This window comes from Corvus hawaiiensis, chromosome 7, assembly GCF_020740725.1.
Source record: "Corvus hawaiiensis isolate bCorHaw1 chromosome 7, bCorHaw1.pri.cur, whole genome shotgun sequence".
Taxonomy (NCBI): domain Eukaryota; kingdom Metazoa; phylum Chordata; class Aves; order Passeriformes; family Corvidae; genus Corvus; species Corvus hawaiiensis.
The window spans coordinates 1,328,196-1,395,912 of NC_063219.1; the positions used below are offsets into that span (position 1 = coordinate 1,328,196).

Below are 67,717 nucleotides of genomic sequence, written 5' to 3' on the forward strand. Positions count from 1 at the left end.
TTTTTTTTGGCCTGTAGAGGGATTCTGTGGATGGCAACAATTCCCTCTCATCGTCCTCCTGATCCATCTCCTGAGGTCTCTGGCAAGCCCCAAACCTCCAGCTTCTTCCAGAGCTGTCCTGCACCACATCCAGGGGGGGATGAAGTTCCTCCTGGTTAAAGAAACAGGAACAGGCAACGAGCATCTCCCTGCCCACAAACAAGAAAATCTACGTCTGCAGAGACACGAAAACAACCCCAAAAACAACCCAAAGGCTCACAGGGCCTGTGAATAAAATAAAACAATTTTAAAAAAAAGTATTTTTTGGTGCAAGGTGCTGCTTGGGCTGAGCACACCCCAAATTTGGGGACACCCCAAGTTCTTACGGTGCTTCAGTCACATCTGGTAGCCAAGATCCTGCCCGTGGTAGGGGGAAAGGGCATTTCCTGTGCTTCCTCCTAAAATATGTGTTTACAGGACCCGTATTTGTCTCAAACCCCATCATTTAAAAGCAGTTTCTACGACCTAAAACCAGCCACAGCTTCACCCACCCCTCCCCCAAAGCTGTTACAACTTTTACTGCTCGTTACAAAAATTAGACTTTTATTTGTAAATGCCTAAAAAAACACGTGATCTCTTTTGGGACCCCCTCCCCACCCCTTCTTCCTGCCCTCTTGAAAGTCTGGGGTTTCTTTAGTAAGAAAGAGTTTAACTGGATGAAAAGCTGTCCCCTTCCCGATGAATTCCCATCGAGGTGGGATGTCTCCCGCTGCCTCTTCCAGTCCTGGCGGAGAACTTGCAAACTTTGGCCTCTTCCAACCCACGCAGAGCAACCTCCACTTCTTCTCTTTAAAGTCAGCTCAAGAAAGAGGAGAGGGGGGAAAAAGCACAGGACAAACTTCCCAGCCAGGGAGAAGTGGACAAACGCGGGCTAGATGGCAAAATCCTCGTGGTCCTGGGGGCTGAAGGCAGCTGCCCGCAGCATGTCCAAGGAGTTGACGAGGATCAGGGTGCCCGTGAGGTGCTTCCAGCGCTTGGTGATGGGGTTCTTCATCTTGTCCAGCCCCGTGTGCAGCTCCTGGATGACGTCCCGGTAGCTGTCCCCCATCTGGCTGCTCCACGTGAGCAGGAAGTCGTACGCCGGCTTCCACATGGCCTGGGGCAGAGGGGGGACAGGTGGGAGGGGATCAGAGCTCAGCCAGCAGCCCAGAGCAAGCACCTTCCCAGGAGAACACCCCCCAGATCCCTCTGGTCCTCCAAGAAGAGTGTGCTCTGGAGGAATCTCCAGAGAAACGTGGAATCATTTGGTTGGAAAGCTTTAAGAGCGCTGGGCCCACATTGGTGGGGCTTGGCAGCGCTGGGTGAGCTCCAACACCTTGAAGGTCTTTTCCAGCCAAAAGAATTCCAAGATCTGCAACCCACAGGGCCCCAGGGAGACCCAGATCTCCACGGAGGGCCTGTGGAGGCCCAGATCTCCACGGAGGGCCCGTGGAGGCTCACTCTCACCTCGCTGTCCACCGTGCCCGTCTTGTCGCGGTGCGGGGCCTCGTAGGCGTCCATCTGCTGCTTGGACACCTTGGCCAGCTTCTCGGCCAGCTCCCGCCAGCGCTGGGCCACCTCCACGGCCGTGGTCAGCAGCACAAAGTCCTGGATCAGCCGCACCACCAGCCCCTGGCAGTCCATCTTCAGCAGGGCCTGGAGGACAGGGGGGGAAAGCGAGCAGGGAGTCAAGGCCGGGGGCACGTGGCAGGGGAATTCCCTCCAGGAGCATCCCAAAACTCCTCCTGCCTCCTTGCTAGCGACAGCTGGGGAAATCAGGCCAGCAGGCCTGGGCAGGAGAGTAATCCCATTAATTGGACAAAGCACTCGACCCCTCGGGGATGGGCTTTGCAGCCGGGCTGGCCAAGGCAGCCTCATTCTCCAGGCAACCCCTCCCGGGATGTCCAGGCCCCACCTTAAGCAGTTTAAAGCATCCCCGGGGGCTGAGGACAACAGATGCTTTTAATCAAGAGAACTAATCCAGACTCCATCCCAGAGCTGCACTATCCTGCAGAGCAGTGGGCAAGGCACAACCAGGACATTTTGGGATGGCACCTGGACATCAGCCCTGTGAGGGGATGGGCTGGGGTGAGACCCAGGTGAAGACTCCGACAGTACAAGCATTGCTCAGCTCGGGATGTTCTTCCTCCTCTCCTCCTCCTGCATCATTTATTGTCCTAAAAGCCAAGATTTTCCACAAATGGTTTTGAAGTGGAAAGAGCAACTGCATCAGTCCGGGTTTTCTAGGTAGGAATGACTTAGCCAGGAAAAAAAGGATGGAGTAGGGTTAGCTCCTGCCTTGAAGTGTCAAATCCCATTAAAATCCCCTCACGGTGGGATGAAGCTGCAGTAAGGGGAAACCCCCAGAGCAGCCCAGGAAAGGAAGGGTTTAATGGCAGTGTTCAGTCTCAGAGGATGGGATCTGACTGCCAGGATCGTCACCCCACTCCCCAGCGCTCCCCCAGCCTCTGCCAGAGCCTCTGGATCACAAGAGTCCCAGCAGCATCAACCCCAGTCCTTGGGCAAATCCTACCCTGAGCCTCAGGAAGGGGTTTGATGCTATTAAACATGGAAATCAAGCAAACAGACCCCACCAGCTCCTTCACAGCAGCACGGGGATGGTTCTCCCAGAAATGTGGCCAGAATCCACCTTTCTGCCTCCGTGGGCCCTGACACCCTCTCCAAACACAGGGGGCCAGGCAAATCCAGGTCTGGCTGTGGGGCAAAGAAGGGTTAAATCCGCCCAGTGGAGGTCTCACTTGGGGGAGGGAAGATGGGAACATCTGAAACCACTCCAGCGATTTGCAAAGCAAAAGCACCGTGGATTTTCCCCCTTATCTGCTCCCAGCTTAGAGCTGAGCTGGGTTCTAATCACAGCTGCAGCCCAGCACGTGGCTGCTCCTCCAAAGTGCTGACACCGGCTTCCTGTGGGAGCCAGGGCGGCCATAAACCCCCTCGTTAAACAAGCAAGGAAAATCCATGGGAAAGAGCCCTCATTTGGTGGTGCAGAAGACATGAGGAAGCATTTAGATGTCACACACCTGTGCCAGAACCGCCTCCTCTGCTAGAGCCGCACGGATCCACCACCCTCTCTGGATCCACCGCCCTCTCTGCAGGGGAAGGATCTGGAGGGTCCTAAGGAAGGGGGCAGACTGAACATCCCCAAACCCGCCTTTCCAGGCAGCTGGATCCCAATCCCGGGCAGAACCTGGCATTTAGGAAAGCAGGCTGAAGGAGCTGCTCTCACCTCCCGCCCGAGGTCAGAGGCAGCGGAAGAGGCCTCCCGGAGCCGGGAGCGCTGCAGGGTTAAGAGGGATGGAGCTGCAGGAGATGGATTCTCCTGCTCCTCCTGCTGCTCCAGGTGAACAACAAAACAGCAGCAAAGGAAAGCAGCCGGGAGGCCACCTCAGCAAGAGCTGCAAAATCATCCAAAACAAGGAGTCCGGGAGAGACGGATCGGCCTGGAGCGCCGCGTGTTAGCTCCCAAACCTACTGCTGGCCACGGCACCACGGGCTGTGCCCTGGCAGCTCCAAGCACAGGGGCAGAGGTGACAGGAGACAGGGACAGCACCAGAGCCACGTGGGGAAGGGGTGCGAGACATCCCAGACACTGAGGTGGCAGCCAGAGGGGGAATATTACTGGGAACGGCGACACACTGGGATTAGCTCGGCAGACTTAATCCTCCAGTGGGATTATGGCCCAATTTTTTCCATCCTCCTCCCTCACCCTGGACAAGCCTCCCGGGATAGCTGGGTGCACCCACTGCATCTCCATCCCTCGGCACCCAGGTGTGACCTGGGCTGTGCTTTGCCAGAGCCCTCCAAAATATTTATTATTTATTATTTACTCCCCTGGCAGCAGCTGGGAACCGGCTCCGCCAGCCTAGCAAAGAGCAGAGAGGGTGTTTGATATTCAAATCCCGGTTCAAAGCAGAAACACCTCCACTTAAAAGGCATCCAGGGGAGGCTGAATTTACATCCCAGCTTTGAAATGCAGAATCCCATTTCCTAACGAAGGAAAGCAGCTAGTGGAGGAAAACAGCTCCCACCTGGGACTTCCTCAAACATATAAACATGGGATAAAGGCCCAAGGAGACCGTGAGACCCACAGGGTGAGAGGATCCTCATGCACAGGCTCCTGTCTCATCCTCCTCTTTGGGATATAGGTCAGGTTTTGACCCAAAAAAGTTGCCTCTGTACAAGTGTTCCCCAAAACAACCCTTGTTTAGGCATCAAACGTCTCTTCCACTCGTTTTTTGTCTGTCACCACCTCCAAAATCATCTCACACATTTAAAATACACACTGTCAGCCTTAAATACTGATTTTTTTTTTTTTTTGCCTCATACTGGCTCCATGGGGTAATTTCCTTGGACATGACGCCCAGCTGGATCTCAGCATGCTGAGGGTGGGCAGGCCCTGGCACAGGGTGCCCAGAGCAGCTGGGGCTGCCCCTGGATCCCTGGCAGTGTCCCAGGCCAGGCTGGACATTGGGGCTTGGAGCAGCCTGGGACAGTGGGAGGTGTCCCTGCCCATGGCAGGGGTGGGATGGGATGGGCTTTAAGGTCCCTTCCAACCCAAAGCCATGAACACCCTGACCTGCAGCCCCCCCAGCAGCTCTTTGAGGCCTGCACACACCAGGGACAAGGAAAAACTCTTGGCAGGAGACAGGCAGCACATGGATACCTGGATACCGGGAGTCAGAGCAAACAAAACAATGGGAGGGGAAAAAAAAAAACCACCCTCCCAACCTCATCTCGTGTGTGACCTTTACAAGCAGCCTGGAGAAGAACAAGCTCAGAGTTTCCTTTGCACGGCTCCCTGCTGCCGTGCCAGGAGCACTCCCAGAAGAGCCGTGCTCTTCCCAACAGCAGTGTGTGTTGGAGGGATGACAAACCAGAGTGTCTCTAACAGCCAGAGAGGGAGAAATGCTGTGTCTCAGGGCACGTCTCTCCCCACGGGCCAGGCACCAGGGGCAACGAAATCTGCTCGAATCCACACCCAGTTTTTTTACTTTTTTATCCATGTGCTGCCTGCCTCCGACGGGCAGAGAGGAGGGAGGGAGAGCTTTCCCTCCCTCTCTGCTGTGCTGAGTAATTCCTGAGCCACATCCCCTCCCCGAGTTACCGTCACACTCCAATGCTAGTGCCTGATTAGAAAAATAGTAATTAGAGGCAGATTACTGATTAACCAGTCATCATGGCCAGGCTTTGCCTTGCTTGGCTGCTGGTGCACGACTCTGCCACTGGCATTTTGTGTGCTCGACGCTGAACTCTGATAAACCTGCTTCTGCTTCTCCCTTCCCAGCGCTTCTGAGGGGAGACAACCAATTTTCAGATGAAATGGCCACACTGGAGCTTAGTGCACCTGGTTCCCCTCGCCAGAAAGCCAGTCCATTTGTTACAAATAAAATCAGATTTAAACACAATAAAACCCATTACTGCTCCATTGCCATGCCCTGAAACATCATTATTTCCTTCTTTCAACAGGCTCAATCTAATTTCTCCATAGGCTAAGGAGGATTTGACGGCAGCGAGGGGTTTGGAAGCGGCATCGTGTTCCACCAAGAAGGGAGCTCATCCTTTATCCACGGGCTCAGCCTCCCAGAGAGCAGGATTAGAGAGACAAGGAGAATAAAACCTGCCCTGGGACTCTGCTCTCCAGGCAGCCACAGGGGAGCAGGATGTTTTCCTGCAGCTCCTTGAGCCTTATCTTTCCCTTTGTCTCCCCACTGAGGGTTCTCCATGACCTACAGACCGCCTGAGATCCCTGAAAACAATGGGAATAGATAAAAGCAACACCTACGGGGTTGGCAAACAGGGAAAGCAAACAGCGCAAAGCTCCCGGAAAGATGCAGCAAGAGCAGCATGGATTTCATCCCAACGTTCACTGGGCCTGATGACTGAAGGGGCAAACCCTCCCTCGGGGGGCAAAGGGCAGATTTTCCACTCCTGGATGAGGAAAGGGGTCACTGATGGCCAGGAGAACCCTGCAACAGAAGCAGCGTTGGCGGCACGACCTGAAAGCTGAAAGGCAAAGCTAAACCATGGCCCCCCAGGCCCCAAAGTGGTGCCTGGGCACAGGGAACTCTTCGGACAACACTTCCATAAATAACAACGGATTCAATACCCTTCCTGACACCGTCTACTCAGTCCTTACATTTCCCCTTCTCCCTAATAGGAGTGTGGGAACTGAACTCCTTCGTTCAGCTCCAGTCCCCTTTGCCATAATTTCATTTTGCCAAGCTATTCCTTAATCCAATTGCCATTTTAAACCACGCTGTTCCCCCTAACTCAGTTATCCTGCTCCTGCGGGAGGGCAAGGAACAGGAGAGAGCTGCAAATCTCTTCCAGACCTTTTGCCCTGTGTTTTCTTTGGCTCGCTTCCTGTGAAATGCTAGAAACGATCACGGAGATGATGTTTCGTACGGGATTGACTTGCTAATGGCATCCTAGAAGTACCAGCAGGCAGCGCTCTCCCAAATTCCTTTCAGGACAAGGAGCAAGCCACCCATTTCCATTTGCAATGTATAAAACGTCCCAGCTCAGAGGTGTCCTTGGTTTAGCTGCCACTCAGAAAAAAAGAGAATCCCCATCCCTGGCAGTGTTCCAGGCCAGGCTGGACGGGGCTTGGAGCAGCCTTGGAGCAGCTAGTGGAAGGTGTGCCTGCCCGTGGCACGGGGTGGGACGGGATGAGCTTTGAGGTTTCTTTCAACCCAAACCATTGCGTGACTGCGGAATTCCGAGTGCCTCAGCGCCTCCCTCATTACTGCCGTGATCCCCCTAAAGCAAGAGCCCACCGACCCCAGGGCTGGACTCCCACCTGGCAGCGCCCAGCAGTGTTCAAAAGACCTGAAAGATGGACTTCTCTCTCTACAGACCGAATTCAGAAACCTGCAACTCCCGTTCAGCCTGATCCCTCTGCAGAGCCAGGAACGGAGCCCCCCTTTCACCAGGCCTCAGACTCACCGTCATCAGCTCCTTCTGGAAGGATTTCCTCTCCTTGTTCTCCATGCTGTTACAGTCTTCCTTCAGCTTCTCCAGGACGGAGGCCACTCGCTCGGGCTCGCTGTCCAGCTCCGCCCGGCAGAAAAACGTGAGCGGCAAGTTCAGGTAGCCCAGGGCGTCGGCGAAGGAGCGCCAGCTGCTGAGGTTCTCCATCAGCAGAGTCCTCACCGAGGCGTAGATGTAGGTCAGGAACTTGCAGGGCCTCAGGATCTGCTCCAGCAGCAGGCTGGTGGTGAGATCCGGCCCGGAGAAGTAGCTGGGTTTGACCTTCCCGACCACCAGCACGTTTTTGGTGTGCACGAGGCCGATTTTCCCCTGATAGTAGCCAATGTACCACTCCTTGGTCCACAGCTGGCCTTTCAACCTGATCTTCTCCTCACTGAGGAGGGCTATGACGTCTCCCTTCTTGTACTCCAGCAAATAGTGGTTCTTGCTCTGCCTCACCACCGTCTTCAGCAGCTTCCCATACTTCAGGCTCAGCACCGGCCGGTCCTGAAAAACCGGATACTTGGTGGTGGCAGCCAGAGGGGAGAGGATGATCTTCCCCACCTCGTTCTTCTTGAGGAACCGCCTCTGCCCCGTCGGTTTGATGGCACTTTTCGGAGGCGGCTGCGGCGTCTGGACGCAGAACTGGGTCAGAATGGCATCCTGGTCATCCTTGACTTGTATCCTCAGCGTGAAGTCCGAGAGCTCGTTGGGGTCGTGGGACGCGATTGGGAAGATGAGGCGGCTGACCTTGCCCAGCTTCATCTGGAAGCCCCGGACGATCTTGGCTTGCTCGCTGGCCTTCACCTCGTAGTTGGTCATGTTGGAGAACATGCAGAGCTTGAGGTCCTGGGGCCGGGACAGGGCAAACTGGTGCTTCCCCCAGAGCTGGAGGGCGACGGGAGCTGGGCTGTGGGACTGCCTGGTGACCTCGTTGACCAGCAGGGTCTTGGGCGCGCACTCGTGGCCGAACATGGCCACCACGGTCTTGAAGGAAGGGTGGATGTGCTTGGGGCCGTAGACGCCCACCGTGATCTTCTTGCTGATGTAATCCCACACAGTGTAGGGGTAGAGGATGTTCTGGCCCTGCGCCACGGCCGCGATGTACATGCAGGGCTCCAGGTTCTCCAGCTGCACCTGGATGGTGTCCCCGTAGGAATAGCTCAGCTGCATCGGCGTGTAGGGCCCCTCCTTCATGTCACTGCGCAGGCACTGCAGCCCCACCAGGCTCTTGCTCATGATGTCGTTCTTGACCTCCGCCGACACCTTCATCTCCAGGATGATGAAGGTCTTCACCTCCATGTTGCTGAGTTTGATCTGCAGGACGGGGCTGATGGTGCTGCACTTGTCGCTGTTCAGCTCCAGCGGCGGGTCCAGCATGGCCTTCATGGAGATCTGCTGCGTCTCCCCGGGGCACACGTGGCCCTCGGGCACATGGATGCTGATGTTGGTGTCCGGCAGCTGGACGGCCCCACCGGAGCTGTCCAGCTTGCACACAATGTTGGTCTCCACCGGCTGCGTCTGACCCCAGCCAGGATTTTGGCCAAGCAAATCCAAGTCGTGGCAAGACCGAGCCAGCTTCCTGTGGTTCAGCCACGCTGTCCTAAAATCCTCCCGGCTCTGGAACTGCTCAGGGGTGGGAGACTTCAAACTGCTGAAGAAACCCGACGATGCCGGCGCGTCCGACTTGGCCTGGAGGACGGACAGCTCGGACAAGCTGTAGGAGCGCTTACTTCGGAAGAAGGGGTTGTCCCTTCTCACGGGCTGTTCCACATCCAGCCTGTTCGTGGAGGGAAACTCATCAAAAAGGTTCCCCAGGCTGCTGTTGGCGGCCGAGCTGGGAAGAGCCGACGTGGGAGCCCCCGTGTCGAAGAGCAACAAATCCACGGCGACGCTGGAGTCGGATTCTTTATCCGAGCCGGGCGCTGCTTGCAAGTTCCCATTCAGGAACGGGTTGGTCTGCACTCCGTTCAGGAAGGGGTTGTTCTGGTAGGATTTGGCAGAGTTCCTCTTCACATCAGCCCACTCCCCGAGCAGGTCCAGCTCCTTGACGCCCTCGTCGGGGCTCTCCAGCAGATTGTCGATCATGCCGCTGTCCGTGAGGGAGGAGTTGCGGTAGTTGACGGGCTGCACGTAGGAGGACGGGATGTATCCCATCTCCGTGGTGTTGTGGGCGTACCACCACTCCCCTCCCGACGTGTCCAGCACGTACAGGTGGTCCCCCTTGGAGAACTTCAAGGTGGTGAAATTCGTGGGACAGTAATCCTTGATTGCTACGACTTCCTTCGCGTTCCCAAAGGACGTGGGATTGTTCACCAGCAAGGCACTGGGAGAAGGCACTGCAGAGGCAAGGAGGAGACAGCACTGTGAGAGACGCACAGCAGAGCCACCACAGATTTGCAATCATTTATTCCTGGTCACCATTCTACACTGTTCTAAGTGATGAAGGTAAGTTTTGGAATCACTGAATCACTAAAGCTGGAAAAGCCGTCTGACATCATCGAGTTCAACCATTAACCCAGCACTGACACGTCCACCACTAAGCCATATCCCCAAGGGCCACATCTCTGTGTTTTCTGGAAACTTCCAGGTCCACTAATTCCCTGGGCAACCTCTCAAGGAAGAAGGTTTTCAAGAAATCTCCACCACTTCTGCTACATTCACACCTTTCTTCCTTACAGGGTTCATCCAAACCCAAGATAACTCTTCCTACAGGTGACAAGCCCTCTTGCTCTGCTGTAACCCCTCTCCTGCCCAGGTCAAACATGGCCAGAGAAGCTGTGGCTGCCCCTGGATCCCTGGAAGTGTTCCAGGCCAGGTTGGATGGGGCTTGGAGCAACCTGGGATAGTGGAACGTGTCCCTGCTTTCAGGTCACTCCCAAATCAAACCATTCTGTGTTTCTAAAGGTCACCCAGTTTGAACCCCCACAGAATCCCAGCACCTCCCTCCCACAGTGCTGCCGTGGTCCTGGCAGCATCTCCAACCTCCCTTGCAGCAGTGCCAGCAGAAAGTTGTTTTGCGAGGGGACCCCAGTTTACATCCAGGCAGGGTTTAGCCTACACTGTCACCCTATTTATTGGCTTTGCTCTCATTTTCAGGATGTGTTTCTGTAAAAAGCACCAAAGCCGAGCTGCAGCTGACGTTCCATCAATGGTTAATTGTGTGCTGTCTCCCTCGGCAGACTGAAGAAAACAAGGAAAGCTGGATTTTCACCAACAGGGAGCTGCAAGGGAACTGGGACAGCACCTGCTTCAACGGGCTCGAGAGCTCTCTGGGAGGAAAAGGGAGTTTAGAAAACACAGGAAGCCCTTAAAATCCCAGAGACAAAGGGATGGGAGCTCAGACTGCACATCCCTGCAGCCACTACTTCTCACCATGGAAATAACAAGGCGAGGAAAGATACAGCTGAGCAAAGAGAAGCCTTTAAATATAGCCTGGGGATCAAATGTTCAGAGGAGAAGAGTTTTGTACACATCCCAAACGACTCATCTGCCAGCAGGCAAAGGCGTGAGGACATTTATCCAGTGGAAAACTACACAGAACCTCCAAATTGGAATTATTTGGGCAGCCTGGCAGGTTGGAAGCCACTGCTAACTCGGTCATCCTGCAGGACGGAGCATTTTTGGTGTCAGATCAGACAGGCAAGTGGCTGCTCCTGTGTCCCTCCAGCTGGGCATGCGGAGGGTTAACAGGGATGTGCTGAAACCCCTTGGAGAAGAGGAGTCATTCCTATTTCTGCATTAAAACCCATCCACTTCGCAGCAAGCGTTTGATGTTCAGGTGCTCCACCTGCAAAAACAATCGCGTTTGTGCATATTTTGTTTGTTTCGAGGCCCTCGGCGCGCTCCAGCTTCCACCTGGAGTTTTTCCTTGGGATGCTCTCCTGCCAGGGGAGCAGCAATTCCCCTCCCACCTGACCACGGCTTTTATGCTGGGTAAGGAAAACACAGCAGGGGAAAAAAAAAAGGGCAATAAAAGTTGGGGAAGAAAAAAAGGATTATTGGAGCAACCTGCAGGATCCCAGCGCTGGGGAGAGGGAACACCTTTGTCACCACCTTGTTGGGGTCACCGAGCCTTCCCAGGAGGGGAGGACGGGCCTGAAATGAGAAGGATCAGCCCCACGCACCTTTGACGTCGCAGAGCGCGGTTTCAGCAAAGCCTTCGCCCAGGTCGATGAGCGTCCCCTCGGACTTGCACCGCGGGAGCCCTCCCGAGTTGGCCGCCCGGATCCTCTGCGCTGCCATCTCCGCTCCAGGCAGGCACTACATGGCCATGGGGACCCCAGTGTCACCTCGGGGAACCAGCCTGGGGGACAGAGACAAAGGCCAGGGTGTTAGAAAGGCTCCGGGTTCCCCCATGCCACCCGCACGCTGATCCCGTGGTGCTGATACAGGAGAGCGTCCTCCTGTTCTCCTTAAACCTGGATGCTCCCAGGAACCACCAATCCTTGGAGGGCAAGGACAGCCTGGTCTTGCATGATGCTGGGCACACCCCCATACGAAGCAGCCCTCTGGCCTTACAGAGTTTTTTTGGGAATACGCTGCTCCCAGGATCATAAATTGCTCCTTCTCCCCGTTTCCCAAGCATTTGCTCGTTGCTGTCACACAATTATGAAACCACTGAGCACTAGGCTGCTGTGGAAGCATGGAAGACCCACGGGACTAGGCTTTTTTCCATGTTCAAATGGGTCATCCCTGTCTCCCAGCTGCAGCACTGGGATCTCCTGGGATGGGGCCTGGCTCCTCCCGCTTGCTCCCCGCATCTCTCTCCACACCCAGCCAACCAGGCAGGGCAACATCCCTTCCTGCACTGAATAGGATAAAAATAAAGGGGTTTTTCCTCCTTTTTTTTCCAGCAGCACTTGCAAAACCACTTCCAGAACCCCTGTGGAAGAGCAGCTGCATCAGTGCGCTGGAGCCGAGAGGGAAAGGAGCCCGTTCCCACAGGACACTCCGACCACCAACGCTGCGGCTGATGCAAGCGTGGGCAAGAGCTGCCCTGACGTCACCCGTGTCCTCTGCAGCTGGGACAGTGGCCAGATGGGCCAGGACAAGCAGGGAAGGCTGAAGGCACAGCTGGAGCACAGCCTGAGCCCTGAGTTGCTACGCCAGGTTTGCACCAGGGAGCAGGAACGCTGTCGGGCGTACCCGGGATCATGCTGGAAATTCTGGATCCATCCCCTGCCTCCTGCTCCCTCAGACCTGCCACAAAACTCCAGCCTGGCTGCAAAACACCAACAGGTCTTAAACATCCAAGTTTTAATTAGAAGTTGTGTCCGAATCCCTTGTTTTACAAAGGGATTTTCATCCACTCCTCACGCTGTTCTTCCTTTCTGCCTCTCCCATGCAATCTTTTTTCTTTTCCTCCCTCAGCTGGAAAATGAAATCAAGCAGAAAATAACAGCCAGACCCAAATTCCTGAGGTGGGAATACAGAGCTGATGCCTCCTCCGGCACTGTGAGGGGGAACAGCAAGTCCTGAAGGATTTGGTGCCCTTTTCTGGAATGCAGCAAGAGGAAATGTGCTGGGGAGAGCCTGAGCAGGAGATACTCCAGCCTGCTTGAAATGCTTCCCAAGCCATCCCCGGGGCTGGTATGCCGGGAATGCGGCTGGCTGGAAGGGATGCACCAGGCTCCAGCCAGAAAAGGGAAGGGAGAACTTGTGTGCAAACATTTCCCCTTACAGGAGAGCCTCCTGCCGGGAGCAATCCAAAGGGAGAGGGTTTGGCAGGGAATAAACACAGGGCAACCGGGCTTTGAGTCAAGGCTGAGCTTATCAGGGCTGGGACAGGTAAGACAGGAGACCTGGAGCTGCTGCCAGGGGGCAAGACAAAGGAAAAATCAGTGGGAAGCTCCAGCAGGAAGCAAGGAAGGGAGGAAGGATGGATGCTCCCCTCGGCCGGCACCATTCACCCAGCTCCAAGCCCCGCCGTGGTGTTTCCCATTAATGCCATTTGGGATTGCAGGTTTTCCAGGTGGCATGGAAACACCCCAAACACATGGTGCCTCCCCTCTAGAGACCCCACAGACACTTTGTGAGCTTTTATAGGGTTTTTTCTTCCCTGGCTGGGAGGACAATTCCCCCCCCCGCCTTCACAGAGGCAAAAAACAAACCTCCACAACGGCATCACCAGCACAGAAAGAGCTCAAGTGGCAAAGTTTTCACCAATTCTGGCAATTCTTGCACACGATCCTGCTGGGAAAAAAAAATAAATAAATAAAATCAAACCACTGTGGCATCCCAAAACTCCCCCCTGCACAAAGTAGGAGAAGACCAAGTGTAAGCCACAGATATGTTTTGAAACACCTGCCTGCTGGTCCAGCATGGCATGAATTTTACATGAATCATGGCAGCTACAGCCCTGACAGCTCTCACTGACATATCCTCAAGCCTGGAACTCGCAGGGATGCTCCTCCTTCCTTTATTTATGTAAGGAGATGGGAAGCTTCGTGCTGAAGGTCTCTGACAGACGTGGGCTGTGTGGAGAAACAGCTGGAAAAACCCCCCTCTGCATCCAGCCCTGAGGCCTCAAAAGGCAGCAAGAATCTACACACAAAGGAGGGATAATGGGAAGGGATTTCCTCTCCTGGCAGGAGCATCCTGGATCTGTCCGTCCCTCCTGGATCTAGGGATGCACACACACACTTTAAAGGATGGGGATCCAGGCCCCCCACGGCTGGATTCGGGATGGGAGCCCTGTTTCGGAGCTGGGGACGGACCCAAGACGTTCCTGAGCGCAGGGATAACCAGCAAACCCCCAAATTCAGGCTGTGCGAGGATAAAAGGGATAATGGGAGCGACGTGGGGGGAAAACAAAGGGTGGAAGGGGCAAGATTTGTTTAGAAACCACTGAGACAATGGTCTGCAAACTCCTCTGAAAGCGCTTTAAATTTAGCCTGGGGTTAAATATAGCCCAGGGAAAAACCCGGCCCCACGTGTTTACCCAAAGCCACAAACAGCATCCGAAATGAACGGCGGAGAGGAGGGGGTGGGAAGGAAACCAGTGGGTGACCAGGGCTCACCCTGACAGTGCCAGCAGCTCGTCCTGCAGCCTCTCAAAGGCACCCACACCTGCTTCTCACAGCGGTTTTCCCGCTCCCATTAGGAAAAGGGAATGCTGCAGGGTCAAATCCAAGCCTGCGAGCCAGGGGGACCTGCTGCCTGCTCCCCCGTCCCAGCAGAGAGCGGCTGCCTGCATCAGGGCCCCACGGTGGTTGCATTATTCTCGCCAAAATCCTAAGCAGGCTTTGCTGGGAGTTGGAGAAAGCTCTAGGGAGGCCCCGGTGAGCACATTTCCATGGGTGCATCCTCACAGCTTCCTGGGATGGATGGGGCTGCCCCCAGATTTAACTTGGCATGAGCTGGGGGTAAGGATAAGGGGTTGGGGATGGGATGTGCGGGCTGAGCACACTGTGGAGAGCCTGGCTGCTTCTCAAGGGGTAGAGAGGAGACAGCAGGGAGCATCTCCAGGGTCTTGAATCAGTGCTCCTGGATCTCGTCTTATAGAAGTCATGGAATATCCTGAGTTGGAAGGGACCCCAAGGAAGGTCAATCCAAATCCTGGCCCTGCCCAGACCCCCCACCAACCCCACCCTGGGCATCCCTGGCAGCGCTGTCCAAACGCTCCTGGAGCTCTGGCAGCCTCGGGGCCGTGCCCATTCCCTGGGGAGCCTGGGCAGTGCCCAGCAGCCTCTGGAGGAACCACCTTTTCCTAAAATCCATCCTAACCCTGCCCTGGCCCAGCTCCAGCTGCTCCCTCAGGTCCCACCAGCAGGTCTGGGGCTGGTGGCAGTGTCACATCTACTAAAAAACCACCTATTAAAACGTACTAAAAACAAAACCCAAAGGTCACTTTTCCTGCAGCACTCGAACACACAGCATTCAGCATCCCAGCTGCAGCATTTCCCGGCATGGAAAAGGTTAAAAATAACTTCTGCAAACTGTCTGCTGCAACTTATCCCAGAAATCCAACTGCAAGCCCAGGGGAGGCACCTAAAACCTCCTGGCACAGGCAGAGCCCCGTCCTCGCCAGCGCTCCCAGCTCCACCCATCGTTCCAAGCTCATCCTGATGGGATTACGGGATGGACACACCTCTGTCCGGACACTGAGCTATCAGTCAAAGACACACCACGGGCACCCAGCCATGCTGGACAGGGCTGGCAGGGAAAAGCAATCCTGGGAAAAATACCAAACCCACGTCCTGGAGCAAAGAAATGCAATAAAAACCACGGGAACACCCCAAAGTGCGCAGCCCCAGGGTGGGAAGCAGGATCTGCTGCTGGCCAAGGGAATGTCTCTCCAACAAGCCCAGCGTAGGTGGGAGAGGACCCCTCCAGGAGCCTCAGTGCTGGAAAATCCCAGAATGCCAAGAATTTGGGCTGATAAGACCCAGGAGGGCTGGCAGGTACCAAGCACCATCAGGGCTGGAGATGGAGCCAGGTCCTTCCAGGTGCAGCCACGGACCTGCTGCCAGCAAAGGGAGCAATCCCTGCCCATCCCATGCTTCCCAGCCCTCCCTGGAGCTGCAGGGTCCATCCCATCACGGCACGTCCATGGGAAGCACAAGGAACAGGAGCCACCGTGACACAAGACTGGTCAACTCCGCCATGACTACCACCCCACAACCTTGTTTTCCCTGGAAAATCCATAAAAAGCCTCTCAAGACCATGGTGCAAGACCATCTCCCACCCTGCCCCTGGCCACAAATTGAAAATTGGGAAGAAAGGAAAGAGCTTCCAATCAATCACTCATCATCCCCTCCCCATGCCAGAGCCAAGATCAACTCCAGGCACTCGTTGCTTATGGCTTTTAATTTGCTTTTTCGTTCCGCAAAGTCGAGTTCCTCCAGCTCTCCTACAACCATGGAAGTGTTTTCGGAGGTTTCTTCTAAAAACAGTCAGCTTTGCTTGGATATGAGCAAATTTAAACACTTTCTAGGTAGGAACTCATGTCCCAGAGCCACAGTGCTCTTGTGCCACACCACTTGTCCCACACAATGAATGTACTGAAAATGTTGCTTTCATCAGTCACAAAACCCTAGTAACTCAAATCCATGGAAGCAGATGCAGAAAAGGCCCCTCCAAACCCCGGGGACACCCCAGCCCTGAGGGAGCTGCTCAGGGAGTGCCTGGTGACACACTGCAGTCAGCAATGGCCTTCAAAAGAAACTGAGAAAAGGCCCAAAGTGGCCGAAACTGACAAATTTTAGCAAACAATCTGATTTAGGAACTTGATTTTGCCCCGTGAATTCTCCACCTTCAAGATCTCCCGCATGGCTACGACACAACACAACGCTGGCCCTTGCTCAACACGCTTTCCCCCCCAGTGCAAGATGATCCCACTACCTCGAGAATTCCCTCCTTTCTCAGTGCTCGTACAGACAGATCTTCAGGCACACCTTCAAAACTGGCAACACCAGCACAGCCCCACCCAGGTCCTCGGCAGCCCCCTACAAGGCTGGGATGGCTTTGGAAGCTGCTGGTGGCAAGGAACAGACTCAGATAACCTTGTAGCTCATCTCCCAGTGATCCAGGTCTCTTCCATGCTGGAGGGGATGGGTGGGGGAGAGCTGGCTGCTGTTGAGTTCTTCCCCTCAGAAGCCTGGCCCAAGCATTCTCCAAGTCTGACGCCAGCCGTGCTGCGTATCCCGGTGATTCCTGACCCCGTTGCCTCTCTCTTATCTCCTCCTCCTCTTCCTTCACCGCCTGTGCTTGCCAAGCCAACGCTTTCATCTTCCAAAAAAAAAAAAAAAAAAAAAAAAAAAAGAAAACCCACCCAAGCCAAGCAAAGATAAACCACCCCTTAAGACAACACCAAACACCAGCTCTTTGTGCCAGAGAGAACAGCCTGGTGTGAACTCACACGTCCGTCCCAGCACGAGCCTCGCGGGAGCTGCCAGGAGCACAACACACGGCGCTTCAGTCCCTTTCCCAGCAAACAAGAAGGGACTTGTGGAAGTATCAGGACCTCCCATCCCTCCTGCAGCGTCCTCACGTCCCAGGGGTTTGCTTTGGAGCCCATTCCCACCATGTGATGTGGGAATGACTGCACCCAGCACGGCGGCAGCGGAGCCCGGCCCCGCGCCGTGCCCTCCGCTCCCTGCCAAGCCCCACGGAAAAACCCTGCCCTCGAGCTCCAGCTTGGCTCAGCTCCTGCTGCCAGGCAAGGGCAAGCCAAGCACGGCCAGGGTGATGGAGAAGGGAAGGGAATGAAGGCAATTTTGGCCAAGTGCGTGCTGCCAGTGTCTGCTGGTGCCTGGAGTCCGTCACAGCCTCCCTGCTGGGGATGTCATCCTTCACAGGCAGAGCGGGAAGGACGGGAAAGCTTCCTTTTATAGCACGAGTCCCGCTGGATATCCATCACCAGCTGCTCAGAGACTCAAATATAGATCAGTCTTGAAGGTGGGAAAAGGGAGCTTTCCCTGCAGGACCTCCTGCTGCTGCCCAGCACTGATGCCACGGCAGAGGAGCGTCCTGGAGATGCAGGCACCGCCCTCGAGCACCCACAGCAAGCCCAAAACCCACCCCAATTCCCTGAAAGCGGTGCTGGTGTGGCAGAGGTTTAAAAAACCTGGACGTGCAGGAAAGTGCTGGAGGTGCTGCACGGGGCAGGAACCCTTGTGAGGTTTAGAGGGCCACAGGAAAGGTTTTCCTGGGACAACAGCCCAGCTCCTCCCACTCCACAGCAACAAAACCATGACACACACACCTGTCCTGGTAACACAGGGAAGGAAATAAAGCTGGACTTGCTTCCATGGTTTCAAGACTGCAAGACCAGCCACTTGCCCTGGCATCCCCAAAAAAAGCAAGGCAGAGGGATGTCTCCAGTGGGATGGTCCTTGGTGCAAGGGATGCTGCTGGAATGCCAGCACGGAGAGCGAGGCACTCCCCAAGAACAGATTCCTCCACTCCACAGAGCCAATTAAAAACCCAGAGGCGGTGTCTGCCCAAACGTCTCTTGGTGAGGCAGTGGGATCAAAGGAGACCTCAACAGGGACCATTGTGGACCTCTTGCCCAGGGGAGGGCTTGGTTCCCTGAACCCACAGACATTTTTGCCTCCACAAAGTCCTGCAGCAAGGAACTCCACGGATGGGCTGGAAGGCAATGGAAAACTCATCTCCCTCAGGAACAGGCTCTCATCTGATGTCCACTAGCCCTCGGATCAGAAGAGGCAGACTTGGTCCACTGTGCCCCTGATGTCTGCTCAATGTTCTTCCAAGGGAAAAAACACTTCCTAATCCAGGCAGGGCACTCCCAAAGGTGTCCTGGCTTTTCAACAGGGACCTGTGGGTGGATGCTCCTCTGGCAGGGCAAGGAGTTTGATCCAGACAAGTCCCATGGGGACCAAAAAAACCATGAAAACCCAAAGTCATATCTACTGCTGCGGTCCCAGAGGAGTTAAACATAAAAGCCGAACTCAAGCTTTAAAACCCTTGGATGGAACAGGAATCCAGGAGAGAACCAACTTCCTGCAAGCCCTCACAGCCCCTCCAAAGTCCTTCAGAAGCCCCAGAGTTCGGCCAACAGCCAAAGCAAGACTGTTCCTAAAGGATGTTTAGGGCCAAAAGCATGGACCAAACGTCTCTCAAACCAGGGAAACTCAGATTTGAGCTGGATCAGGCAACGGCTCAAGCTCACACAGGCAGTCGGAGGTGGAGGAGCAATGAAACCCAAATTTCCAAAACCACAATAAGACACTTTTAAAGAAAAAGTGGTCTTGATCCTGCCAGAATCACCAGGAAAATGCATACAGACACCATGGTCACCCAGGAGATCTCGGGCCAATACCCACAAAGAGCAGAGTAAGGGAAACCGTGGAAGTCAAAAGGAGGGGAAACAATTTCCCACCTCGGTGGGTGCTGCAAGAACCAGCTCATAACCACCCAAGGGGGGGCCACTCAACCCCTCCTCCCCATCTCAAATCAACCAGATCCATGGAAGCTTGAAGGCTAAAGGCACCAACTGAGAAAATCCTGGAGCAACTCGCTATCTTTCCACTCTCCAGCCGCAATCCCTGCAGCGTCTCCTTCCTCAGATAATTTGGATGCTAATTTGGCCTTCAAGAGCTGTCAAAACCCGAAGTCCCTGAGCTGCTGAGCTTCCCCCAAGAGGAGATGATGACAGAGCTTTAACTGCAGCAACACTTCAGAGCCCTGTCCCCATCACCCTTCAGCGATTCCGCCCTTGTCTGACGGAGAGGAGCTGCTGCAATGCCGTGTGTTCTCCTTGTTGCTGGCTGGAAAACCAGTCCCACCAGCATGTCCAGAGAAGGGCAGGCACAAGAAACTCACTCCTGCTGCTGGCTGGACAGGCTGCCACCACAACTGGTGCAGAGAGGACAACACAAAGCTCCAGAGATGAGCTGCAGACCACCAGAGATGAGGCAGCTCCGAGCAGATCATCACACAGACAACTCCATGCAGCTCTCCCAGCCCAAGTACTCCACCAAGACTGATCTGTCTCCAGGTATCCTCAGTCAGGAGGCCCATTTTTGGGAAAAACAAGGGGTTTTGTCCCCAGCTCACCGCCTGAGCGAGCCCATGGACACCAAGCAATGACGGATGAAATCTCTCTGGATTCCAAGAACTCATCTGAGCGGGGACAAAACCACTCCCTCGGTTCAATGTTCTTGCACACCTTCCTGATTAGTCCAGCACTGATCTGCTGCTGGATTACAGGACACCCTCTTCTATGCTGAAAATGCTGACGGGAGCCAAAAACCTCCTTTCCTCTCTCTCTTTAGGTAGAAACAAATAAGAATCAGCACACTGCAAAGAATTCCCTCAAAACAGCAGGGTTTTTTTAAGCTCCTCTTTGGTAAACATTCCCAAAGCAGATTGCCCAGGACACCTGGGTGTGAGTGAGCAGCTTAACCCTTTGCTGGAGTTGATGGTCTTTCATAGGAAGGCAAGATGGGGGTTGGTCACATCATGGGATGCTCCATGCTTGACCCAATGCCACAAACCAGGGATTTCCATGGTAGAAAGAGGGCAAGTTTGTTGGGAGCAGATGCCTGGAGAGCAAACTCCCAGGTGATGATGCAAGTAGGAAGTGGATGTGAGGGCAGATCAGAGAATCATGGAATGGTTTGGGTTGGAAAGGACCTCAAAGCCTGTCTCATGGGCAGGGACACCTTCCACTATCCCAGGCTGCTCCAGCCTGGCCTGGGACACTGCCAGGGATCCAGGGGCAGCCACAGCTGCTCTGGGCACCCTGTGCCACAGCCTCAGCACCCTCACAGAGAACAATTTCTTAATATCTGATCGAAACCACCCCAAACAGAGCCGGGATTAGGACATGGGGCTTGATCCCACCTGCAAATCCAGCCAGCTGCAGACCCATCCCAGAAAGTGTTCCTGCTTCAATCCAGAGCATGCTTTGAACACCACCCTCACTACACAGACACAAAAGACCACGTGCCTCATTCCAGGTGGTTTTCAGCAGCACAAGTCCTCGCCTTAATTTCGCTTAGAGCTTTTCCAGTGGTGGGAATGAGTTTTCCAGGTGCAGACACCTACCCCTGCCAGCCAGGAGGGTGCCTGAGATACACCAAAACCGGCTGCTGTTTATGCAACACAAGAGCAAACACCACGCCTGCTTGTTTAATTAATCACCCCGAAATTAAAGCACATCAGACTGCACAGAGACTCTGTGCAACCTGCAAATTAACTCAACCTGGGGATGAGGGAGGTCAGATAGCATCCAAGCAGTGGCTCCAAGCGTTTTCCACAGCATCAGGAGTGCCATGAAGGGGAAAAAAACCCCAATAAAATAACACCACCCACCTCCATCTGTCACAGCTTCAGGGTTTTGTTGTTTCAGTCTCGGAGCTGCTTCGGGGTTTTGTTGTTTCGGTCTCGCCAGGTTAAAAGCTGCTCAGCCCCATCACCGTGGGTCAGATGGCTGATAAGGAACCAATTTCATCACTTTAAGCCCCAAATGTTTATGGGAAGGCTCAGTCTGCAAGCAAAGCCACGCACTTTGAACTGCAGCTTTAGGTCAGTTTGAGAACACATGAGGTCCGTGTCGGGATTTAGGCGGCGTGAGGCGAGAGCCAAAGTCCTTTCTCTGCAGCCTCCACCATGTGTGATGGCAAAGCTGCTGCTCTGGGCCAAGGACATAACCCTCAGCAAAAAATTTAGCCTTTTTGGGGGAAAATTCCCCTTATTTAGCAGGATGTTTGGGCACAGAAATAGTAATTTATGCAAATTTGGCAAAATCTTTGCTCAGTCTCGTTGGATAGAGCACGGTTGAATTTCCAACACACTTTTTGCAGCATTAGTCACCAGGGGAAATTAAAATGACACCTGAAAGTCATCCTAAAGGCACAGCAGGTTGTTCCCTGCTCAAGGCAGAGCTTTATTGGTTGAGTGGAGTCGTTTCTACAACTCTCTGCACTGCACTTGTAAGCACAAAACACCCTCCCACACGGGCACCACACACAGAGCATTCCCTAAAGAAGGGACAAATCCAAGCCACCACACAGGGAACATTTCCAAAGGACAAGTTATTCCCTCTCTGCTGGCTCCAAGAAGCCAGCCCCAGGCAAGGCTGGAAGGAGACAGACCTGCCCTGGCTTCTCATGCCCGACAGGAGCCTCAGAGCCTCCCCGTTGGAGCCCCAGAGCCACGTGCTCCGCTCATTCCCACTGAGATTTCACAGAACCACGGAAGGGTTTGGGCTGGAAGGGACCTGAAAGCCTTTGCCCATCCATGGGCAAACCTTCCACTAGACCAGGTTGCTCAGCTCCCATCTGTAAGACACCACGGAGCCAAATTCTGGATTTCTGCAGCTTGAATTAGGGGTGAAGCGTTATCAGCTGTGACAAGGGGCGGTTTTGGGCCTACACACAAGTGCCCAAATTAAAGGAAACAAGACAAAGCCACTGAGAGCCACTCAGGGGGTACAGAAGAGCCCAAAGCCTGTCCTCTGTCTCTACAAGAACACCTCTTTTCAGAGAGTAAGGACCAAACTGAGGTTAAAAAGCCCCACACGCTCAGGGACGGATTCCCTACGTCAGCAGGCCACGAACAGCACAGAACCTGCTCCATTTCTGGATTTCTGTGGGAAAACCACCTCAACCCCACCACCAGCTCCGCTTGGAGGCTGCTTTGACAACCACAGGGATGTCTTTTAATTTTCAGACCCAAAACACGGGGCTGCAAGCAGCAGGCTCTCGGCTAGAGAAGACAAATCCATGGCACCTTCACCGACCTGCCCAGACGACACCTCCTGTTCTCAGCATCTTCCACAGCAACATCCCAGATTTTTTTCCCCCCCTGTTAGGATTGAGCTCTTCCATACCTCAGTGTTGGTCACATCCAGCAGATGTTGGTGCCAGTGATGGGACAGCTCTGTCAGGAGAAGCAGCCCTGAGGAAAAGACCTGGACCTCCAGGGGATGGGAGATGTTTTACAAGGGACTGGAGGGACAGGACAAGGGGGAATGACTTTAAACTGACAGAGATGGGATATTGGGAAGAAATTCCTCCCTGGGAGGGTGATGAGGCCCTGGCACGGGGTGCCCAGAGAGGCTGTGGCTGCCCCCGGATCCCTGGAAGTGTCCAAGGCCAGGCTGGATGGGGCTTGGAGCAACCTGGGAGAGTGGAAGGTGTCCCTGCCCTGGAATGAGATGAACTTCAAGGTCCTTTCCAACCCAGACCATTCCATGATTCCAAGCAGGACACGGCAAGAACTTTCCAGGAGCTGAGGATGCTCTCCAGCCCAACCAGCTGACAGCCACATGCCGCCTTCAGGACTTTGAGGGGTCAGGCTGGAATTAGACACGCTCTTGATGAGGAGAAAAAAAACCAACCCTCAATATCAAACCAATGCAGATGGAACTTTCTTTTTTTTAATTAAAACTTGCTTGAAGTGCCACATAAAAGAAGTGAAATCCCAGGCACAGCTGACGCATCAGGAGAGATTTATATTTAGAAGAACGACTTAAAGTACTCGATCAACAAGGGGAAAAAAAAAAATGGGAACTTTTTCAGCAGGGTCCAGAAGGAGGAAAGAAAACCAAAAGGGAAACAGATACCACCACCCATTACTCCTTAGGGCAACATCCCCTGGCATTTTAGCCTCCCAACAATCCACTTTTACAGTGAATTCAGCTTTTTTTTTTTTTGCCAGGCATGATCCTAGCAAACAACATTTACAGCAGGAACACATGATGTGTATCACAAGACAACTGGCACCAGTATTATTTTTAAATACCATCAGCTTCTGCTTTTAACAGGACAATGGGAAATGTGTTATTGCTTGAGCATAAAACAAATATACCGAGGTGATAAAAAAAAAAAAAAAAAGAAGCCATTCCTAAGCTTTGCAGGGTGAAGATTTAAAGAGAAATAAAGCAGAGCAACCAGAAAAATAGAATACTTCAAAATCTGCCATTCCTCCTGCTGCATTATTCATTTGGGAGCTCTCAGTCCAGAAGTCACAGCCCTGCTTAGCCGGATATCCGATTGCTCGCTGGGCCTCATCCCAAATTTCTCCAGCATTACTCACACTTTTCTTTGTGCAGGAAGGGGGATGAGGATTTTCTGGTGAAAGGCAAAAGGGAGGCAGAAGTGTCTGCAGCACTGTGGAGCGTGGCATTTCCATGGACAGGCTCAGACCTCTGCTTCCAAACGGCTCCCATCCCCAGAAGGAGAAAGAAATCGGGGAGACGCTCGGACTCTGTGCTGCTTTGGAGCTGAGGATGAGCTGGGAGCTCTCCAGGCAGGAAGGAGCACTGGGGAAGCGATGCTCATCCCAAAGGAAGATGCTCTGCATCCCGGTGGTGCCCAGCAGCCTCACCTTCCCTGCCAGCATTCCCACTGGGAATTACCTTCTGTCCCACTTTCACGAGCTCTATTGCCTCAAAGCAGCCATAAACCAGGAATCACCTCCCCTTTCCCAAAACAAAACACCTCCCCTTCCCTCTCCGAGGCAGGGGAGCATCTGATGCAGCATCACCACTTTTAAGGGTCACGATCCCTTAAAAATTAGGCCCAACAGCAAATATTCCCATGCCATTTATCCTGCCCGACCACAGGGCAACCTGGACACACTGATTTCTCTTCCCACCCCCAACAAAAGCCCTTCTGGAGTGATTTCAGAGCCCATTTTTGGAGACACGGGCACCACGAGTGCAGAGACCATGGTTTAACCTTCCACCACTGACGCTCCGTGCCTCAGTTTCCCCGCGGTATCCAAACCCTTCAGGACACGCGTTCCTCCCCTGTGCCTAAAGGACACATCTCCGCCTGCCTGTGCTCAGGTTCCCTGTCACAGCCAGGAAAACCAGCTTCCCTCGGGATGTCTGTAAGGCCAGGCTTTAAAACAGAGCCCAACACAAGGAGCTAAAGCCGGGATGGAACGGTCACAGTGCAGACAGGGGGTTAAACACTCACCCTTCCCAAATCCCTGCTCCAGGGCCCTGCATTCCTCTGCTCAGACACCGTGCAGGGCTTTTTCCTGCTCACTCTTTCCATGCCTGGCTGTGGTGGATGTTCTAAGAGCTCCTGTTCATGGGCACAGCAGGGCTGGGAGAGGCACCAGCTGCTCTGACCAGTCCCACCTGGAGGAGCCTCAGGGATGTCCAGTGCAAGGTGCACAATCATGGAATTCCTTGGGTTGGAAACACCTTAAAGCCCATCTCATTCCCATGGGCAGGGACACCTTCCACTGTCCCAGGCTGCTCCAAGCCCCAATGTCCAGCCTGGCCTTGGACGCTGCCAGGGATCCAGGGGCAGCCCCAGCTGCTCTGGGCACCCTGTGCCAGGGCCTGCCCACCCTCACGGCCAGGAATTCCTTCCCAATATCCCATCCAACCCTGCCCTCCAAACCTGGGAGTTTAAAGCCCTTCCCCCTTGTCCTGTGACTCCATGCCCTTGTCAGGCATCTCCCACGGCAGGTCCAGGAGCAGGGATGCTCTGGAGAGCACAGCACATCCCGTGGGGATTCGGATGAGTCCCCGTGTCCTCCCCGTCACCGGGCTGGAGCTGCGACCTCATTCCAGGGATCTCATCGGGCTCTGCAGGAGCCCAGATGGACCGTCTGGCTAATTGAGTTAATTAAAGCATTTTTCAGCAGCGATTAACTTTCAGGCAGCCTCTCCCTGGGGAGCAGGGGCCACAGCTCGGGAAAGACGGGAAAAATTACTTGGAAGCACCGATGGCACTGAGCTGTTCCTCTGCAGCGTTTGCTGACTCCAACAACTCGCAGTGAAAAAACCAACCCCGAGTCCCCAAAACTTCACCTGTTTTCCAGGCTGAGCAGGATGTGAAGAGCCAGGCAGAGGAGGGGAGCTGCCACACCGGTGTCCCGACCCCAGAGCATCCTTCCCAACCTTGGAATGATGAGCTGGTCAAGGCCAGTGGCTCTGTTTTGCTGACAAGGTAACTGCCACCCCCCCCAGGAACAGCAAATGTCCATGGCCCATTCCCAGAAAACCAAGGAAAACTTTTCCAAAGACCCCAGCAAAGCCTTGTTTTGCAGTCTCACTCCCCGACAAGGTTGGCTGCTGGAAAGGAGACGCTTCCTGGGAAGTTGGTATCAAAAAAAAGGCACAAAACACCCCCAAAATAACCCACCCCGGTGCTGGGGATGCCAGGTTTTCCTCCCCTTTCCCCAAAAAACCCACCTGTCCCATCCCAGCAATCATGGGATGCATCCCTGCAGAGCTACCACTCGTGGGGAGGCTGCTCCAGGAAACCTGGAGCCAACTGCATGCACAGGGAAGGAGGAGCTGGAGCTCGGGAAGACAAGCTGTGGGATGCATTCCTCCCTTCTCCTCCTCCCTTTTTGTGGAATGCATCCCCCATCTCCTGCTGTCTTTTTTGTGGGATGCACTTGGGCATCTCCTCTTTCTTTTTCTGGGATGCACCCCCATCTCCTGCTCCTTTCTCTCTTGTGGGATTTCCTCACATCTCCTCCTTTTGAGGGATACCCCCACCTCCTCATCCTTTTTCTTTTTTTTTTACGGGATACACTCAGCCAACTCCTCTTTTTTCCAGGAGGCACCCACGCATCCCTTTCTCCTTTTGTGGGATGCGCTTGCACATCTCTTTTTATCCAGGATCTCCCCACGCGTCCGCTCCTCCTGCTTTCTCTTTTTTTCTGGGATGCACTCACACATCTCCTCCTCCTTTTCTGCGGGATGCACTCCCCACCTCCTCCTTTTTCTGGGATGCACCCCTACCTCCTCCTCCTTTTTTTGCAGAATACACTCAAAAGCATCTCCTGCTTTTGTGGGATGAACCCACGGATCTCCTCTTCTTTTTCACGATGCACTCAAGCACCTCTTCTTTTTCCCACCCCAAACCTTATCCATTGCAAGGACCAGTTGCTCCCAGGCCCATTGGGAACTATTCCCTGCGCCTCCTTACGGATCCCAACAGCTCAACCTGCCCCAAAGGCGCAGCCACGTGCACCCGAAAAAACCCACTGAGGGTGTTTTTGGCAAAAGAAGCACGGAGGGGACTTGGGGGAGGGAGCAGAGCCATTCCCAAGGCTGCCTTTCCATGCAGCCTTCCCAGAGCAACCCCACCCCGGGAGCCCTAATCTGATGGCAGCTTTTCTATGGAGCAGCCAGGATGGGGAGGGAGAGAGGCTGGAGAAGGGGGGGGGAAGAAAGCAAGGAAATGCCTCAGAGGTGAGGAGGTTTTTTTCTGGCCAGGGCCGCCTTGTTTTGTTCGCCTGCCTCCAGCGCGCTGCCATTTTCCGGAAGCTGGAGCGCTCACCAAAAAAAAAATGGGAAGTTTCTCTTTGTTTAATTTTAGCCGTGGCAGCCTCTGCAGAGAGGGACCCAGCAGCCCCCCGCCCTGGGCCGCTCTGGGAACGGATGTGAGCCAAGAGGACGGAGCTGCAGCAGGGAATGAGGCAGGAATGAAGGGTTTCACATCTCCCACAGCCACACGAGCCGGGCTGAAATGCTCTCAGTCCCAGAGGTGGGTGAGACTTGGGAGACTTGGCTCTGAACTCCCTGCGTGACCACCGCATCCGTTATTCCAATTCCTGCTCCTTTTTGGCTCCCTCTCTCCACCCTTCACCTGTGGAGGTGTTTTTAGATGGATAACTTGAGCACCTTCCCCCGCCACACCAAGCAAAACGATGGATGCTGCACCCAGCCCCGGACACACCGAGAATCCAACCAAACCCACTCTGGGACCTATCCCAGAGTCACAATTTAGGGTGTAAAAGACCTTTAGGATCACTGCTTCCAGTAGCAGTGCCCATTAAAACACCTCCTGCCCCGCTCCTCTGCGCTGACCCATTGATTGTTCCATTCCCAAAAAGCCTTTTCTCCCTGTTCCTAAGGAAACAGCCGGCGGCTGTTCAAACAAGGCCACACACCACGCCAACCCTGCCCCCCAAAAACGACCTGAAACGCTTTGTAGGGATGACCTAAAGCACTTCACCCGGGCGGAGTGGCCAGGCACGGCGGGAGAAGGGCGGCAGCTGGATTTAGCCCCGGAGAGAGGGAAGCACGGAGCCATGCCCGGAGCTCGTGCAGCACGGGATGAGCAGGGCAGCCTCCCAACCCCACACCACAGCCAGGAGTCCTTGCTGGGTCAAAATTTTCTGGAGTCAGCTAGAAAACATCTGGTTTGGCTCCGTGGCAGCGATTTCCCTCTTGGAAACGATGGGATGGTCCCCAGGGCGACCCTCCCGTGGGGCAGGAGAGGAAGCAACTCCAGAGAACACAGAGAACAGTGAGAAGGAAAGGCTTTCACAATATTATTATTATTTATTATATTAATATTATTGTTGTTATTGTTATTATTAAAGCTTTCCCCATCATTTAACGGGACGGCAAACCAGACGTGCATCACCATCCCTCCAACTTACACAAACAGCACCCAGATGATGCAAAAATCACCCAATCCCAACATGGTTTGGGTTGGAAGGGACCTCAAAGCTCATCCCATTCCACCCCATGCCATGGGCAGGGACACCTCCCACTGTCCCAGGCTGCTCCAAGCCCCAATGTCCAGCCTGGCCTTGGGCACTGCCAGGGATCCAGGGGCAGCCCCAGCTGCTCTGGGCACCCTGTGCCAGGGCCTGCCCACCCTCCCAGGGAACAATTCCTTCCCAATACCCCATCTAAACCAACTTTCTTTCTTTTTGAAGCCATTTCACTTGGAAGAAACACAGGAGTGATTACAAAATAAGTGGCTGGGCCACCTTCTGCCTTTGTACTTTAATATTCAGAGGTTTGAGGCTACAAAGCTTTTCTCCCAAACTGAAAGAAACTGGATATTGGGAAGGAATTGTTCCCTGGGAGGGTGGGCAGGCCCTGGCACAGGGTGCCCAGAGCAGCTGGGGCTGTGCCTGGATCCCTGGCAGTGTCCCAGGCCAGGTTGGACACTGGGGCTTGGAGCAGCCTGGGACAGTGGGAGGTGTCCCTGCCCATGGCAGGGGGTGAGATGGGATGAGATGGGCTTTAAGGTCCCTCCAGCCCAAACCAATCTGGGATTCTGTGATGGTCCTATAAAGAGAATTTGGGATGTGACACCACTTCTCTCCAGGGCAGAGCGGGAACACCCACTTACATAGGCAAAAGCAGGAACACTTCTTTAGCCCCAGGAGCTGGGGAATAAGAGCACTGCTCTCCCACTGATATGCCAGCTGGGAATGGGAATGGTGCCTCCCAGCACCGAAAATAACCCCTCACACAAATCCACACAGAATCGGTGGGTCAAAAATAGAAACATCCCATGGGACTGGGGGCACGGCTCAAGGGGTTCCCAATGGAGGGGCAGCAGCTTGGCCACCAAAAAAAATGGGATTAAAGCCAGGGAATGCTGCTTGTGGCGCACCAAGTGATCCCTCCCAAAACCGTGCGACGCACCCAAAATGCCACCTTCCCCAGCAGAGGGGGGAAAAAAGAGAATCCAGGGCCAGGAGGAAAGAGTTGGAAGTTTTACAGCCTGCTCTCTGATCCGTGAAAAACTGACTTCACCCTGGGAAACACCTGGACCGAGGCAGCAGAGGGGTTCCATGTGCTCCTGCACTCCCTGGCGCTGGGAGCCATCCACACACATCCCTGCCCACACTCCCACGCTTTTCCTTAGGAGCCCACGGGAGCAGAAATACACGGAAATCACTCCCAGCACCACCGGGAGAAAATGAGGCCCCCGGGCTGCAAGGAGGACCACGGGAGGGGGGAAATGCCATAGGTATCCTGAGAAATGATCCTTCAGCGTGGTGTTAATGGAACTGGGACATCACCTGGGCACTAAAAACCAGATCTGAGCCGCTGGGAGCGAGTCCTTCCGCCTTGCCTGGGAAGCAGAGGGACTTGTCAGGACACGCGCGTGCCAAAGCTGCAGGTCCTGCAAGAGCCTTCTCCTTTCTCCCCTTCCTAAAATCCCAGACATTATCGATGTGTGGTCACAAAGCCAGCTGGGGCTGCAAATCCTTCTGAATTTACAAAAACCCTCCAGCCCCGTAAGCACTGCCCTGGTGTCCCCACAGCTCGGTGACACCAACCCTGCAGCTCCTTTAGGGACAGGACTCAGCCCCACTGCCTCCACCAGGAGCAGCCCAGGCTTTCTCCTGCCCCTTTCCAAGTCCAAGAGGGATTTTCCCCGTGCCAGCGCCAGCGGAGCCACGTGCTCCCTGCCCCAGCCAAGGCTGGCACGGCGCTGCCGAGGTCCCTGGACAATGCCAGCCCTGTGCCCAAGGACTGGCCCATCCAGGGATTGTTTGCACGGAGGGAGCCACGGGAAGCATCCCCCACTCAGCTCCGGGACACACTCCGTGCTTTTAAATCTCACCCTGCAAATTTCGGGAGCAGCTTGGAAGGGTCCTGAGCTGGTGCTGACGCTGGAGATGCCTCCCCCATCCCAGAGGGCAGGGAACCCCAGCAGCACCCACACCTTGCTCTCCATGAACACCTCGCTGCAGCCACCAGGGAATCCCAGAAGGGTTTGGGTTGGAAGGACCTTAAAGCCCATCCCATCCCACCCCTGCCATGGGCAGGGACACCTCCCACTGTCCCAGGCTGCTCCCAGCCCCAATGTCCAGCCTGGCCTTGGGCACTGCCAGGGATCCAGAGGCAGCCCCAGCTGCTCTGGGCACCCTGTGCCAGGGCCTGCCCACCCTCTCAGGGAACAATTCCTTCCCAATATCCCATCCAGCCCTGCCCTCTGGCACTGGGAAGCCATTCCCTGTGTCCTGTCCCTCCATGCCTTGTCCCCAGTCCCTCTGCAGCTCTCCTGGAGCCCCTTAAGGCCCTGCAAGGGGCTCTGAGCTCTCCCTGGAGCCTCCTCCTCTCCAGGTGAGCACTCCCAGCTGTCCCAGCCTGGCTCTCCCAGAGGGCTCCCATTAAGATATCCCAGTTAAGAAGCAGAAATCCATTTTCCAGTGGGTTGATCCCCTCGTTTTGAAGCTGACTCATCCCTGGTCACTGGGGAAGTCAACATTTGGCTACAAAACCTTCCTGGGTGTTGCCACCCCCTCTCTGTGACAGGGACAGGACCCAGGGAACAGCTGGAGCTCTGTCAGAGCAGGGTTAGGTTGGATCTCAGGGAAAGGCTCTTCCCCCAGAGGGTGCTGGGCACTGCCCAGGCTCCCCAGGGAATGGGCACGGCCCCGAGGCTGCCAGAGCTCCAGGAGCGTTTGGGCAGCGCTGCCAGGGATGCCCAGGGTGGGATTGGTGGGGGGTCTGTGCAGGGCCAGGGGTTGGACTGGATGAGCCCTGTGGGTCCCTTCCAACTCAGGATATTCCATGATTCTATGAAAACCCATCCCAGCTCCTCACCAGTTCCTGGGCAGCCTGCAAAGCTCAGGTGCTTTCAGGATGAATTTTGGGCAGGAAAGAAAAGGCAGGTGCCAAACCCGAGGCCGAGAGGCTCCGAGGTGAGGTTATTTGCATTCGCTCCTGTGCCAGCCGCCGTCCGAAATCCACCCACGGAGCCAGGAGGCGATGCAACTCCCAGACCACTTGGAAATGAGAAGACTGAGGAGGATGCAAATTCCCCTGCACGTCCCGACCTCTCCAGCTGCCAGCTCCCTCCTCACACACAACCCCGGCCATGAAAACGCCTCTTGCCATATTTAAATGATTTTCCCATTAAAAAAAAAAACAACAAACCAAAAACAACAAAACCCCACACAGCGTCTAAACCACCTCCTTACCATCCACACAAGCTCTTGAGAGAGCAACCCCACCAGGCTAAAAGAAATATTTTAGCTTGGCAAATAGTTCTCCTCTCATTAAAAGGAGAACGTAACGAGGATGCCGAGCAGCGGCTGCAATCGCTCCACGCTGCTCCGGCTTTAGTTGATTAAAAGTAACGAAGCTGCTATTTTTGAAAAGCACATTCCCTTCCATGGCCTGGACGGGGTTATTTTGGAAATACAAATCCATGGAAAGCTGGCATCTCTGCTTGCAAAATTCCCCAGCCAGGACGGGATGCGCTCAGAGGAGGCTGCGGGTCCGTGGGATGGGGGGTCACGAGAAAAGTGGGAATTCTCTCGCTGTGAGTGACCAGGGCAGGTAAAGCTCACTGTGGGAAGAACACGGAGACCCTGGAAAGGCGAGGGAATCCTCATGGAATCGTGGGAGGTTTGGGTTGGAAAGGACCTTAAAGTTCACCTCATGGATAGGGACACCTTCCACCAGACCAGGGTTGCTCCAAGCCCCTTCCAAAAGTTCCGGGGATGGGGCTTGGAGCAACCAAGCTTGTCAGGGCAAGAAAAAAGGAGGAAAGAAGGGAAAAGCAGAACAGGAGGGAAGAGCTGCCACCAGAGATGCTGTCCCCTCGGCAGGGTCTGCTGGGAGCAAGAGCCAGGAGGAGACGCGACCGTTCCGAGGATCCCAGAATTACTCAGGTTGGAAAAGCTCTCTGAAGTCATCAAATCCAAGCATTAACCCAAGTGCCAAACCCACCTCTAACCCCTGTCCCCGTCCCAGGAATTTTTTGCTTCAAGACAAATCTAAGCATCCCGCTGCTGCAGTCAGGCACGAGGAAATCAAGGATGAATCCTTATTCCAGAGTCTCGGCATCCAGACACAGCTGTCAACACAACACACCCCCCTCTCTCGTCTCCTGCCCGAGCTGCTGCTCCGTTCAGCATAACTCAATTATTAACTTGTAATGTATATATTAATTAACAGCCAAAACTTAATCATTGCAAATCTCAGGGAAGGACAGGCTCGGGGAGGGGGAAGGCAGTGATGGGCATTCCAGAGCAGGGATGCTTCGCTAGGAATTTGCATCCGCCTGATCCCACATCCCACAGCTCCTCTGGGTTTTGGGGGCTCCGATGCAACGTGGTTTAATTTGGGCGGAGGCACAAAATGACTCACGGTCACTGCTGTCCCCTCCTTGCTACCAAAGTTATGCTGAGCCTAAGTAACTCCTGAACAGCCAGGGATCCCAAAAAATGGGTATTCCTGGGAGCCCGAGGCAACCCGCACAACACCGTCCCGGGAGCAACAGCTGGAAAACCCAGCCCTGCGCAGCATCCCTCGCTTCCACAGCATCGCCCGCGGGCATCCAGCAAGGAGCAACGGGGTCAGCCACCCCTCGGCGAGCCGCAGCTGGGAAAACCCTCCCGGAAAATGAATGCCAGGCACAGCCGCTGGAACGCTGCTCAAAACAGCCGCGAACTCCCCGCAGCGCCCCAGAAGAGGAGCCACGGCGGTCCCTGCGCAGGACACCGAGAAGCGCCCGGTGACACCGGCAGGCTGACAGCGCTGCGAGCCGGGGCCCATGGTCCCCATCCCCGGGTGGCAGCGCCAGCGGGGGACCCGGGGGACGCGGGGCAGGTGCGCACCCGCACGGAGGGCACCGCACAGCCCCGGGGAACGGGGACACGGAGCCACGCGTGACACGGTCACGTCTGCACCCTCACACAGCGGGGACAGCGGGCAGGGACACGGACACCGAGGACAAGGCGGAGTCACGCACACGGGGGACGCACTAACACGCACACACGGGGGACATGCGACACGCACAGCCACACGCGGCACCCAGCCTGGCGCACGCAGAGGACACACGGCACAGCCACACTGACTGACACACACACACGCGGGACACTTACGCGGAGCCCCACGCACACAAACACCCACCCTCACCCTCTCCCCAGCCGCCTCCCCGCGCTCCGCCGCTGCCCCAGCCCCGACCCCCCACCACCGCCCGCCCGCCCGCCCGCCCGCCGCCGCCGCTCCAAACTTTTCCCCGGCGGCCCCGGGAGCCCGCGGGGAGCCGCTGCCGTCCTCGGTAGCCCCGGGGTTCGCCCGCTCCCGCCTCTCACCTGCGCCCGCTCCAGCACCGGGAGCACCGGGAGCACCGGGAGCACCGCGACCCAGCCCCGCTGCGCTCCCGCGCGCGCCTCCGCCGGCACGGGCCGCGCGCGCCCGCCCGCGCTGACGTCACCGAGGGGCGTGGCCGGGGGGGCGTGGCCCAGCGGAGGGGCGGGAGCGGGGGGTGCGGGGAGGGGAAGGGCCGGGAAGGGAAGGGAGGGGGAAGGGAGGGGAGCGGAGGGGGAGATGGTGGTGTGTGAAACACGCGTGGAAGGGTGGGAGTGTGCTCGTGCAAGGGGCACTAAGCGGGCGTGCACCGGGGGAAGCTGCGCCAAGCGAATGGGCGCGGAATGGGTGTCCTTGTGCAAAATGCCGCGGGCGGAACGAGCCTTCTGCACCAAGGCACGGTGGTTGCGCGAAATAGATTGTCACGGAGCGGTGTCCTTGTGCAAAACATGGGAGGGGGTGTGGCTGTGCCCGTGCAAGGGGCAGTGCTTGTGAAAATCACGCCCGCCCAGCCCGGCGGTGGTGGTGGGCGAACTCAAACCCTTCCTTCCCTTGCACGCTGGGCAGCTGAGGGTTTATGTGCCCCCCCCTCCCTCCCCCCTTTTTTTTTTTTTTTTTTTTGGCCTTTTTTGTCACGGAAGGGAAGCCGTGAAATCCTGGTAAAGCAGAAATCCCGCCCCTGTTCCTCTCCCAGGATGGGAAAGGCAGGAGAAACACGAGGGAAAACGCTGAAGTCTGATTTCTTGAGGTAACCAGAGTCAGAGAGCGACTCCCAATGCCAGAAAAAGGAGGTTGTGTTCCCTAAAATCCCATGGATTAAGGCAGCATCCCACCCTGGGGTTGTGCTGCCTGGCCGAGATGCAGGGTTAGGAAAATGGGATACCAGGAGCAACATCGCGACAGGACAGGGATGGACACGAAGAGCACCCAGAGATGGTGGCCGCCAACACCACCACAGTCGCCATGTCCCGTTGGAACACCCCTTGGAAAAGCGGCTGAGTGAGAAATATCGGAGCAGATGGGTCCGGGCTACACGAGCCGCCGCTCTTCCCACCCCCTCCTTGTTTTTTCCTGGGTTTAATCGGGATCTGATGATTAAATTTCCTCTTCCTGGTGCTGGCTCCTCCTGCACCCAGCGCGGCAGAAGGAGACGGAGTTTTGGCGGGGCTGTGACAAAAGTGGGGTGGCAACGGGGTGGCTGCGAATCCTTGAGTGGCCAGACCCCATCCAGGGGGGTCAGCTGGGACTTCCCGGCCTCATCCAACCTTTTTCCTGGCTTCTCAAAATGAGCCCCACAGAACTGCTTCAAAGCACCCTTGGGAGCTCTTTTCTGCGGAGTTATTTTGGGAGCTTTGGGGTTCCTCCGAGGTGAGCTCCCTGCAGCTGGATAACTCGGTTCTCTAACTGCAGTGGGGCATTCCCATCCTGTTTTGCCAGTGGAAAACATTGGGATGGCACCTGGGATGCAGCTGGGCTGGGTGCTGCCCCCATCCGCGCCTTGGCACCGAGCCTGGGGTGCTCCTGCAAAACTCTCATTAAAATCAGTATTTGAGTTGCTGGTTTATTCCTCTTTTCTATCCCTGCTGTGATTCCCCGTCTTTTGGACACTGGAAAGTCCAAAATGACTCCTGCCTTGGGCTGGATCATCCCAGGCTGATGCCTTGAGTGGCTGTGGGGACAAAAATGTCTTTTCCGATGGGCTGGAGGAGGTGTATGAGAATCTGCAGCTCCAGCTCAGCATCCTCACGATCCCTTGGGGAAAACCACATCTCCAGGTGGGAAAACTCTGCTTGAACTCCATCAGTCTGTGCTCCCATCCCGGGAGCAGCTTTCCCAGCACTCAGTGTACGCCTTGGGCGCATTGCCGGTGCCGAGCCTGGGACGGAGGGATGAGCATTCCATCCACATCCATCCCTCTCTGTTTTCCCAGCAGTTTGCAAACGCCCAGGAGCAGCTCAGAGCGAGGAAGGGGATTTTGGTTGCAGGGGGGACCAAAATCCATGTCATGGAGCAGAATCCACGGCTAGAGGATGCTCCACCAGCGCCCTTCCAGTGGGTGCTGGATGCCCCATGGCTCCTGCCTCCCACCCTCCCTGCCCTGCTCCCTCCTCCTGCTGCCGCCTTCCCTTTGCTCCCGCTGGGAAGGAGCCAGGCACAGTGGCGAAGGCGTCTATCCCACCTTTGGAATGGTACCACTCCCGTTTCCCCTGCCAGGAAGCGATCCCAGGGAGCAATTAGACCTGGACAGAATGCCCTAACGAGGCCAGGCTTTTCTGTGGTGCAGGAATTCCGTGGAAAGGTTCATTTCTCCGTGTGTTCCCCCACGGTGTTTCTCAAGCACAAATCCAGGTAGAAGTTGTTGGCCTGGGCAGTTTGGGATGCCATTCCCGTAGCTCAGGTATGGGTGTAGCCAGCTTTTTTTGGGAAGAGAAAAGCTCCTCTTTGCTCTGATGCTCCTTTGGAAGTTGCAGACAGGAGCTGGACCTCCGCACCGGGGTCTGTTGAGCCCCAAACCCAGTGGCACCAATCCCCCTCACCAGGGCCGGAGCATGGACCCTCCTCACCAGGAGCATCATGGAATCACAGAACCATGGAATGGCTGAGGTTGGGAGGCACCTTCAAGCCCACCTCATTCCAACTCCTGCCGGGGCAGGGATGCTCTTGCAGTGGCTCAACCATGAACCCCGAGCTCCTGGAACCTTCCAAAGGGAATGTTCCCAAACCTGAGCCTGACAAAACCCGCTTCCATGCGCGGTATCGGAACACCCAGGCCCTCGGTGGGCGCGCCCGAGCTCCGTGTTTGTTGCTTTTCCTGTGCTCCTGCAGCTCTGCCAGGAATCCAGCGAAGCCCCGTGCCCGGATCGTGCTGTGGATGGCTCTCTGGAGCCAAGGGAGCGCAAGCTCGGCTGCCAAGGTGTGTTTAACAACGCTTGGCTAGCGCAGCGCTCCCAGCAAACTCCCCGGGGCGAGCTCTTCCCGGGCCAATCCTCCCCTTGCAGCGAATTAATTGCAGCCCTGATGGTTAATGACGACGGATGGGGATAACCGGCGGGGTTTGATGTCCCTCTCCTCCTATGGAAGCTGAGTTATTGACTCCATCCGGGGAAGCAGCAGCTCTTTGTTTGCATCCCGAGGCAGGGATGGAGGCTCTGGAGCATTGCTGCCACAGGCAGCGCTTCCAGGTGTTTGAGCTCTGCTCACTCAGAGGTGCTCAGGGCTTAGGAGCTGGAGAAAGCCAATAAATTCCAACAAGATTCATGTTGTAGGTACAACATTCCCACCTCGTGCCTCGTAAATGAGGCTCGCTGGCTTCGGAGCTGGCAAACAGAGCACCGCCGTCCCTCTGCCGGGCTCCCCACGTGGATTGTTTCTGCTCCATTTTCGGAATTCCATTGCGCCGGGCTGGGATTAAAGCAGGGCGGATTTGCTCCTCCGACACCCATCTCCGCAGGCATCCACCTGATTTCCTCCTGGAGCTGGAGTCTGGGGGATTTTTTCCCGTTCCGTCCGTTCCAATGGCTGAAGGCAGCAATTCCCTACGTGATATTGGCAAGCCTGGCCTCTGCTTCTGCTTTTCCTCGGAGTCCAGCAGAGCATTGCCAGCCATGCCCACCCTGGGATGAGACAATTGAGATTGCTCAGCCTGGAGAAGAGAAGGCTCTGGGGTGACCTAATTGTGGCCTTCCAGGGGAAGGGGACTTGTAAGAAAGATGGAGAGAGGTTGTTTCCAAGGAATGGAGGAACAGGGTAAGGGGGAATGGCTTCCCAGTGCCAGAGGGCAGGGATAGATGGGAGATTGGGAAGGAATTGTTCCCTGGGAGGGTGGGCAGGCCCTGGCACAGGGTGCCCAGAGCAGCTGGGGCTGCCCCTGGATCCCTGGCAGTGTCCAAGGCCAGGTTGGACATTGGGACTTGGAGCAACCTGGGATAGTGGGAGGTGTCCCTGCCCCGTGATGCTTTTTAAGCTTTAAGATCCTTCCCAACCCAAACCATCCCATGATTCATAAACCTGTGGCCCTGCTGGTGCCACAGGGGAGGGAAAGCTGTGGGAAGGGGGGCTGATATCACCTGTGATCACCCCTGGACGGGATTTGTGAGGTGACAGGAACACCCAGCCAGGTAGCAACCACTTCCCACTAATAACAGGGATTAGGTTTTTAAGCCTGAGGAGGAAGTGCACAGAGCAAAGGGACGGAGCTTCCAGAGAGGCTTTTGATATCTTTGGCTGCCTGACATGGACTGAGAGACTGAATGAACAAAGAACAGCAGAGAGGTGCAGGGGAGAGCTGGGAGAGCCACAGGGACAGGTCCTGCACCTTCTCTGCTCCTCAGGGCGGATCCTACAGTGCCCTTCCACCGCTGCCCTCAGCTGTGCCCACAGATCCTGCCCCCAGCACACCCCTCATCCCTGCCAGGCTGCAAACCCCACCTGCTGCTCACTCTGTGCTGTGGCAAGGGGTGGATTTTGGAGAGCTTTGCACCAACCTCCCTCCTCCTGGGAGACTGCTCTATATGGCAAAGTCCTTTATTTATGGCCTAAATCCTAGGATTCTGGAATGGTTTGGGTTGGAAGGGACTTCAAAGCTCGTCCCATCCCACCTCCTGCCATGGGCAGGGACACCTCCCACTGTCCCAGGCTGCTCCCAGCCCCAATGTCCAGCCTGGCCTTGGCCACTGCCAGGGATCCAGGGGCAGCCCCAGCTGCTCTGGGCACCCTGTGCCAGGGCCTGCCCACCCTCCCAGGGAGCAATTCCTGCCCAATATCCCATCTATCCCTGCCCTCTAGCAGTGGGAAGCCATTCCCTGTGTCCTGTCATTCCAGGCCCTTGTTCAAAGCCCCTCTCCAGCTCTCCTTGGACCCCCTTCAGGTATTATTTTTTTGTAACCAAAATCCTTTCTTTTAAGCCACCGTTCCCTGTAAATCGCCTGCTTCATTTTTCCTCATCACCCTTTAGAAGCCAAGGAATCCCTGTCCTCACCTCCCACCCTGCCTGGCCACTCACAGCAGCAAGACTCCACAACCCACGAGTTACTGCTGCCCTTCCCCTTTCCCCCTTCCCTCCCCGAGTCCCATCCCACAAAATAAACCGGCTTTTGTTCCCGCTGGAGATTCTCCTGGCAACAGAACCACGGAAGCTGCGGGAGGAAAAAAAAATTAAAAATCCCCAGACTCAATGACAGCTCTATCTAAAACCAAGCACCAGGATGAGGCTGCTTCACCGTCATCATCAGGGCAGAGAGCACCGGGGTAATGGGAACAGGAATGGGAATTGCTGGTTAGGATGGCTTCCCAGATGGATAAACATCCCTGCCGAGCAGAGGGGGGGATGCAAAGGGGGATGCAGCTGTTGGTGCATCCTTGTGAACCTTGACACGAGAGTGAGATGGCTCCAGCCTCCACCCTGTGTGTACCAAGAGATTCCAGACTGTGGGATTTCTGCGGTCGGTGAAGAGGCTCCAGCAGAGCTCTGTGGGTCTGGAAAAGGCCCAGGAGCACAAAGTCCTGGTTTTTTCAGCCAAGAATACTTTTGTCTTCAGCTGAACATCCTCCTGGGCTGCCTTTCCGTGCCCCTCAGAGGCTCAGAGCAGCCCTTTCCCCACCACTTTTGGGCTGCTGACTCCCAAATTTCCCCTACACATCTAAAGACTCTCTGGGGCAAAGGCATGGGCAGCGAGAGCCATTTTGTGGTGCTGCCAAGGGATGCACCTTTATTTATTAGGATCGTTTATTCCCTTCCCTCAGATCCCTGCCGGAGCCCTTCCAGCTTCCAGACAGCTCCGTGATAAAACGGGGGAGAGTTTCCTTCCCTCGGCAGTGTAAGGCACAATAATTCCCCGCGTCCAGTGACAAACAGCCTCGTTTGTGGCCACTGCTGAGCTCCTGCATTAATCAGTGGGGTTAATTGAACTGATGAGTGTGCTGGCTTGTGCTCAGAGCAGCTGCCTCACATCATTAGCCCCGTTTTAACGAGAGGATCCACCCCTGCTCATTTCCACCTGTTGGGTGTCCTCACTAGGCACCGGTGTGGCCTGGGACAGGGACAGGCATTTGGAAGATCCCGGTACAAATCCAGGGCAAGCCCAAAACAAGCAGCATTTTCTGCAAATTTATCCCAGGAATGCTGGGTGGAAGCTTCCTGGGATAAAAGCAGAGGATTAAAGTATCAGCACCCTCGGCTACGTGCTATCCATCTTGTAAGAGGGCTCAGGACTCGAAAGATAAAGGAGACAATAAGAATTCCCTGGCTTTTAGAGGCAGAGGAAAGTGGGAGAGAGGAATTAGACGAGGTTGGGCAGGGATTGAGACAACCTGGTCTAGTGGAAGGTATCCCTGCCCCTGGCAGAGGGGGTGGAACAAGATGGGCTTTAAGATCCCTTCCCAAACCATCCTGGGATCCTCTGGTCAGCCCCATGTAGCACAGCAAGAGCACGGTGCTAAAACTTGCCAGCATGCCCATAATTCAGGGTATTTCCAGTGATTTCAGGTGATCTCAAGCCCAGCTTGAAGTGCTGACACCTCTTTCACCCCAAAACCATGCTGAGGTAAAAGTGGGGACACTGATTGCCAGGACAAGGAGGGCAAAGCAGGGATGCTGATGCTCACATTCCCCTCATTTCCCCGGCAGGGTTTGAAATCCATAACCCCACAAACCTTTCCCTACTTCACCAGCAATCCTGGAGCAGCCCCCAAGGACGAGGCTGAGGACGTGGTGGCTGTTTTGCCACACAGGTGCCTGTCCTGAGGGGTTTCTCCACCCTGCCAAGGGCAGAGAGCATCCCGAGTGAGTTTTATCATTCTAAAACGATGTTAAACGTCAGCTGCCAGGTACAGCCCCACACGCTGTGGCTCTCCCAACAAAGCCTGGCTTGTCCAAAGCTCTGCCTGGCTGAGATTTAAGCCGTCAGAGATAACCACTTGGCTGTTCCTTCCCCCAGTGCCTCCTCTGGCCTGGTGGAACACGCTTCCTTTCTGTGCCGCCGGATTTGCTTTTCAATGGCCCATTATGTCCCAAGGTCACGGCGGATCGAGGAGCTCGCTCGGCTGCCCCGCGAAGAAACCGAGTCACGGGAATTTATTTCTCTTTTCCCCATTTAATGACTGTGTGTGCTGAGCCTGAATTGCCTTCTTGAAGGAGAGCAGCCAGCGCTCAGCTCCACGTTTTTCTTGGCCCTGCCTCTTTTCTAAGCCCATTATTTGCCCTCCTTTTCTCTGGCAAAGAAATGCCCAATTCTCCTCTTTTCCAGCTGGCGAGTGCCGGGGCCTCATTTAGTTCCCAGGGCCATGGGATTATTAGCATGGATGTTGAGACCCTCCCTGCAAGAACAGTGACCACCAACCCATAAGCTGAGCTTGCCACCAGCACGAATGGCACGATTCCCATTTTAGAAGTGAGAAAATTGGAGCGAGGCCGCGTTTATCAGGCTGGTTCTCTTGTGGTGGACATCCCGTGGAAAAGATCTGGGATTTGTGTGGTCCATCCATGCCAGGGACGGAGCGGCAGATGGGAGCAGCAGGGTTTTGGGGCGAAATGTTGGTCTCTTTGAAGGCAGCAGTGAAATTCCCGCTGGCTTTGCCCAGCAGCCATGGCACGGCCAGGGCTCTCTGCAGACCTGCTGACGGTCAGAGCCAGAGCTGGAGCCTGTCTGGTGGTGTCCCCTTGCCAGCTCCTTTGTACTATTAATTATGGCCATGAGTCTGCAGGGTTTCCAAGCTCTGTGGCTCCAGTTTGCCGGGTGGGAAGGAGCTGGGAGGAGAACTGAATTCCCCCTGCGATGCTTCCAAACAGGTCCCATGTTATTTATGCCTCTGACAACGCTCACATCCATCCGGGGTGATGCTGGGCCTCTCACAAAGCATCCTCAGAGCAGCTCTTTTGTGGGACAGAGCGTTTCACGGGGTGCAGAAACCTTCTTCCCCCTGGACATGGCATTCCCATTCCTGCCAAGGCTTCGGCTGCAAAGCCAAGCAGCCGGGCTGCCCGGTTTTCCACCTGCAGATTTTTGGCAGATCTCCTACCACAAAGCCAAGGGTGAGCAGTTCTTGGGCACTGGCAGCCCCCAGATATCCCTGGAAAGCTCTCTGCAATCTCCCAAAGGTGAGGTTTGTGCAATTCCTTCTCCGTTACAAATCTCAGCTCCCTGGTTGTGAGTTTTCATCGCTTCTCTGTGCTGATGGTTGCACAAGGTCCAAGCCACCGCAGTTTCTGAGGAGCCTTCAAGGTTGAACTTGAAGATCTTGGAGGCCTTGTGCAGCCTTCGTGATCCTATGGTTCTATTTACAACCAAATCTGACACAAGGATAAATCCATCCTGGCAAAATTTTATGTGGAAAAACATCTGCAAACGCCTCGGCGAGGGAAAAAAACTGCACGAGGTGCTCATAACTTATTAAACACTCAAAAACGCACATCGAGGGAGATGTAAAAGTTACAAACATCCCCAAATCCATTACTGGATGAGTTTTTTGGAGACTTTGAGAAATGGAAGGAGCAAGTAAACACGCTGGGATTTTCCCCTGTGCATGCGGGAACGTCTCCAGCACGGCGGAAAGCGCGATCAATAATTGAGTGAGAAGCCACGCTGCTCAGAGCTCTCACAAAGCACAGCCCTAGCATCCAATATTTATTTTCAGGCCTTAAATAATGCATTTGCGAATGCTCCTAACTGGATATTTTAAGGCAAACAAATTTATGTCATGAAAAGTTAATTGGCGAGAGCTTCTCTGAAGGAAAATCACCGGCAACCACGGGAAACACCCCTCAGCTCCTCATCACATCGGTCCTGTTCTTCCTCGTAAATTAGGGGGCAGTTCTATCATTTCTAATTAAGGAACCATTTGCTATCAATTAGCCCATGTAAGTGGATTTCACTCGTTCCCCAAGCTAAATCACTTAAGCCCTGGCATTTCCTCCTCGCTGCTGCACCGCCGGCTGCCAGCGGAGCGGTGTGGGAATGGGAGGCAAGGGGTGTTCTGACACCCCTTTCCCATGGGAGCTGGGTGGGAGGGGTCCGTCCCCACGGGTTAATTCACTCAGCAGACGTGTGGCAGCTGCTGTGGGTAAATAGGGGAAAAATCACCCATTGTCCAGGGAGGTGGAATGGGCTGGACTGTGGTGATCCAAGTGGTTCGCTTCCAGCTCGGAATATTCTGCGGTTTTGTGGTGGGAGGTGGCGGGAGTTGCAAGGCGTGGAGAGGAGGAATATGTCCAGGCCAGTGGTCACAGGTGGCCCTCAGAGGGGTCCTGGGGCTTGGACAGGTGGAGGTATCACCATTAAGGACAGCTTGAGCTGGAGATGAAGGCAATGAAGCTTCTGTACTGCCAGCTCCCAGGCACTGCTGCATCCCAAAACACCAGCGTGGGCAAAAGCTCTGGAGGAGTGACCTTGGCCAGGGCTGGCACCTTCCCACAGGTGTTTGCTTCCCCCTTGGCAGCAGATGAAGGGTTTGCTGTGAAATCCACCACGGCTCTAACGCTGACATGTTCCCTCTCCACCTTATCCTTTGGCCCCTCCGCTCCCGGGAATGAATAAACACAGCCAAGGACACAAGGATTTTTCCAGTTTTCCTGCCCCATCCTCATCCCACTTTACAAACATGGGGAGCAGAGCTGGCTGTCCCCCTGCAGCACCCCCAGCCACGCCAGGCCCCAGCTGCCACATCAGGCTCCTCCTCACGAAACCCAAAGAGATAAGGTGAGATAAGATAAGAAAGGTTCGTAACCTCTCATCACAGGACAAGATTTCTCATCTCCAGCCGGGCTCTCCTGCCTCTGATGTTTATTTGCCATTTGAGCCAGCATCCAGCAGGAGATGAATTGCCTCCACTGGGATTTCAGCTCAGTCTGATCAGAGGAAATTGGTTTTGACAGCTTTGTGATAGAAACACCTTGGGCCAAACTCACCCCTGGTTGAAGCTCCCTGGGGTCCCTGGGGCTGGATTTGGCTCTGGCTGGATGGGAAAATTAAAACCAGGAATGAAAAGCCTGGAAGCAGAGTAACCTGGATCCAAAAACAAGTAACAAGGAATGGCTTAGCCCACACCAGCCTTGGGAGCTTAGAGGGTAATGGGGGGAGAGCCAGAAGGGGGGAGAGGCTGGCTGCAGCTGCATGGGCTGTGTGACGTTGGTGTTATTTCCTCCAGGGCTTAGGCTGGCACAAACACAGCCTGAAAAATCATAAACTAATCCCAAATGCTCCCGTGCAAACTGAGCTGACCTGGGAGAACCAGTGCTACCGCTTCTCCAGGAGTTATTTCTTCCTGGGCCTTAGAGAGAACCGAGGTCATGCTGACACAGAGCCCTGGACATCCAAGTGTTGGCTCCTCGATTCCTTTCTCATGGCAAAACATTTGGGCTGAGGGAGCTTTCCCCACCCTGCAAGATTTGCAGGAGGTGGGAGGAGTGGGGAAGCACAAATGTGCTTTTCATGCCTCGCTGCCCTCAGTTCAAAAGGCTTTCGCCTCCCCGGGAGCACGTTCACCGCTCCTATCTAGTCCCAGCAGCTCTCGTGCTCGTCAGGAGCTGGGACAAACAGGAAAGCATGGAATTACTTTGATCTCAGCCTTCAATACCTCAAGGCTTCGTGTTACTCTTGGATTGTGGGAGCTGGATGCTCTCAACCCAAGCTCAAGGATTTTTCCTTGGAGCCTGGTTGAGGTATCAGGCCCCTTTGGATGCAACTCCACCAACCCTTTTGATTTGGGTCCAAATCCCTTCTTTTATTCCTTGGAGGGTGGGGAATGGGTGACAGGTAAATGCTTCTATGACAAAAGTGCTCAGTTTTGCTTCATGGCTTTATTTTCAAGTAGGCCCCCACAAGTGGCAGTAGAATCCTGTATCCCTGTATCCACCCCACATGGATAACGGGGCTGTGGTAGTGGCAAAAGCAGCCTGGATGCTGGAGCAGCTGGAATGAGATAGGGTTGTCACAGATATTTGCAAACAACGCAAGCTAAATTTGGGATGGAAACACCACTTTTTAAAGGCCATCAGGAATTACGCCCGAGCATCAAGAGCATAAATCCAGCAGGAATTTAAAGGTTACGAAAATACCCTCATCGTACTCTCCTTTTCATCCCTGTTTTTCTGCCCGTAATTCAGCCACTCAGGCTTCGTCAAAGACTCCAGTAAATCATTCCCAGGATTGGAAGCTCGCCAGTTTGCCTACAGCTTAATGGCACCTCTCACTTGACTCTTGTTTTCCTCATTTGCTTCACACTGAGTGAAAATGATCAAGTCTGACTCACTCAAAATCAGTGGGAGGAGCATGGATAATGGGAATGAGAAGTTTAGCCCTGGTCCATTTTGTAATTACCACACTGAGGGCTCATGGACTTTTAGGATATGCTTATTAAAACATATATAAACTTATTTTTATGTAGATATATATATTTGTATATATATTATGCCCAGAGAAGGTGTGGATGCTCCATGTGTGGAATTGTTCCAGGACAAGTTGGACAGGGTTTGGAGCAATGTGGTCAAGTGGAAGGTGTCCCTGCCCATGGCAGGGGGGTGGAACTGGATGAGCTTTGGGGTCCCTCCCAACCCAGACCACTCTGGCATGATTTTTATACACACTCACTTCAAAGCACGTTAAACCCTCCCTGTCCCCCACCAAACCCAACAACAGAGAACAGGACTTTTGCTCTTTGGGGTCACTGGTCACTCTCCAGATCTCAAACGACACCTCAGGGACCTGCTGGAGCACCAGTTCATCAAATACATGTCTCCTGGTGGATTTTCCCAGCCCTGGAAAGGAGCTGTGACCCTCATGGACAGGAGAGAATGAGACATCCCTTTGAGACCTGGCGAAGATCATGGTGGGCTTTCAGGTGCCCAGATCAGTCACTTTAAGGGTCTCCATTTTCACTGGGTCCTGAAAAAGCAATTCAGCTCCCTGTTTCACATCCCTACACACCACATCTTGCTCGAGTGGGATTTTCATTATCTCAGGGCTTTTTCGTGTCTCAGGAGAGACCCATCAGAGCTGTCAAACCCTTAGCGCTGCTCAGCCTCCCTCCCTCTGCAGGCTCCGCCGCAGCAGCCCCCGGGAGCACCAAACTCGGGTGATTCAGGGGCAGTCACAGACTTTGAGCAGAGTGTGATCACCTCTCCTGATTAGTGTCACGCTCCACTGGCCTCTCTGATTAATTCACCATTAACATTCCCATCATTATCCCGAAAACTCCTGGCTCTTTGGTAAGGCAGAGCTGGTGTATCATTTACTGAGTGCATAAAACTCTCCGGGATTTTTCCCACAAGTTTTTGGGACTGGGAGGAGGACTGACTGTGCAACCATAAAGGAGATCGTGGTATCCTGTGATGGAGCAAGGGCTCACACAGAAACCAGGAGCAGGAATGGCATCTCCACAGGATTAAAGGTGCCTTGGTGCAAAGGAGCAGCGGGGTGCTCTTCCTCCACTGGTTTAGGAGAATCTCCCAAGAAAATCAGGATTGCTCCCCTTCCCTCCATGGCAACATGGCTCCAAAACTTTGTGGCCCAAAGGGGAGAAGTTGTGGCTACACCTGGAGGCTGCTTCCTCTCTGCCCTTGTTCCAGGAGCCTGCGTAGCTCCTTATCCATGGATGAGGGCTGCCAGCCTTCATTTCTGAGCCAGTCGCTTTGCAATGGCTCAAAGGGCAATTTCCAGTTTACAAACACTCACTCACCTCCGGATGGACCCTGAAATGGGGGACATTCATTGTTCCACGCACATGGGCGGCCAGAGGAATGCAAAAGAAATCGCAGCGTGGACCCAGGATCATGAAAACTCATTAATTCTTGGCTCCTTTACAGCTGCACAGTCCAGACGCTTTTTGGTTGGGTTTAATCTAATCTGGATTGGAAGAGCGGCCCCCGAGGAGGGGAGGATCATGAACAACACATCATTTGGATCGTGATGTGATTTCCCACAGCAGTGGGGGGTGGGACGAGAAGCCTTCTTCAAAGTGCTGTTAAGAATGATCGAGGGCAGGCGTGAATTTGTGCCCAGCACCTCTGAGCCCTGAGGTGCTGAGGCGAATCTGCTCTGATTCCTTTTCCCAGAAGGGGCAGGTACGAATGTTGCTTGACAAGCAGTAAAGTTTTACAACTTGCTGTAAAAGAAGGCACAGAGATTGGTGGGTTTTTTCCCCCAAAAAAATCCCCATCCAGTAGTCAGAGTCCAAACTTTCTACAGCGGGAGATATCCCCCTGGGCTCTATCCACATTTGTGCCTTAAAAATTCCTGTCCTTGAGGTATAGATTCCCTATCCCTCCCTGAGTGTCCTGGACAATGGTCATGAGCTCATTGGGCTTAAACTCCTCATGTGGATCAGAGCCAAGAGAGTCACAAAGACTCATTTGGGATCCTTTCATCACGTCAGGAAAGGAAAGAAAGCATCAATCTGTTGGTTTGCCCTTGCCAGGAGCCCCTTTCCTGCAGGCTCCGGGTTGCACTCTGCCTGCAGAGAAAGGCCAAGGAGTTTTGGGATGCTGAATGGGATGTTATCCTGCCAGCTGTCCTCCTCAGGTGGTTTGGGAGTGCTCTGGATGTGAAAAGTGAGTAGGAATCAAATGATCCTCAGACGGTATGAACTGGAAAAGGGCAGAGCAGACCAAGACCCCCAGAGAGGGTGAACCGAGCCAGCAACACCCGTATCTGAACCATCCCTGCTCAGCGACTCCCTTTCTAATGCTAATATCCTGCGGGGAAATCCTGCCAAGGAATTGCTCGCATTCCTCCCTGCAGCAACAAACCCACCAGAGCCAAAGCCCCGGCCCCCCACATTCATCCTGGGCCTGGGCTTGCTTCAGGCTCCGCGTTCTGCTGGCCGCGTTCCCTTTCCCTCCCAAAGTCACAGCCTGGCAGCCCAGCTCCTGGGGCAGTTTTTCCATGGAATTCGGGGCAGGCACTCGGTGTGCGCACCCATCCTCCCTTCCCACCACAAATCCCAGCTCCCCCCCCCGCCTCCCCTCAGCCTCCCTTCCCCTCCACCTCACCCGCAAAGCCTCAAGCTGATATTGTCTGGAATTCCCGAGAGGAAAAAGGATCTGAGGGGGTTTCAGAGGTCTGAAGCAGGAGGAGGTCTGTGCCTTCCATTCCCAACGAGGTTGGACTGATCAGCAAGGGATGGGGAGCAGCCAAAGAGCAGCCTGGGAGCAGAGCAGACCCAGGCAAGCCAGAGCAGTGCAGGGCTGGAATCACAGAATATCCCACAGGGATCATCCAGTCCAACCCCTGGCCCTGCACAGACACCCCAACAATCCCACCCTGGGCATCTCTGAGAACGGTGTCCAAACGCTCCTGGAGCTCTGGCAGGACTGAGGCTGTGGCCACTTGGATTCATCCAGGTGGCCAGAGGAGGAAGGTGCCAGCATCACCCTCCACAGAGGACCTGCCTTGTGGGGCTCCTCCTTCAGCTATCACTGCTTTCCACAATCAGCTAGGAAGGCCTGGGTTCCCTCCTGGTGAGCAATTAAGTGTAATTAACACACAATTAGAGGGCTTCTATTCCATTATAGCCAACCAGTGGGACTGGAGCCACTAATCATGGCAAACCCCAGGAGACTGCAAGCCTGGGGTGAAGCTCTTTTTCGAGTCCTACCAAATTCCAGCTCCTGATCCACAATTCCCTTCTCTAATTAGGGTCCAGACACACAAAGACACCAAACATTGAGTGGCTGCAGTGAAAGCTCCCTTTAAATATGTCTGCTTTTCCAAGGGGAGCCATTCCTTGGTGGGCTGGAGCGTGCTCTGGATTCAGATGAGCAAATTCCCACACGAGGGACAATTACAAGACGAGCCCATGAGGACAATGCCGTGGGCTGGGAGTGAGACACTGCACGTGGGCTTTCCATAGTAGGTTGATGGAAAAGCAGGAACAAAACCCAAGTCCTACTGAGCCCGTGTTCCTGTACAACTCCAAAAATAATTGTTCAGGAGGCAGATGAGAACATAAAGCAGAATGAAAACACTTTTATGTTGTTCAGGCACTTAATCCCAAGGAAGAGTCCTTTGACAGAGCATGGCAGGGTGCACGGTGCTTATCAGCCCCTTGATTTTCTTTGGCATCAGGGCCATAAACAAGAACAGAGCAGCACTGAGCCTCTGAAGTCCAGAAGAAGTCTCCTGGCTTTGGGAGGACTCTGTAAACATCAGGGCAGACGCTATCTTAAAAGGCTCGATGCCTTTGATTATACTCCCACGTTGAGTTTCCTCCATTTATTTTTGTCTCATCGTCTCTAATGTTGGACTGTGCTGCCTGTAGAGAAGGTTGTGAACCGAAACACCACCGCAAGTTTCTTCTGATGGAGCCTGAGCTCCAGCAGAGAAATTGGCACTTAGTTTGGATTTTGTCAGTATTCCCAGCCACAGGCTCAAAAGATTATTTTTTTCCTAATGGTAGAGCTGTTGTGGCTCTGATAGTCCAAGGTCATGGGTAAGGCAAGATCTGTGGGCAGAGCTAATATATTTTTTAACCCAGCAAAGCCCTCAAGCCCCCAGAAATAAGTAAAAGGTTTAGACAGGCTGGGCTTTCACAGGATCTGTCTTACTGCGAGGGAGTAAAATGTTCCCAGTACATGACAGCAATTTCCCAAAAAGACTTTTAGACTTTAAAAAGTGAGAGTGGAGATTGTTCCTTGTTCACATGACTTCACAATCTAGGGCTTCCAGTGAACTTCAGGTCGGGTTGGGCACACAGCAAAGCCGTGTGAGGTGACAACACCTGCGTGACTCTGATGAAGGCTGTGGGCCTTGTGGGCTGCATGGAGAAGGACCTGTAGGTTGGGATGGTGTCGGACCTGTGGGCTGCATGGAGAAGGACCTGTAGGTTGGGATGGTGTCGGACCTGTGGGTTGGATGGAGAAGGACCTGTAGGTTGGGATGGTGTTGGACTTCTGGGTTGGATGGAGAAGGACCTGTAGGTTGGGATGGTGTTGGACCTGTGGGTTGGATGGAGAAGGACCTGTAGGTTGGGATGGTGTCAGACCTGTGGGTTGGATGGAGGATCTGTAGGTTAGTAAGGTATAGGGCGTGTAGGTTGAGTGGTGTAGGACATGTGGGTTGGATGGAGAAGAAGCTGTAGGTTGGGAGAGTGGTGGACCTGTGGGTTGGATGGAGGAGGATCTCTAGGATGGGATGGTGTTGGACCTGTAGGTTAGGAAGGTGTAGGACCTGTAGGTTAGGAAGGTGTAGGATCTGTGGGTTGGATGGAGGAGGATCTCTAAGTTGGGATGGTGTAGGGTGTGTGGGTTGGGTGGTGTGGGATGTGTAGGTTGGATGGAGAAGAACCTGTAGGTTGGGACAACCTTGTTGCTGCAGCTCTGGCTCTGACCGGCTCGTTGACACCAGTCTGGGAGCTCCTGTGCTTTGCTGTGACCTCTCTGGGCCAGGTGACCTCTCTTGCACAGGCCACCACAGGGAGGCTGGGTTTGGCCGTGTGGCCCCAAGAGGAAATGTGTCCCCCACCCCAAGACCAAGAGGACTGTCACAGGGCCCTGCTGGTCCGATCACGTTCTCTCCAAACCGTGGCAGAGTTCCCACTACCTTCAGGCAGAACGGGGACCCAGCCATTGTCCGACACCTTTGATATTTTCCGTGACTGAGAGGAGCTATTTTTGCGTCAGGAAGGTCAAAGTCAGAGCAGGCCCAGGGGAGGAGGGTGGACAACTTCAAAGCCCAGCTCTGAAGTCTCTGTGGGCAGGAACCCACGTGGAGACATCCAAAGCACCGCTGAGCAGCCTCACTTTGAAGGAGGATCCTGAGCTCTGTTTTTATGGTGGAAAGATCTTTCCAGAAGAAGGTTTCGTAACCCCCCAGAAGGCCTCAGCCACTTGGCTTGGTCCTTGTCTGCTGTAAATTCAGCCCCATCTCCTCACTCCAGGCTGAGCATTGTCCCCTGCCTGCTCTGAGGGTATTTGTGATATCAAAGCCATTAAACTCTGAGGGTATTTGGGATAACAAAGCCATTAAACTCCGAGCGTATTTGGGATATCAAAGCCATTAAACTCTTTCCCAAAGGCAGTCACAGCCTGTCCCGCTGCCTCAACCCTGCCACTCGTGATCTCTGGCGTTAATTGATGTTTGCCATTAACCACACACTCGATAAATTAACGGAGGGAGGAGAACGTCCCTCGCAGCCGTCAGCCCCTCAGTTGGGATGTCTGCTTGGCAGAGCCCTCTTTACTCCATCCAAGGAACGAGTAGTAGGAACATAAATTTGCCTGGACCATCAAAAGCCACCCCTCGCTCCCGTTTGCTATTGGCACCTGGATGAGTCGTGCCGGCACTGGGAGATTTCCAAAGGAGCCGGCAAGGAGGGAGGGAAGGGGGAAGGGAAGCTGCTGCTTTCCCGAATTTTTTTGTGCAAGGGAGATGTCAAAGAAAAGTTGTTTCACTGAGAAGCGTCTGTCAGCTGTGAAGTGTTGATGTTCGGGGCAGACGTGCCAAATACCTGCTAAAACACCAGGGCTTGGTTTGTGAGGGCTGATCTTGGTGGAAATGGAAAGAAAACGGAGGAGACTGAGCGTGTTTCTTGGGTGGCAAAATTCCACGAACCTGTCCGAGATTTACCAGCAGCAGCCGACCTTTCTGCCTGGAAGATAAGTAGAAAGGCGAGTAAGAGGACCCGTTAAAAACTTACCAGTCACTTTAGAGCTGATGTGTTGAAGGTTTGAGCTCAAGAGCCAGGACATTTTTCACTTTGGGGCAGTGGCAACTTGCTGGTTTGGCTCCCTTTCCCCTTCCATTAACACTTGTGCCACTTGCTAGGTGAACAAAAACCTCCCAGCTCAGTTTCAGCTCGGTTTAGCCAAGAGTTTTCCATATAAAATAAAACTTCCAAGCTCCTGATGGCCTCTGTAGGGGAGGAATTAAGCCCTGCCTGGCTCCTGACTGCTGGGAGAAGTATCCCAGGGCACGTGCAGCAGTGGGGAGATGTCTGTGGGTGAGAACACCCAGAACACCCCCACTGCCCATCCTTTCCGTTGTTTCCACAGCTGACATACCCCTGTGCCTCTTCTCCCTCCAAAAATGTCCCTGTCCCTTTGGCATTACCGAAATAAACTCACACATTGCCACACGTATTTGCCCCTCCTTGACCAGTTACTGAGGCACAGCTCTGGGGAATACTAATTGCCAGAACTTTTCCCTTGGGAACTTAATTCCTAGGAAAATTAATTCCCCTGAAGCAGCTTTAAGCGCACGATTACCCTCAGGAAGGCGGGTGCCAGCAAAGTCAAGGCAAAGACCACGCAGAGCTTCCTGCAGCTCTCCACATCCCACCTGGAGCACCCAGGACCTGCATCTGCCCAGGGAATGCCGGGAACAGTGTGCCAGGAGGAGTCGCTTGGACCCTGCTCCAGCGGTGAGCGTGGGGTGGGAAGCACACGTGGCCATCAAACAGGATGTGGGAGTGGGGTGAACAAGAGCTGGATTATCTGGAAGGAATGAATTCTATTAGAATGGAATAATAGAAGCTTAGAATCATGGAATGGTCTGGGTTGGAAGGGAGCTTAAAGCTCATCTCGTTCCAGGGCAGGGACACCTTCCACTATCCCAGGCTGCTCCAAGCCCCAATGTCCAGCCTGGCCTTGGGCACTGCCAGGGATCCAGGGGCAGCCCCAGCTGCTCTGGGCACCCTGTGCCAGGGCCTGCCCACCCTCCCAGGGAGGAATTCCTTCCCAATATCCCATCAAACTTTACCCTCCCTCAGTGGGAAGCCATTCCCCCTTGTCCTGTCATTCCATGCCCATGTCCAAAGTCCCTCTCCAGCTCTCTTGGAATACCTTTAGATGCTTATCTCAGTTTTTACCCGGGGGAAGACCGTCTGTCTCTTCTCTCATCCATAAATCCTGTGAGCTCAGCCTTGTCTGAAGGCAAGGCCCTCTTCCAAAACCTCTCTGAGATGCCTGGGGATGGGGAAGGTGAAACTCTCTCCAGCTTCAGTAAGAGCAGGGCTGAACTCGGCCTGGTTTTGACCACGCTTGTTCCTGCTGCTCAGTCATCACTTCAAGAGGATTTTTGCCTTGGTCTGGACACAGACATGAAGCCTTTCCTGAAAAATCTCTCCTGGGAGGCGTAAATTGGGATGTGGGTGGTGGGTTAATGGTTGGACTGGATGATTTGAGAGGTCTTTTCCAACTGAAATGATTCCATGATTCTCTGGCTAGCGCTGAGGTTACTGCAGCCCGGGCCGCAGCATGGTTGGACCTCCAGGGACCAATCCACCCTTCGTGGGCATCCTGACTTTGTCCTGGCTTTGAAGCGAGCAAACAAAGAGCTTTTGGCCTCTATAAAATGAAAATTTGGTAGGCACAACTTTTATTAGAAGATACGGAAAACTACTCAGCGCAGAAGTGGTAAAGTGGGGTTCCCCACCCCGTATCTCAGCAGCCTTCCTGAGGGCTCTTTAATCCCATGGGACAACCCACATTCCTCAGTGATTTGCTGAGCTGTGGATTCGTTTCCTGAAGGATTCACATGCTTGGCAAGGGAGGTTTGGGAGCAGTTTCTTCTTTTATTGCATTTTTTCGCTTATTGTTCTTTACCCGGCTAATAAATAAGTGCATTCCAGGGGTTTGACATCACGTCAGGGAGAAGGAATGAAGGTAGGAAATGAAAACACAAAGGGGAGCAGAGCCACAGCCAGAGGCTTTGCTCCCTGGCTTATTTTGTGGCCAATTTCCCAAATTCCAGGCTCTTTCGGGATTATCTGTATCATGATTCATCTTTCCATTGTGTGGGTCTTGAGAAGGTAAAATATCTCGAGGTGGCAGCAAGCAAAGGTGAAAATATAATTGAATAAAATATTATTTCTATGATAAAAAGAATTAAATTGTCAAATATTTAATAACAAACAATGGAATTCCTTAGGAGACATCAGTGCTCCATTTCTGGCTTTGGTAAGAAGGGATGGAGAGCTGGCATCAGCTCTCAGTTCCAGCATCTCTGAGGTACAAACCTGGGTTTGGTTGTAACCCAAAAAAGGGGAAACTTTTAGAAATCAAGGCTTTGAAATCCTAACAGGCTGCGGAATCGAGGGCAGGTGTATTCGAGCTTAAATTCAAAATTATTCTACGGCTTTTATCCACGGAAAAGTCCTTTACTAGCGTGAGGAGAAGAGAACCACCACCTTCCTAGAGGTTGGAGATTAAGCTCTAAATGAGTTTTTAAAACAAGGTAAACTCCCTTGCTCCAGGGCATGAACCAGTGAAGACCTGGAAGGAACCTCAGCACAGTCATTCCCTGCCTGTTTCCAAGATTTTTATCCCTTTTTTTGCAGGCTGCCGATGCCAACAAGCTCCGGGGATTGAAGAGGTATCAAAACTATGGATTATTGTGTGTCTAATTTCGAAAGATTCCTCGGAAAGGCTCACGGAAAAGCACACTTCAGTGAGTTTTTTGTCTGCTGCTCCTCTCATGTGTCAGCTAATGAGCTGCCACAGCCCCAGAACAGGGCCAGGCACTGCTTTATCTCAGTTAAATGGGACGTGAGAGCAGCGTTCTGGCACCTCCACCTCCAAACCGACAGCAAGGCATTGATTACTGAAGGAAATCAACTACGTTTGGGCCTGCAATTGGCGGTGCATCTAAACCTGCAAGAGCAGCAGGGTTATTCCTAAACTGAAAAGGAGGTGAAGGCTTAATTACGTGGCTGAATCCAGGGCTGCCAGCGTGGAGAACTTGGGTGTTAAATGTCAGCGTGGAGGCAGATTCCTATGGGCGCTTACAAATCACTGGGATTTATGCTCACTTTATGTTCCAGGAATGCTGACAGCTTTAAATATAGCGCCGTGCCTGTGATAAATTGCTGGCATTTTTTTCTCGTTAGCCCTTTGTGACTAAATTTAAGGTATCCATTTCAGCGTGATCCAATTATGGAAGCGTAATTGGGAATGGCTCCCCATGCAAGAGGCCGCATCTATTTTTGTCTGCGGAGCTTAAGTCTGCATTTCTGAGCTCGTGATTTATGGCAGGCTTTAAATTAATAATGAGGCATCCATCCACTGGCAAATATTTGTATTTGGAGAGTCAGTCAGGCCCCAGCCAAGGCTTCGCGAGCAGCCGAGGATCAGTTACAACAATGCCCACACAGATCCTATTTCAAACATCACCTGGCCTTGCACAATTAGCATCGCCTCCTCCCTGCTAACGAGAGCCTGAAATTCATGGCGTGTCAGCCAAAACTATGGAACCCCCAAAGATTCCTTCCTGAGACCAAGAAAAAGACCATGTGCCAGCTAAATTTCTGCCAGGCCGCACCCTCGCCTCCGTTGCTGATGGATAAATTTCCATCGGTGCTTCCAGGCACACAACGCAGGTGTCCTGCAGGCCTGCAGGCACAGATGTGACCACACAGACAGAGCCCCGGGGGCTGCAAAGCTGAGAGGGAGAGGGATAAACCCTCCCCAGGCTGTTACCTAGCAAAGACACAAGTTTGGGGACGTTTTGAGCCGTCGCTTCTCCCGCATTAATCCATGGAAAATACACTGATTGCCTCTGGAAAGTGCCTGGAGACCTGCTGGTGGCAGAAGCCCAGAGCCAAGCGCTGCTGCCATGGTCAGAGATCAAGAAACCTCCTGCAATTAGTCCTGACGAGAGCAGCTTGTCCTGGAGACAAGGATTTATTTATTTTTCAGCAGCTGGGGCTGTTGCAGCTTCAGGTTTCCTGTGGAAATTGCAGCTCCATTTTCTTTCTCTCCAGTCACCATGGAATGGTTCGGGTTGGAAGGGACCTTCAAAGGAGTTGGAAGATGCCATGAGGAGTCACAGCAATATCCATGGATAACCTTCCCTGGTTGGCTTTGTGAGTAGAGGGTTGTGTTGCCTACTCGGCGGTGAGATATTAGGAAAAATTTCTTCCTGGGAAGAGTTGGCAATCCCTGGCGCAGCTGATCTGGTGGAGTCATGATCCCTGGAGGGATTTAAAACACTTGTGGATGTGGCACTTGGGGACACGGGTTAGTGGTGGCCTTGGCAGTGCTGAGGGAATGGTTGGGCTTGATCTCCTCCAGCTGAGACGTCTGGAACTGTCTGAGCTGGGCTCCCCCTATAGCTGAGGACAGGACAGGAGGCCTGAAGGTGCTCCCTGATCCATCTGTCCCAGAGGAGACACAGGACAAGTGCTTGCTGAGTGTCCCCACCATGCTCAGTGGCAGCACAGGGTGTCCCATGCTGATCCCTGTGCCATCCTTCCTCTCAAAAAGTCCATTTACTCCATCTGGAGTAAAGCTCCTGCTGCTCACAGCACCCTGGGCAGCAGCTCTTATTATCCCTGCAATTAAGTTCAGCTTATTCCTCCTTAATCCAGGCCTCTAAATCCCAACGAACCCCGACCAAAGCGCAGAGCTCTTTGTGGACAGGGAAGGAGGGAGACATTGGACACAACCCGAGCTGTGTTTGGAATTGAGATGGGGAATTTCACCTGGCTGGGAGGTAATTGCTGCTTCCCAGGCTGGAATGTGCCCACAGATGGGCCCGGTGGGCTCGGCTGTGCCGCTGGCTGGGACCGTGGCATGGAGCCACAGCAGCCCCACGGCTCAGGCTGCGGGTCCAGCCCCATTCCGTGCCAGTCCAACCTCCAAACGCCTCATCAGCACCTCAGCTGTCAGTGCCCCCATGAGGAGTCACCTCACACAGCCCCGAAGCTCCTCCTGCAGCGTCCCCAACCAGCCCTCAGAGGTTTGACCCCCTCTTTTTGCTGTCAGTGTCGTGCCCAGAATAAGGCTGGATGTGCCCAGAATAAGGCTGGATGTGCCCAGAGCCACTGAAATGCCAGATTTAACTGCTGGGGACCCACTTGGGATGGGCACAGCTCTGTGTCAGTGCTGCTAGCCCCATCCCCCCCTCACCGGTGGACATTCTTATTGGTAATTAATTTCATGAAGCTTTGAATCACATCTGTGTGTTCTTCTCCATTGATTTGGGACCGTGGACAAGTTAATCCGCTTTATTCCTGGTTTTTCTCTGGGAATGACCAGCTTCCTTTAGGGATATTTTTCCATGTCTGCGTGGCGGGAGGTTCTTGGGGAAAAATGATGCAATCCATGGAGGGCCTGCCTTGTTTGCCTGGCAGCCCAGCAGGAATCTGAGCACCACACAGCCTCAGCTGATCCTCTCCAGGTTCTCCAGGCTGCAGCAGAGATTCACTAAGCTGAGCTTAGCAGGGAAGGACAGCGAGCTTGTGAGTGATTGGGATCATAGGGAATCACAGAATCCCACACTGGGTTGGGTTGGAAGGGACCTCAAAGCTCATCTGGTTCCACCCCCTGCCATGGGCAGGGACACCTTCCACCATCCCAGGTTGCTCCAAGCCCGTCCAGCCTGGTCTAGATTGGATATTATGGAAAATTTCTTCTCTGAAAGGGCGATCAAGCACTGGCACAGCTGCCCAGGGCAGTGGTGGAGTCCCCATTCCTGCTGGGATTCAAAAGCCATGTGGATGTGGCACTTGGGGACAGGTTTGGTAGTGCTGGGGGAACGGTTGGACTCTGATCTCGGAGAGCTTCTCCAGCCTTAATGATCCTGGGATTCAATGGTTAAAAGTCCCTGCCCTGAGCTCATGACCCTCAGCACCCACCAGGGTGAGACAACAGCAGTGTTGAAAACCCCCAGGAAGCTCCATGAGGAAGGGATTTCCAGCAGATCCCAGCCTGGCTGGTGACTGTGTCCCATCCTCTGTGGAGGAGCACATCCTTAGGGAACCAAGAAACACAGTCCTGCCCTCCAGTGCTCAGCTCCTTCGCCTTACATCGCTCAAAGCCTGCTCTGAGGTGTCCTTGCACCTGGAAAACTCAGGAGAGCACTGTATTCCCAGAGATCCTGGGGCCAGCCCCTCTGGAGAGTGCTGCATTTCCTTCTCCCCTGTGTTTCACCCTTGCAGGGAAGGGTAACAGCCACTTCAGCCTGGCAAGGAGTTTATCCAGAGTCTGGGAAAGACCTCCCTGCTCCAAAATGCAGCTGGGTGGTGAATTTGCCCAGAATTCCATTCCTGGGGTGTCCCCAGCTGACCCAAACCCGTTGGATATAATTCATTAATCACTCCTCGCTGCTTATTAACATCATTAATGCAGCAGAGCCCGCCGGTCTTCACCACCTCACCCTCCATCTGCTCACGGATTGCTCCCTGCTTTTCACACTGCCTCATTCCCACAGTGCTGAACCGAATGTTCTTCCCTCTCCTCCTTCCTCGCCCTGTCTGGTGACAGCCTCAAAGCCCCAGTCTGGTCTGCATCAAGGTCAAAATTATCTGGCAGACTCGAGAAGATGGGTGAGCCTTTGCTACAAGACAGCCTGGCACTGCCGGGGGGGGACAGAAGACAGCAGCAATTCATTTCTTTCACGTAGAAAAACTGAAATATAGGAGTTTTTAGTAATTTTTTTTTTTCCCTGAGATGTTCCTGAGGTGATGCCTTCCCTCCCCAGCTTGTTTGAGGGCTCAACCAGAAGCTCGTTTGGTGGCACTGTGCTGATTTCTAATGGACACATCCCTAGTGAAAAGTCACATTAAACAAAGTGTGATGCTTTTCCTTCCCCTTAAGGATGATCCGAGGGCTTCTCACCTCTGCCCAGAGCCTAAACTCGGCAGCGCTGAAAGAACACGCCCAGACAAGCTGCAAACTTTGCAGGGCTGCTATTCAAGAGGAAAAAAACCAAAGGCACCCGAAGGCAGGAGGGATCCCAGAGCTCCCTGACCCCGGGGCACAGGCATCGGCTTGGAGCCGCAGTGCTGAGCCCCGCTGTGATTTTCAAATAGCTCATTTATTCTGTCCTCACCGACTGCTCGGCCCTGCAATTATTTGTCCTTGCTGCTGCCAGCTCAGGACACGCAGCCTGAGCTTTTCCCCTCTCGCAAATCTTGCTGTGCAAGGGGCAGAACGAGCCCTGGCAGCAGGGACGGCTGTTGCAAGAAATCCAAGGCTTCAGGGGGCATTTACAGAACTCTGCTTGCTTTCCAAATGGTCTTTTTCCTGACCCTTTGTGGCTCCTGGGTGGACAAACCACCCCATAAAAGCCAGGCAGTGGTCCAAGGCAGTCTGCAGCACAGACCCAGACTGGGCTTAATTTTCAACTGGCCAAGCGAGGAAGTGGGAAAAAAAAATCATGGAACCCGTTCCTTTGGGCAGGAGATTTCCCACAGACACAGCTCAGGCTCCTGCTGGAGCCCAAGGGAAGCCCTGCTAGGAGCATCCCAGCACAGGCAAGCAGGTTTGCAAGGACTGGGGAAGAGCAGGGATCCATCAGCATTGCCTCTTGCCAGCTCAGGGATGCAAATCCTTCCCCGCTGCGCACTCGGAGTGTTGGATTTGGCCTGGGGAGTGTTTATGAGGCAGCCCCAGGGCTCTGTGATGAGATGATGCATGAATGGTGATAACCCAGGCCAGCTCCAAGGAATGGGGCCAAAGGAGCCCTTCCAGGGGCTGCAGGAGAAGCTTGACCTTGAATATGGGCTGAGACAATGCCATGAGAGCTCACACTGCCCTCTCCTCACGATAAAAACACCTTTTCCCAATAAACAGCAGCTTCAAGGCAGAAAAAAACCCCACAGAACAATTTCTACCCCACAGTTCAGTAATTTCAGCATCAAGGAGGATTCGGGTGACATCTAATTTTGGAATAACATCTGGCCCTGGGGACCAAACCCTTTCAAACTACTACAGCAACTGCAGTAGTCCAGCAAACCTAACCCTGACAAAATCCCAGCTTCCCTGGCATCTGGACAGTTGGGATGGGGAGAAAAAAAGCCCAGCAGATGCAGAAAGCAAGCAATTGGAGCAGAGTTTATTTTAATAAACTCTTGTGACTGCAATAATCTCAGCTCTGATTAGCACTGGCGATTAAAAAATGTAAATATTTACCAGAACATCTTCAATATCCTCGTGGAGTCAAAAGGGCAGTTTCTGCGTGCAGCGTGTCAGAACTACTTGCTCTGGCAAACTCTCTCAGACAACTGTGGAATTATGCAAAGAGCTTCGACATAATTAATTATATTCATTACAAAGGCCAAATATTGGAGTTTTATTTGCTTTCTGTTCCAGCTCGGAGTTCTCCCTGCTTTCTGCCTCTTGTGTGAGACTCCGACGGCTCCTTGAACAAAAGCTGTGATTCCCACTTGGCTCGGGGAGCTGCATTTAATGAAAACTAACAAGTGGCGTGATGCCTGCTGTAAATTTGGGCTGCCAGACCTCCTCTGAGTCCCTTCAGGAGGGATGTCTTTGCTTCTCCTTCGTTTCAGCAGCCCAGAGAAGCTGTAGCTGCCCCTGGATCCCTGGAAGTGTCCAAGGCCAGGTTGGACAGGTCATGGGGAAGGTGTCCCTGCCCATAGCAGGGGTTTGGAATGGGATGAACTTTAAGGTCCCTTCCAACTGAAACCATTCCATGATTTCATGGTTTTGTAAGCCTTCATTCCTCCAGCACACAGCGTGGCTTGCTCTGCCCTGGGGGAACATCTGCCCTGGGTTGCTGGTGACACTGGTTCCCAGTGAGCTCTGGATGCAGCACATCAAAAGCAAACCAGTGGCCTGGCTCCCTTGCCAGCTTGCCAAGCACCTTGTTTGAAGAGGCTTAGAGCTGGTCTTAATTACCAGAGGCGCTGTGAATGGGCTGGAGCCTGTCCTGCCCTCAGTAACAGGATTACATCCCAATGAACTCATGCCGGGCACGGAGCCTGCTGTCTGCCTTTGGGGTAGGCTGGGAATTTGAGGTGAGGCACAAGGAGCAGTGTCTCCCTGCTGGCACATTCCCATCCTCTGCTGTCTCCCCACCTTTCTGCTCTGCTCCCACCTCCTTCTGTGATCCCAGCTTTCTGCTCCATTCCCATCTTTCTGCCAGGATCCACCCTGTCTCTCCCTGCACAATTCCCAGTGTTGGTACTGAGCACAAGCAGGAGATAAAGATGCCACAGGTGCCAGCTGCCCTTTGGTGCAGGTCTCCAAACCCACCTTCCAGGGCTATTCATCCCCACCCAGGATGGAGGGCTCGGAGCTGCTGCCTTTGCTGCTGGGGTTGGGTCACTCTGGAGCCTGGATCCAGCCTGGGCACGCAGCACCTGTGGAGCAAAAATCATCATCCCTCTGCCCTTAAACCCGAATTTTCTCTTCCTTGTCCCCCTTGTGCTCCCCTTGTGCTCAGTCCCACAATGCCAGGTTTAAAATCTCCGTGGGATTGGGTCTGTTGCCAATGGAGAAACCCCACTGCCAGACTAAGGAGGAATGGCAGCTGTGCACTGAGGGAGTGACACGCAACAATAAATCCAAAGAGGCTTCTTATTACTTCAAAAAACCTGTCAGATGCCATGGGCCTGGGTGAGGGGAAGGAGGGAAACTTCCCTCCCTTCCAGAGGGTGAGAAATGCCAGCAAGGGCCTTTCCTGGACGCAGGGTCAATCCAACCTTGTAATTGTGGTTGTTAAATCATGCAGTGAGCAAAGATGTGGTGGTGAGTTTGGGCAGGAGAGGCCTCTTTGTTTTGCATGCCTCCAACGAAGGGAAAAAGGGCAGCAAAGTTGCAAAGGGGGCTCAGCAAGGTGCAGGTCTCGTGCCATGGCCTTGCTTTTAAAGACTGGGAGCAAAAAATCAAGTCAGATGGGACACAATTCTTATTAAGGGAGTAGAAGCCACCAGCTTGCTGGGTTTAAGAGGCAGAAACCACAGCTGAGGGGCAGCCCTGCAAAATCTTCCTGGCTGAAGATCCCACCACCTGCGAAGAGCGGGGTTGGCAGAGTTTCAGAGAAAGAGGAGGGAATCACCAACCTCTTCCTGACACCCTTAATGCATCAAAAAAGATCCTTGCAAAGAGAATTTTTCCAGGACACATAAAAATCTGGTTTGAGTTGAGCTCGTTTCAAGGCGAGCCGGACACGCGGCCCTCTCCAAAGAGGCCAAGCACGATGAGTTCACAGAGTCACTGCTCGAAACAGGGGGTTTGCTGTCAGAAACCATGAAGCAAGAAGCCAAGTGGGATTTTTTTTGACCTGCTGCATCCCTGGATCTCTTCCCACTCCAAGCCTCGGGCCCAGCCTCACAGCAAGCCAACCATTTGATTTGGCAGACGTGCTCGGGCCGGGCCTGCCTTTTAAGTAGTGCTGAGCTGCTACAAAGAAAATCCACAGCTCCACGATAGACGAGCAGCAGCTGCTCTTGAACAGCAGTCAAGAGGGACAATGAGTCTCCTCCCGCCGGGAGGAACGAGCCAGCCTTTCCTTCCCACCCAGCCAGCCCAAGGAAGGGCCAGGCCCGCCACAGGCCCTCCAAGTAAACAGAGGTGAGCTGCAAAGTCGTCTCAAACAATGGGGCCCAGAGGGAAATGGAAAAGCAAATATTGATGTTTGGCCGTTCGCATGGGCCCGGAGAAAAGAGAACAATGCCTTCGGTCGGACACCACCTCGATGTCTTCCTCCTCCTCCTCCTCCTCCTCCTCCCCTCGTGCTCTAAAATGTCATCTCAGGAGCTGGGATTTCTTTGGATGGAGCAAGGGAGAGCTGAGGGCTGCCTGCATTTCCCGTGCCAGAGGAAAGGATTGCTTAATTATAAACCTATTTCCATGCCCTCTCCCCAAAGCCAGGCTCCTCCTCATGAAGCAAAAACCAGCAGCACACGAGGACACCTTGGCTGCAGCACTGAATCCCAGCAGCTGGGCGAGAGCACAAGGAAATACAGACACCCAATTCCTCCTAAACCTGGCAGAAAGGGTGAGCAAAATCCCAGGGACCAACAAACAACAGGGAACATCTCCCCAGGGAGAGGCAGAGATGAGGGCCTGGATTGTTATCTACTTCCCTTATCTCTCCTGTGGGGACAAGCTGGGAGAGTTGGGGTGTCCACCTGGAGAAGAGAAGGCACTGGGAAGACCTCAGAGCCTCTTCCAGGGCCTAAAGGGGCTCCAGGAGAGCTGCAGATGGACTTGGGACAAGGCATGGAGGGACAGGACACAGGGAATGGCTTCCCACTGCCAGAGGGCAGGGAGAGATGAGAGATTGGGAAGGAAATCCTGGCTGGGAGGGTGGGCAGGCCCTGGCACAGGGTGCCCAGAGCAGCTGGGGCTGCCCCTGGATCCCTGGCAGTGTCCAAGGCCAGGCTGGATGGAGCTTGGAGCAGCCTGGGACAGTGGGAGGTGTCCCTGCCTGTGGCAGGGGTGCAACAAGATAAGCTTTGAGGTCCCTTCCAACCCAAACCATTCCAGGATTCCATGAGGAAAATGCCTCTCCTGGCTTCACCAAGAGCCCCTGGAAGGATCTCCGGGGCAGGCAGGTGACCAGAAATCTCAATGGAAATACAGACCAGGCTCCTTGGGCCCTGGGGGAGGAAGGCTCCTGCTCCTTCTGGGCCTGCCCAGAGCTGGGCAAGCCACGCCGAAACGCAGCTGGGCTCTCATCCTGGCCTAATTGTTCCAGAGGCAAACGAGAGCAAGGAGAAGAGCAGAGAGCCCTTGTGTTCGGCCATTTGATAGGGGAGGTTGCCATGGAAACCTCTGTGTAATTAAAGCCTCCCTCTTCGCTCTTGGAGGCTTTGGTTGTGCAGGAGCTGGGCTGCAGCATTTGGGGCTTTTCAGCTCCTGCTGGTCCCAAAGCGAGGTGTCCCCTTGGAATGAGGCTGTTCCAGCAGCGTGGCCTTGCCTCGGGAGAGATGTGCCACGGATAAATGGTTGTTGTCTTCAAATAGGAGCAGTTTTTGTGGCTGAGCAGCAGCCGTGGGCTGTCCTGCCCTGTCCTTTAGTGCCTCTCCTCCAGAGAAGCAGGGACAGTGGCTGGTGGCCTCCCAGGACACATTATTCCATGGAATATGGGATGGGCAATGCTGGGAAAGCCTCACAGATCATCAAGTCCAGCCTTTAACCAATGCCCTTAATCACATGGCCATATCTGTTCATTTTTTGAACACTGCAGGGATGGGGACTCCACCACCACCCCAAAGCCTGGCTGCTCCTTCAGCGAAGCAATTCTTCCTAATATCCAACCTGACCCTCCCCTGGTGCAGCTTGAGGCCATTTCCCCTCGTCCTGCTGGTAGTTTTTCTCGGGAGAAGAGGCCAAGGACATCAGGTGGAGAGGGGAGGGATGTGCACAGGTATCTCTGCTTCCTCACACCACGCTGGGTTTGAGCCTGGCAGGGAAGGAATCTCTTAAAACAGAATTGTTTTCTCCTTCCTTTTCCCAGACGTAGCCGAAAGCTCAGGGTTTTGCTGGGTTTTTTTTCTTAATAAACCTCCCAGCGTGGGATGAATCACTGTTTTATCATCCCATCTCTCCCATTCTTCCCCCAAACGGCACAAGATAAGTTGTAACTTATTAAAATCAGAGGAATAGACTGAAAAGCCTCGCCGGCAGTGAGGCTTTTTGGTTTTTTTCCCCCTGCATAGCAGCCAGTAAATTATGCTCTACACTGTAACGGAGCAGGTTCATTAAATTGTACCACTTTGATGTTATCTCTTGGGCTGAGCTTGGGGATGAAGTCTGGGGAAACATGTGACACTTCTGGGGGAAAACACTTGTTTTGTTCATTAGTATGCATTAAAGCCTGGCTGCCTGGGAGCCAGGCATCGCCGAGTCAATAAAGCAGCTCTGATTTCAGGTGAAAGGCAATACCCACCCTAACGAGGCAGCTGTGAGCCACCCTCAAGCTCAGGGCTTTTTTTGCAGAGACCTCCAGCAATAACCCTCGTGGCCAAGTGCTGCAGCCCAGGGGCAAAAATCCATCCCCCCAGCTCCTGACAGAGCTTTGTAGGACACAAAGAGCTGCTCAGGGAAGCCCTGGAGGGAGGAGGCTGCGGTGGGAATAATGTGGTGGCACACCAAGGGGAAGGGACCGGCCACCTCCTGAAAGGTCAGGCCAAGGCTGGATTGAGAAATGATGTCTTTGGTGCAAAGACTTTGGAGGGGAACGCTGCAAACCAACTCCTTCCACTCCTTCCTGAGCTGTGGAAAGGAGCTCTCCCTCCTCTGGGGCAGGCAGGCACTAAAGAATCCTGTTCTCATCTGGATGGGAGTGTTAGCATTTAAAAACCCAGCCTAAATCCCACAGTGGAGAAGTCTGATCTCACCTTGAAACAATGGAACTTGTCTCTTGATATCTCAGTTCCAGAGCAGGGTGGGGAGAAAAGCTGAAGCTGTCTGTGATGAGCAGCTCCAGCCTTCCCTGCTCCTGAAAAACCCGAGGAGGGTTCCTTTTTAATGACACCGTGAGGGTAGACAAGATAATTTAGCTCAAACAGGGAAGCTGGCGAGGAGAGGAGAATGGAGGATCAGTATCTTGGATGAAATTTGGATGGGAGAGCTGAGGGGACAGGGGAAGGTCCTGTGGGAGAGACCAAGGAGGCACAACCGGCAGGAGAGGCAAACGAGGAATGATGAGACTCTGTCCCACTGCACATCCGGGCTGCGGGGTGAGGATGGGGCTGATATTCTCCTCCCCCCAAACACTGTGCTCAGCCTGCTGTGTCCCCAGAAAATGCAGATGTGCCTGTTCTCTGATGGATATCTCTCATCCCTGCAAAACACTGCAGACTGACTGCTTCAGTAACAAACATGGCAAAAAAAGGCAGCTCCATTCCCATTCCCATTCCCATTCCCATTGTCCTCTCTTTAGATAATTTCTTTTGCAGCCTGATTGCCAGCAGCAGAGGCAATTTTGCCATCGGCTTTACAGAGTTTCCCTGCTGGAAAAAAATAATGAAAACAACGCCAAAAAACAACAGCAAAAAGAACATGACGGGGCTGCATGGTCAAGTGCTCTGATATCAAATTGTGCTGAGGCAGAGCTCGCCTCCAGCAGCAGAATTCTGGGAGTTCTGCGTGGATCCTCAGCATCATTCCACAGGAGCAGAGACAGGAAGGTGGTGGCAGCACTCCCAGCACTCCCATCCCTCCCCAGGCTCCTTCCCAAGAGGGCTTTGCCCGTGTCCTGCCCAGCTCCTGATTCCTGCAGGACCCCGGAGGGTCGCTGCACCTTTGGGGCACGAGCCCTTCACACATCCCATGGAAAACGTGGGAAAGGCCCGTATCCGGAGCTGGAAAACTGCTGAAGCCTGGAAGGTTTGGAATCGATGTGGAGAGCAGCAGGTGGAGGCGATGTGGCTGATCCTCGTGGGACAAAGGTGACGGCTGCCCTCGGGCTGTACTCGCTTCCCCGGGAAAAGCTGGGATGCAGGCACAGCTTCTCTTACTCTGCAAGTGTGCCACCCCAAAGGAATACAGCTCGTTTGATCAGGCTGTGCTGCTCCTCAGCAAAGCCACCCACAGCTCCTCTGGGGGCAGGTGATGGGGGAAGCCTGTCCCAGATTATCACCTCCCATCCCACAGCTTCCCCAAACCTCTGGCAAACCCAGCTCTCCGTCTCCAAAGGGTTAAAATCAACAGACCTCAGAGCCCCTTCCAGGCCCTAAAGGGGCTCCAGGAGAGCTGGAGAGGGACTGGGGACAAGGCATGGAGGGACAGGACACAGGGAATGGCTTCCCAGTGCCAGAGGACAGGGCTGGATGGGAGATTGGGAAGGAATTGTTCCCTGGGAGGGTGGGCAGGCCCTGGCACAGGGTGCCCAGAGCAGCTGGGGCTGCCCCTGGATCCCTGGCAGTGCCCACGGCCAGGCTGGACACTGGGGCTTGGAGCAGCCTGGGACAGTGGGAGGTGTCCCTGCCCGTGATGGTTTTGAAGGTCCCTTCCAACCTAAACTCTTCTGGGATTCTGTGAGTCCCTTTCGGTGCAAAGACACCAGAGATCCACGCTTTTGGAAAGCTCTGCAGATTCCCAAATCCCGGCCAGAACAGCTGACAAGGTAATTTTTGTTTGAATGCTCTGGGAGCGAGGGAATGCAGCCCAGAGAGCTTGGCTGGGTAACAGTCACTGGTGCAGGTCACAGCAAAAGTGTTTTTAAAGAGAAAAGCGATCCTTTGGGTATTTCCCCGCGGGTGTTCCTGCCATTCCCGGTTATTTCCGGATTGCAGCAGCTGAGTCACTGCTGGCTCTGCAGGGCTGAGAAAGTTCAGGAGGAAAACGAACAGGTCCTGGTGTCCCTGGTGACCTCTGCAGAAAGTCAGAGCTGGAGTTGTGCACCTGGGACGAGCAGAGGGAATTCGCCGAAGACCTGAAAATGCTCCGAGATCGATGGCAATTAACAGCAGAAAGGCTCAGAGCAGCGTGGGAAGTGAAGGTGGAGTCAGAGAAAAGGGTGGAGTGTTTCCCTCTTGATAAAAAAGGTGTAAAAAATGAAGATTTTTGTGTTTTGCACAAAAACTTGAAGTGTCTGTCCTTATTTTTGCCTAGGCTTTTAAAATGGTGGGTGAATTCTGTGGGGAGAAGCTCCAAGCTCGAAGCTCCAAGCCTTAAAGTGAAACCCTCAGGAAAGGTGGAGTTGCTCGGGGGGAGCAGCTTCGGGGCGAAGCAGCAGTGCCTGACCCTGTTACTCGAACGGGAGCCAAAGGCAAATTCCAAAAAGCAAATTTTAAACCCAACAATCCCCCAAGTCATGGTTTTCCATGACTTTTCCCACGGTTTTCTGTTGCAGTGGGGATCCTGCAACACGCATATATCAAACCAGGAGTCCCGTGGAAAGGAAATATATACGGACAGACAGATTCTTGCTAGCTGTTTCAGAGAGATGTTTATTTCTCCAGCCGCATGGCCGGAGCTCTGCCGAGGAACTGTCCCAGTCACGGGACCAAGGGTCCTTCTGCCGCGCAGGGAACACAAACCAACCAATGGGAACGAGGCTGAGCAGGGGCAGGGAAACCCCGTGTCTGTGCCCTCAGGGCCCCTCTCCCAGGGCTACACGGCGGGGGAGGGACCCCAACACCTCACCCGTTTTATTTTAATAAAAGGAGAATGAAAACAACTGGATAAACATAACAAGAACAGTTTCAAAACAAAACAAGCCACCCTCCTGAGTCTTTAAATGTCCAAACAGATTCTCTGGAACATCTTAGGGCTGACAGAAGGGAGACAGAATTCTCTGAGCATGCTTTGTGGGGAAACTGAGGCAGGAGAGGGTTTAACTTCTTCCCTCCCCCTTTTCATCCCCCACTCGGCATTGGAAAGGGATTTTTGGGGACACAATTGGCAAAAGCATGGTTTTGTGAGGGAAACCATGGATGAAAAAGCGGATTGGGAATACACTGGGGGTAATAGGACATAGGGTAAAAGGGAAAGGTGGGATTAGGAAAGGGAAACTGTAGGGGGGACTTACAATGGAGATACTGTCTAACATGACTACGATTTTTTGCATATATACTGCCTTTTACAGGAACACCATCAGGCCCAGTGACCTGCGATGCTTGTAACCCTTTTCTCCCTACTACAATATTAAATTCCACCACCTCTCCATCTCCCAAGCTTGGGATGCATTTTTCAGGGTTATTCTTTTTAATAGCAGTTCTATGCACGAATATGTCTTGCTGGTTGTCACACCTTGTTATAAAACCATAATTTTGCTTAACATTATACCATTTTACTATCCCTAAGGTCTTAGTTGCTATGATCTTTTCCTTTTT

At 53.8% G+C, this 67,717-nt stretch overlaps 1 protein-coding gene across 6 annotated transcripts; it reads right to left on the reverse strand.

Annotated features, from left to right (window-relative positions):
• Nucleotides 1-565: 565 nt before the first annotated feature.
• On the reverse strand, nucleotides 566-33,360 carry SH3BP4 (SH3 domain binding protein 4). Of its 6 annotated transcripts, none has more exons than XM_048309613.1 (6): nucleotides 33,265-33,360; nucleotides 13,122-13,200; nucleotides 11,136-11,314; nucleotides 6,985-9,347; nucleotides 1,486-1,674; nucleotides 566-1,135 (listed from the first exon to the last, which is right to left on the reverse strand). In XM_048309613.1, exons 3-6 carry the CDS (start codon nucleotides 11,251-11,253, stop codon nucleotides 911-913), a joined length of 2,895 nt encoding a protein of 964 aa, XP_048165570.1. In that variant the 5' UTR covers nucleotides 11,254-11,314; nucleotides 13,122-13,200; nucleotides 33,265-33,360; the 3' UTR covers nucleotides 566-910. The 6 variants fall into 6 exon arrangements, with proteins under 6 accessions (XP_048165570.1, XP_048165569.1, XP_048165574.1 ...); XM_048309612.1 differs by having other exon boundaries at nucleotides 13,122-13,203; XM_048309617.1 differs by lacking the exon at nucleotides 33,265-33,360 and adding an exon at nucleotides 16,515-16,725.
• Between the last annotated feature and the right edge of the window lie 34,357 nt (nucleotides 33,361-67,717).

Excerpts from the sequence above, each read along its gene's own strand:
- SH3BP4 (XM_048309613.1), bottom strand. The coding sequence starts at position 11,253 with ATGGCAGCGCAGAGGATCCGGGCGGCCAACTCGGGAGGGCTCCCGCGG. Across the intron at positions 9,348-11,135 it reads CGCGCTCTGCGACGTCAAAG|TGCCTTCTCCCAGTGCCTTG; the intron begins GTGCGTGGGGCT and ends TTGCCTCTGCAG. Across the intron at positions 1,136-1,485 it reads CGGGCACGGTGGACAGCGAG|GCCATGTGGAAGCCGGCGTA; the intron begins GTGAGAGTGAGC and ends CCTCTGCCCCAG.